General features: G+C 41.7%; 2 protein-coding genes across 2 annotated transcripts; both read left to right on the top strand.

Annotated features, from left to right (window-relative positions):
* The first annotated feature begins 8,974 nt into the window (after nucleotides 1-8,974).
* On the top strand, nucleotides 8,975-20,514 carry si:ch1073-15f19.2 (mucin-5AC). The gene is made up of 6 exons (XM_036968183.1): nucleotides 8,975-9,110; nucleotides 9,208-9,323; nucleotides 9,527-9,773; nucleotides 18,320-19,024; nucleotides 19,166-19,271; nucleotides 20,021-20,514. Exons 1-6 carry the CDS (start codon nucleotides 9,050-9,052, stop codon nucleotides 20,115-20,117), a joined length of 1,332 nt encoding a protein of 443 aa, XP_036824078.1. The 5' UTR covers nucleotides 8,975-9,049; the 3' UTR covers nucleotides 20,118-20,514.
* Nucleotides 20,515-28,674: 8,160 nt separating this feature from the next.
* Nucleotides 28,675-45,630, top strand: LOC118945350. Its single transcript, XM_036968220.1, has 6 exons — nucleotides 28,675-28,791; nucleotides 31,609-31,719; nucleotides 32,964-33,006; nucleotides 35,911-35,984; nucleotides 41,332-41,381; nucleotides 44,766-45,630. The coding sequence occupies exons 1-6, from the start codon at nucleotides 28,782-28,784 to the stop codon at nucleotides 45,033-45,035; spliced, it is 558 nt and encodes a 185-aa protein (XP_036824115.1). The 5' UTR covers nucleotides 28,675-28,781; the 3' UTR covers nucleotides 45,036-45,630.
* Nucleotides 45,631-72,089: the final 26,459 nt, after the last annotated feature.

Genomic DNA, 72,089 nt, shown 5'->3' with positions numbered 1-72,089 from the left:
TTTCATGTGTTAGAGAGGATGTACCTTAAAGGTTTTCATGTGTTAGAGAGGATGTACCTTAAAGGTTTTCATGTGTTAGAGAGGATGTACCTTAAAGGTTTTCATGTGTTAGAGAGGATGTACCTTAAAGGTTTTCATGTGTTAGAGAGGATGTACCTTAAAGGTTTTCATGTGTTAGAGAGGATGTACCTTAAAGGTTTTCATGTGTTAGAGAGGATGTACCTTAAAGGTTTTCATGTGTTAGAGAGGATGTACCTTAAAGGTTTTCATGTGTTAGAGAGGATGTACCTTAAAGGTTTTCATGTGTTAGAGAGGATGTACCTTAAAGGTTTTCATGTGTTAGAGAGGATGTACCTTAAAGGTTTTCATGTGTTAGAGAGGATGCACCTTAAAGGTTTTCATGTGTTAGAGAGGATGTACCTTAAAGGTTTTCATGTGTTAGAGAGGATGTACCTTAAAGGTTTTCATGTGTTAGAGAGGATGCACCTTAAAGGTTTTCATGTGTTAGAGAGGATGTACCTTAAAGGTTTTCATGTGTTAGAGAGGATGTACCTTAAAGGTTTTCATGTGTTAGAGAGGATGTACCTTAAAGGTTTTCATGTGTTAGAGAGGATGCACCTTAAAGGTTTTCATGTGTTAGAGAGGATGCACCTTAAAGGTTTTCATGTGTTAGAGAGGATGTACCTTAAAGGTTTTCATGTGTTAGAGAGGATGTACCTTAAAGGTTTTCATGTGTTAGAGAGGATGTACCTTAAAGGTTTTCATGTGTTAGAGAGGATGTACCTTAAAGGTTTTCATGTGTTAGAGAGGATGCACCTTAAAGGTTTTCATGTGTTAGAGAGGATGCACCTTAAAGGTTTTCATGTGTTAGAGAGGATGCACCTTAAAGGTTTTCATGCGTTAGAGAGGATGTACCTTAAAGGTTTTTATGTGTTAGAGAGGATGTACCTTAAAGGTTTTCATGTGTTAGAGAGGATGCACCTTAAAGGTTTTCATGTGTTAGAGAGGATGCACCTTAAAGGTTTTCATGTGTTAGAGAGGATGCACCTTAAAGGTTTTCATGTGTTAGAGAGGATGTACCTTAAAGGTTTTCATGTGTTAGAGAGGATGTACCTTAAAGGTTTTCATGTGTTAGAGAGGATGTACCTTAAAGGTTTTCATGTGTTAGAGAGGATGTACCTTAAAGGTTTTCATGTGTTAGAGAGGATGCACCTTAAAGGTTTTCATGTGTTAGAGAGGATGTACCTTAAAGGTTTTCATGTGTTAGAGAGGATGTACCTTAAAGGTTTTCATGTGTTAGAGAGGATGTACCTTAAAGGTTTTCATGTGTTAGAGAGGATGTACCTTAAAGGTTTTCATGTGTTAGAGAGGATGTACCTTAAAGGTTTTCATGTGTTAGAGAGGATGCACCTTAAAGGTTTTCATGTGTTAGAGAGGATGTACCTTAAAGGTTTTCATGTGTTAGAGAGGATGTACCTTAAAGGTTTTCATGTGTTAGAGAGGATGTACCTTAAAGGTTTTCATGTGTTAGAGAGGATGCACCTTAAAGGTTTTCATGTGTTAGAGAGGATGCACCTTAAAGGTTTTCATGTGTTAGAGAGGATGCACCTTAAAGGTTTTCATGTGTTAGAGAGGATGTACCTTAAAGGTTTTCATGTGTTAGAGAGGATGTACCTTAAAGGTTTTCATGTGTTAGAGAGGATGCACCTTAAAGGTTTTCATGTGTTAGAGAGGATGTACCTTAAAGGTTTTCATGTGTTAGAGAGGATGTACCTTAAAGGTTTTCATGTGTTAGAGAGGATGCACCTTAAAGGTTTTCATGTGTTAGAGAGGATGTACCTTAAAGGTTTTCATGTGTTAGAGAGGATGCACCTTAAAGGTTTTCATGTGTTAGAGAGGATGCACCTTAAAGGTTTTCATGTGTTAGAGAGGATGCACCTTAAAGGTTTTCATGTGTTAGAGAGGATGTACCTTAAAGGTTTTCATGTGTTAGAGAGGATGTACCTTAAAGGTTTTCATGTGTTAGAGAGGATGCACCTTAAAGGTTTTCATGTGTTAGAGAGGATGCACCTTAAAGGTTTTCATGTGTTAGAGAGGATGTACCTTAAAGGTTTTCATGTGTTAGAGAGGATGTACCTTAAAGGTTTTCATGTGTTAGAGAGGATGTACCTTAAAGGTTTTCATGTGTTAGAGAGGATGCACCTTAAAGGTTTTCATGTGTTAGAGAGGATGTACCTTAAAGGTTTTCATGTGTTAGAGAGGATGCACCTTAAAGGTTGTACATTTTGAATTTTCTGAAGATTTTATATTCAATTTGTTCTTTTGATTGAACATGTATAAGAAACTGATAAGGACTGAAACAACTCAATGTAAACCTGGTACATAAAATGTTTCAGTTTGAAATGTCTTTAAAATGTCATCTGAGATGAAGGGAAAGAGTTGAATGACCCTGACTTTTTTGACATTCTGCTGAGGCCTGATCACCTTCACTAGAGAGCCTAGAAACATTGGGTGAGATTTAAAGGTAATATGTAATGTCTCTAATTATAATTTGAGGGAGTTCCTGATGAGGAACTTAATCCTAGAATTATGAGATGAATATATTGTATGTTGATATAAATGTACATTCTGCCAATGTTGATGATGTGTGTTAAATTGAGCGGTTTTGATTTTGAGTCACAAAACCAATGTGAATCACTGAGTAACGTGATTCTAAATTTTGGTTGGGTAATTAATTGGGTTTTGACTGATTTGGGAATTTAATGATTTCCCTTACCTATTCATACCTACATCTCTGATGACCTCAATCCTGAGCATAAAGACCCAGATGTGGAGCTCACACTGAGTGTACAAGGTACCCAGAGAGGGGTGTCTGTCATGCTGACCCCTATCTTTGGGCATAGTGCCAGTGTGATGACTGTCCTATTTGCTGTAATGAAGCTTGTGTGTGATTTATTTGTAATTTTTTATGTTTCATTTTCTGTTCCAGATTGACTGTGTTAAGATAAGAAAGGTCTAAAAAACCTAGCAACCAAAATAAAGGTTGTTTACCATGGATGAGATGTAAGGTGCCATAAATATGTACTGTTTTAAAATGTATGTTTACCAATAATTATGTGATGCTTGAACGCTTACATTTAGCTTCTTGAGAGGGGTGTCACATTCGTTTATAGGTACGGCGCAGCGGATGTTGAGTTCCTAATTTGTTAAAAGTGAAACTTAGCACAACAAAACAATAAAACAGTATCCCCCCCAAAGGTGCGGACTCCAGCCGCAAAACCTGAAACAACTGGGGAGGGTAGGGGGGGGGGGGGTGATTAGTATCGGTGGCGGCTCTGGTGCAGGTCGTAGCCCCCACTCAGCTCGCGGATCCAGCCATGGACCCGGGCTGAACACTGTGCCTGGACTGGAGAAGAAAACTCCTGCCTTGGAGCTGGACTGGACGCTTAGACTGGGCATTGACGCAGTGGAAGGCTCCCGCCATGGAGCTGGACTGGACGCTTAGACTGGGCATCGACGCAGGGGAAGGCTCCCGCCATGGAGCTGGACTGGACGCCGTGCTTAGACTGGGCATCGATGCAGTGGAAGGCTCCCGCCATGGAGCTGGAGGTTCCGGACCGTGGACCATCTCAGGAGGTTATGGACCGTGGACCGTCTCAGGAGGTTCCGGACTGTGAAACGTCTCCGGAAGCTCTGGACTGTAAACCGCCGCCGGAAACTCTGGACTGGGGACCGTCGCCTAAAGCTCTGGACAGGGGATGCTTACTGGAGGCCTAGTGCGTGGAGCCGGCACAGGTGGCGCCAGACTGCTACCACGCACTTCAAGGCGAGTGCAGGGAGCAGGCACAGGACGTACCTGACTGGGAAGGCGCACTTCAGGGAGCGTGAGAGGAGCAGGCACAGGAGGTACCTGACTGGGAAGGCGCATTTGAGGGAGAGTGAGAGGAGCAGGCACAGGACATACCTGACTGGGAAGGTGCACTTGAGGGAGAGTGAGAGGAGCAGGCACAGGATGTACCAGACTGGGGACACACACTTCAGGGAGAGTAAGAAAGGGGGAGACACATGACGTACCGGACTGGAGAGGCGTACTTGAGGCCAGAAGCATGGAACTGGCACAGGTTGCACCAGACTGCTAACTGGATCCTCTGGTCAGATGTTGAGCAGAACACACTTGCACAACATCTCTCTCGTCTCTCTCTCTCCCAACTTCGCCATTGCCTCCCTGACAGTCTCTGGCTCTTCCCTTTGATCAGCCGCCAGCTCCATGTGCCTCCCCCCAAAAAACTTGTGGTTGTCCATGGGCTTTCTGTAGCCGCAAACCCTGTCGTCGTCACTGTCCTCCATAATCTCCTTCCGTCTGTCGCCAAGGAAGGGTTTCGCATCTCCTCATCACTTCCTCCCATGTCCAAAAATCTTCCTCCCATGTCCCTCTTTGGGCACGCTGCTTGGTCCTGGTTCGATGGGATATTCTGTCACGCCTAGTACGTCCTGTGCCTGCTCCTCTCACTCTCCCTCAAGTGCGCCTTCCCTCTTTGGGCACGCTGCTTGGTCCTGGTTCGATGGGATATTCTGTCACGCTCCTTCCCTCTTTGGGCACACTGCTTGGTCCTGGTTCGATGGGATATTCTGTCACGCTCCTTCCCTCTTTGGGCACGCTGCTTGGTCCTGGTTCGATGGGATATTCTGTCACGTTCCTTCCCTCTTTGGGCACGCTGCTTGGTCCTGGTTCGATGGGATATTCTGTCACGTTCCTTCCCTCGTTGGGCATGCTGCTTGGTCCTGGTTCAATGGGATATTCTGTCACGTTCGTTTGTAGAGACGGACCAAGGCACAGCGGATGTTGAGTTCCACATAATTTATTAAAAGTGAAATCTCGTCAAGTCGTCCCAGCGTGTTTTCCGTGAGTTACCGTCTCTCTTTGTTTTCTACTTCCTTTTTGCCTACCCTGATCCTGCCTGCCGTTCTGTACCTTGTGGAATGGAAAGGACGCTCAACTTTAGCTCAAAATAAGATTGCTTCCTGTAGCCGTTTTCCATTTTCTGCCCGAATCTTCAACAGTGAAGTATAGAAGGATTGGAATTGCTAGTTGAGTCTCTTGGTGGACTAGCATCTCTGATTCAAGTTTCTCCAGTGATAAAGTTAATAATTTTCCTCGACCTAAATAAATGACATATTCTACATGTTAAACGCACAGTTGTTGTATACACCTACATGTTTCTCTCTCCCAGCGGATTCCTCTGATCGGCTTCACGTTTGCTTGTACTGTATATTCCTGTGCTTTCTTATGTCTCCTGTTTGTTTTGCCATTTCTGGATGTTATTCAATGTGTTTCTACAAAAAGTAAAGGTCAAATTCTATATGTTATCAAATCATTTAAATATATATATATTTTGAGGGGTCCTAAAATTCTAAATCTAATAGTTGAATGATCCATGGTATGACTATCTTCGATGTTTAGAGGTTAAACAGGTTAACATTCACAAGGCCGCAGAGCCAGAAAGATTACCAGGAATCCGAGCATGCGCCGGTAAGTGTACGACCTATAAACAGGTCAATGTTCACAAGGCAACAGGGCCAGACGGATTACCAGGACGTGTCCTCCGAGCATGCGCTGACCAACTGGCAATATTGTGCCCTCCAAGCACATCACTAAGCTAAAGAATCTGGGATTGAACACCTCCCTCTGCAACTGGATCTTGGACATCCTGACAGGCCGCCCCCAGGTGGTAAGGGTAGGCAACCTCAACTTCCTAGTACCCCTGGACATTGACTTGGTACTGGTACTCCCTGTATATAACCATGATATTACCTAGTACTTCCTGTATATAACCATGTTATTACCTGGTACTCCCTGTATATAGCCATGTTATTACCTGGTACATCCTGTATATAGTCATGTTATTACCTGGTACTCCCTGTATATAACCATGTTATTACCTGGTACTCCCTGTATATAGCCATGTTATTACCTGGTACTCCCTGTATATAACCATGTTATTACCTGGTACTCCCTGTATATAGCCATGTTACTACCTGGCACTTCCTGAATATAGCCATGTAATGTCATGTGATAGGGCATTTCACTGTAAAGTCTACATTTGTTGTTTTCGGCACATGTGACAATTTGATTTATATATTTTACCAGGTAAACTGACTGAGAACACATTCTCATTTACTGCAACGACCTGGGGAATAGTCACGGGGGATGAATGAGACAATTTGATTTATATATTTTACCAGGTAAACTGACTGAGAACACATTCTCATTTACTGCAACGACCTGGGGAATAGTCACGGGGGATGAATGAGACAATTTGATTTATATATTTTACCAGGTAAACTGACTGAGAACACATTCTCATTTACTGCAACGACCTGGGGAATAGTCACAGGGGGATGAATGAGACAATTTGATTTATATATTTTACCAGGTAAACTGACTGAGAACACATTCTCATTTACTGCAACGACCTGGGGAATAGTCACAGGGGGATGAATGAGACAATTTGATTTATATATTTTACCAGGTAAACTGACTGAGAACACATTCTCATTTACTGCAACGACCTGGGGAATAGTCACGGGGGATGAATGAGACAATTTGATTTATATATTTTACCAGGTAAACTGACTGAGAACACATTCTCATTTACTGCAACGACCTGGGGAATAGTCACGGGGGATGAATGAGACAATTTGATTTATATATTTTACCAGGTAAACTGACTGAGAACACATTCTCATTTACTGCAACGACCTGGGGAATAGTCACGGGGGATGAATGAGACAATTTGATTTATATATTTTACCAGGTAAACTGACTGAGAACACATTCTCATTTACTGCAACGACCTGGGGAATAGTCACGGGGGATGAATGAGACAATTTGATTTATATATTTTACCAGGTAAACTGACTGAGAACACATTCTCATTTACTGCAACGACCAGGGGAATAGTCACGGGGGATGAATGAGACAATTTGAAGCTTGGCATGATTCACTTGCCATGATGGTATGAGGGCCAGACTGGGATTTTAGCCAGGACACCGGGGTAAACACCCCTACTCTTACGATAAGTGTCATGGGGTCTTTAGTGGCCACAGATAACCAGGACACCTGTTTAACGTCCCATCCTACACATAGAAATGTCCACTGCCTTTGGGTATTGGTGATTCTTTTTTGACTGTAGGAAAGAGTTCTTCCTACTGACCCTCCAACACCACTTCCAGCAGCGTCTGGTCTTCCACCTAAGGACCGACCCTGCTTAGCTTCAGAAGCAAGCCAGCAGTGGGATGAAGGGTGGATGCTGGCTAAACATCCCTTGACTTTTTCAACATTTTGTTGTTACAGCCTGAATTCAAAAAATGTATTAAATTAAGCTTTCGTTTCACTGGCCTATACACAATGGAATTATGTTTTTCGACATTTTTACTAATTCATTAAAACAAACAGTGATGGAGCAGAGAGATGGAGAGACATGAAGAGATGGAGAGAAGGATAGAGACTGAGAAAAGGAGAGAGAAGAAGAGATGAGAGAAGGATAGAGACTGAGAAAAGGAGAGAGATGGAGAGAAGGAGAGAGGTGGAGAAAAGGAGAGAGAAGGAGAGAGATTGAAAGAAGGAGAGAGGAGGAGAGAGCAGAGGTAGAGAGAGGTGGAGAGGGAGATGGAGAAGGAGAGAGATGGAGAGAGAAGGAGAGCGAGATAAAGAAGGAGAGCGAGGGAGAAGGAGAGAGAAGGGGAGACAGAAAGAGAGGGAGAAAGAGATTTGAGAGGCATGGAGGAGAGAAGTGGAGAAAGGTACCCTACATGACCAAAAGTATGTGGACAACTGCTCTTCGAACATCTCATTACAAAATCATGGGCATTAATATGGAGTTGGTCCCTCCTTTGCTGCCATAACAGCCTCCACTCTTCTGGGAAGGCTTTCCACTAGATGTAGGAACATTGCTGCTATAACAGCCTCCACTCTTCTGGGAAGGCTTTCAACTAGATGTTGGAACATTGCTGCTATAACAGCCTCCACTCTCCTGGGAAGGCTTTCCACTAGATGTTGGAACATTCCTGCGTGGACTTACTTCCATTCAAACATAAGAGCATTAGTGAGGTCAGTCGATTAGGCCTGACCTCACTAAGTACCAGTCAAAGTTTGGACACACCTACTCATTCAAGGGTTTTTCTTTATTTTGACTATTTTCTATGTATGACTTCCCACATATGCTGAGCACTTGTTAGCTACTTTTCCTTCACTCTGCGGTCCAACTCATCCCAAACCATCTCAATTGGGTTGAGGTCGGGTGATTGTGGAGACCAGGTCATCTGATGTAGCACTGAATGCATTCAAATGAAATTTAACCCAACCCCTCTGAATCAGAGAGGTGTGGGGGGCTGCCTTAATCGACATCAACGTCATCGGCACCCGGGAAACAGTGGGTTTCTCAGGGACAGAATGACAGATTTTTACCTTGTCAACTCTGGGATTCAATCCAGCAACCTTTCAGTTCCTGGCCCAACGCTCCTACCAGGCTATGGACTTGGTCTTTTACCATATAGCCCTATCTTCTATATACCAACCCTACCTTGTTACAACACAACTGATTGGCTCAATTGCATTAAGAAGGAAATAAATTCCACAAATTATCTTTTAACAAGGCACACCTGTTAATTGAAATGCATTCCAGGTGACTACCTCATGAAGCTGGTTGAGAGAATGCCAAGAGTGTGCAAAGCTGGTTACTTTGAAGAATTTCAAATCTAAAATATGTTTTGATTTGTTTAACACTTTTTTTTAGTTACTACTAGTTATTCCATATGTGTTACTTCATAGTTTTGATGTCTTTGCTATTATTCTACAATGTAGAATTATTATTTTATTTTTTTACTTTGTAGGTGTTAGAATCAGTAGGTCCAGAGAGAGAGAGAGAGAGAGAGAGTGAGAGTGAGAGAGAGAGAGTGCGAGAGAGAGAGAGAGAGTCTCTCTCTTCCTTCCTCTCATCCTTCCTCTCGCTCTCTTTCTCTAACCCCGGTGTCAAGAGACCAGACAGACATGGCTGCCACTCTGAAGGGAACTGTCGTCTCTCTTCTTCTTCTCTCCTCCATTTCTCAAGGTAAAGGCTGGATTCACAACTCTTCATCTGATTGTGAGTAGACAGAGTAAAGGAGGCTGTTCTCAGGTTTTCAACTGTTGTGTGATTTGATTGACAGGTGTCCATGGTGTTGACGTGTTCCACCGGGAGTCAGTGAGAGCTGTAGAGGGTCAGAACATCACTCTACCCTGTTTACTAGAAGTGAAGGAGGGACGTAAACCCGTCATCTCTCAGGTAGCTGTGTTTTCTCTCTTTTTTTTTCAACTGTTTTAATTGCACTAGGATTCCATGAGTGTCCTGAAAGACGTCTGTCTAATAAAATGTTATTTAAAAAAAATGTATTATAGCTAACTACCTTAAGATGAACGAACTAACTGTAAGTTGCTCTAGATAAGAGTCTCTGCTGTTTGACTAAAATGTGCATGTCAACGTTCTAGGTAGAATGGAGGAAGAAAGGAGAGCTGGAGGACCACAAGCTGGTAGTGTTTAACCCTAGTTTTGGTGAAACCCTCGTCTGGCCAAACGTCGCCCTGGACGTGGCGTGGGACAAGGACAAGGAGAAGCTAATGGGCACGTCTCTGGTTCTGAAGGATGTAGAGGCTAGGGACAGCGGGCGTTATATCTGTGACATCACTACCTACCCCAACGGGTCCATCAGGAAAGTCACTCGGCTGAAGGTTGAAGGTATGGGCTGAATGTTGAAGATATGGGCTGAGAGTTGAAGGTATGGGCTGAATGTTGAAGGTATGGGCTGAGGGTTGATGGTATGGGCTGAGGGTTGACGTATGGGCTGAGGGTTGAAGGTATGGGCTGAGGGTTGAAGGTATGGGCTGAAGGTTGAAGGTATGGGCTGAGGGTTGAAGGTATGGGCTGAGGGTTGAAGGTATGGGTTGAAGGTTGATGATGTGGGCTGAGGGTTGAAAATATGGGCTGAGGGTTGACGTATGGGCTGAGGGTTGAAAATATGGGCTGAGGGTTGACGTATGGGCTGAGGGTTGAAAATATGGGCTGAGGGTTGACGTATGGGCTGAGGGTTGAAAATATGGGCTGAGGGTTGACGTATGGGGTGAAGGTTGATGGCATGGGCTGAGGGTTGAAGGTATGGGCTGAGGGTTGAATATATGGACTTAGAGGTTGAAGGTATGGGCTGAGGGTTGAAGGTATGGGCCGAAGGTTGCAGGTATGGGCCGAGAGTTGAAGGCTGAGGGTTGAAGGTATGGGCTGAGGGTTGACATATGGGCTCAGGGGTGACGTATGGGCCGAGGGTTGACGTATGGGCTGAGGGTTGAAGGCATGGGTTGAGGGTTGATGGTATGGGCTGAGGGTTGAAGGTATGGGCTGAGGGTTGAAGATATGGGCTGAGGGTTGAAGATATGGGCTTAGCGGTTGAAGGTATGGGCTGAGGGTTGAAGGCTGAGGGTTGACGTATGGGCTGAGGGTTGACGTATGGGCTGAGGGTTGAAGGCTGAGGGTTGAAGGTATGGGCCGAGGATTGACGGTATGGGCAGAGGATTGACGGTATGGGCAGAGGGTTGCCGGTATGGGCCGAGGGTTGACGGTATGGGCTGAGGGTTGACAGTATGGGCCGAGGGTTGACAGTATGGGCTGAGGGTTGACAGTATGGGCTGAGGGTTGACAGTATGGGCCGAGGGTTGACAGTATGGGCTGAGGGTTGACAGTATGGGCCGAGGGTTGACAGTATGGGCTGAGGGTTGACAGTATGGGCCGAGGGTTGACAGTTTGGGCTGAGGGTTGACAGTAAGGGCCGAGGGTTGCAGGTATGAGCCGAGGGAGAACCTTCCAGAAAGACAACCATCTCTGCAGCACTCCACCAATCAAGCCTTTATGGTAGAGTGGGCATACGGAATTCACTCCTCAGTAGTGGCAGCATCATGCTGTGGGGATGTTTTTCAGCAGCAGGGACTGGGAGACTAGTCAGGATTGAGGGAAAGATGAACAGAGCAAAGTACAGAGAGATCCTTGATGAAACCTGCTCCAGAGCACTCAGGACCTCAGACTGGGTGAAAGTCACCTTCCAAAAGGACATTGAACCTAAGCACACAGCCAAGACAATGCAGGAGTGGTTTCGGGACAAGTCTCTGAATGTCCTTGATTGGCCCAGCCAGAGCCCAGACTTGATCCTGATTGAACATTTCTAGTGAGATCTGAAAATAGCTGTGCAGCGACGCTCCCCATCCAACCTGAGAGAGCTTGGGAGGATCTGTCTCTCTCTCTCTCTCTCTCTCTCTCTGTCTCTCTCTCTCTCTCTCTCTCTCTGTCTCTCTCTCTCTCTCTCTCTCTCTCTCTCGCTGTCTCATATTAACATAATACAAATTATCATAATCCATATTGTCAACGGGACAACAGTAACAACAATAACCAAGGGTCAAAATAACCATACATTGAACAATAACAATAAGCAGTAGAGGACATGTGGTTTTAAGGGTTTCAAATTTGGTGAAATTACACTCTTTAGTTGTTTTATGTTTTTGACATTTTGTCAGGAAATGCAGCTCTGTCTCAGGTTCTGCTGTTGTGCAGTGGTTGCACAGCCTTTCCTCTACAGGGAGCCAGGTTTTCCTGTCTACCCTTCTCAATGGCAAATCTGTGCTCACTGAGCCTGTACTTTGTCAAAGTTTTTCAAAGGTTTTGATCAGTAACCATGGTCAAATAGTTTGCCAAGGTGTACTATCGATTTAGGGCCAGATAGCACTGCATTTTGCTTTGTGCTTGTGTTTCCCAAAAGGTAATGTAGTGTTGCTTTGTGCTTGTGTTTCCCCATAGGTAATGTAGTGTTGCTCTGTGCTTGTGTTTCCCAATAGATAATGTAGTGCTGATTTGTGCTTGTGTTTCCCCATAGGTAATGTAGTGTTGCTTTGTGCTTGTGTTTCCCAATAGGTAATGTAGTGTTGCTTTGTGCTTGTGTTTCCCAATAGGTAATGTAGTGTTGCTCTGTGCTTGTGTTTCCCAATAGGTAATGTAGTGTTGCTCTGTGCTTGTGTTTCCCAATAGGTAATGTAGTGTTGCTCTGTGCTTGTGTTTCCCAATAGGTAATGTAGTGTTGCTCTGTGCCTGTGTTTCCCAATAGGTAATGTAGTGTTGCTTTGTGCTTGTGTTTCCCCATAGGTAATGTAGTTTTGTTTAGACTGTTGTAATTTGGTTTATTCTGATTGATTGGATGTTCTGGTCCTGAGGCTTCAGTGTGTTAGTAGAACAGGTTAGTGAACTCAGCCCCAGGACCAGCTGGATGAGGGGACTGAGGCTTCTGTGTGTTAGTAGAACAGGTTAGTGAACTCAGCCCCAGGACCAGCTGGATGAGGGGACTGAGGCTTCAGTGTGTTAGTAGAACATGTTTGTGAACTCAGTCCCAGGACCAGCTGGATGAGGGGACTGAGGCTTCAGTGTGTTAGTAGAACAGGTTTGTGAACTCAGTCCCAGGACCAGCTGGATGAGGGGACTGAGGCTTCAGTGTGTTAGTAGAACAGGTTAGTGAACTCAGCCCCAGGACCAGCTGGATGAGGGGACTGAGGCTTCAGTGTGTTAGTAGAACAGGTTAGTGAACTCAGGACCAGCTGGATGAGGGGACTGAGGCTTCAGTGTGTTAGTAGAACAGGTTTGTGAACTCAGCACCAGGACCAGCTGGATGAGGGGACTGAGACTTCAGTGTGTTAGTAGAACAGGTTTGTGAACTCAGCCCCAGGACCAGCTGGATGAGGGGACTGAGGCTTCAGTGTGTTAGTAGAACAGGTTTGTGAACTCAGGACCAGCTGGATGAGGGGACTGGGGCTTCAGTGTGTTAGTAGAACAGGTTAGTGAACTCAGTCCCAGGACCAGCTGGATGAGGGGACTGAGGCTTCAGTGTGTTAGTAGAACAGGTTAGTGAACTCAGGACCAGCTGGATGAGGGGACTGAGGCTTCAGTGTGTTAGTAGAACAGGTTAGTGAACTCAGCCCCAGGACCAGTTGGATGAGGGGACTGAGGCTTCAGTGTGTTAGTAGAACAGGTTTGTGAACTCAGTCCCAGGACCAGCTGGATGAGGGGACTGAGGCTTCAGTGTGTTAGTAGAACAGGTTTGTGAACTCAGGACCAGCTGGATGAGGGGACTGGGGCTTCAGTGTGTTAGTAGAACAGGTTTGTGAACTCAGCCCCAGGACCAGCTGGATGAGGGGACTGGGGCTTCAGTGTGTTAGTAGAACAGGTTTGTGAACTCAGCCCCAGGACCAGCTGGATGAGGGGACTGAGGCTTCAGTGTGTTAGTAGAACAGGTTAGTGAACTCAGCCCCAGGACCAGCTGGATGAGGGGACTGAGACTTCAGTGTGTTAGTAGAACAGGTTAGTGAACTCAGCCCCAGGACCAGCTGGATGAGGGGACTGAGGCTTCAGTGTGTTAGTAGAACAGGTTTGTGAACTCAGCCCCAGGACCAGCTGGATGAGGGGACTGAGGCTTCAGTGTGTTAGTAGAACAGGTTAGTGAACTCAGCCCCAGGACCAGCTGGATGAGGGGACTGAGGCTTCAGTGTGTTAGTAGAACAGGTTTGTGAACTCAGCCCCAGGACCAGCTGGATGAGGGGACTGAGGCTTCAGTGTGTTAGTAGAACAGGTTAGTGAACTCAGCCCCAGGACCAGCTGGATGAGCGGACTGAGACTTCAGTGTGTTAGTAGAACAGGTTTGTGAACTCAGCCCCAGGACCAGCTGGATGAGGGGACTGAGTCTTCAGTGTGTTAGTAGAACAGGTTTGTGAACTCAGCCCCAGGACCAGCTGGATGAGGGGACTGAGGCTTCAGTGTGTTAGTAGAACAGGTTAGTGAACTCAGCCCCAGGACCAGCTGGATGAGGGGACTGAGGCTTCAGTGTGTTAGTAGAACAGGTTTGTGAACTCAGCCCCAGGACCAGCTGGATGAGGGGACTCTTTTCTTTGCTCAGCTCTTGGCATTGCAGGGCTTGGTAATGATATCAGAGGGGTCACTGTATTTTAGATGTTTCCAAAACTTAATTGCTCTTTTTTGAGTTTTAATATTAGTGGATATTGGCCTAATTCTGCCCTGCATGCATTGTTTGTAGTTTTCCTCTGGACATGTAAGGGAAGCTTACAGAACTCTGCATGCAGGGTTTCAATGGGGTGTTTGTCCCATTTGGTGACATCTTGTTTTGCAAGTGGACCCCACACCTCGCTGCCATAAAGTGCAATTGGTTCAATGACACATTCAATTAGTTTTAGCTAAGTTATAATAGGTATTTCAATTTTAATTAGTTATTAATGGTGTAGAATGCCCTGCTATGCCCAGTTCACTGCCTCTTTAAGGTGTCTGGTGGAGATTAAATTTAAACCTCAGAAATTGTAGTGTGTACAGTACTCTATATATTTAAACCTCAGTAATTGTAGTGTGTACAGTACTCTATATATTTTGTACCAATTGAGAACTTTGGTCTAATTCCCTGAGATCTGGATCTTCTCTGGAAAATCATTATTTTAGTATTTTTGGGATTTACTGCCAGGGCCCAGGTCTGGCAGTACTGCTCTAGCAGGTCCAGGCTCTGCTGTAGTTCGTGTGCTGTGGGTGACAGCAGGCACAGGTCATCTGCGAAAAGCAAAAAATATATTTTATCTATAGTTATCTATAGTTGTTCTGGGTCTGTGCAGATGAAGGAAAGGAGACAGGGAGAGGAGGCAAGGAGAGGACGCTCCTTGCATTATTGAGACGCACCGAAGGGAATTTTTACAGCCACCTGTCTGCATCTCTCTGTCTGCATCTCTCTGTCTGCATCCTACTGTCTGCATCTCACTGTCTGCATCACACTGTCTGCATCACACTGTCTGCATCTCACTGTCTGCATGTCACTGTCTGCATCTCTCTGTCTGCATCCCACTGTCTGCATCGCTCTGTCTGCATCTCACTGTCTGCATCTCTCTGTCTGCATCTCACTGTCTGCATCTCACTGTCTGCATATATCTGTCTGCATCTCTCTGTCTGCATCTCTCTGTCTGCATCTCACTGTCTGCATATATCTGTCTGCATCACACTGTCTGCATCTCACTGTCTGCATCTCTCTGTCTGCCTCTCTCTGTCTGCATCGCACTGTCTGCACCTCTCTGTCTGTATCTCACTGTCTGCATGTCACTGTCTGCATCTCACTGTCTGCATATCACTGTCTGCATCTTCTCTGTCTGCATATCACTGTCTGCATCTCTCTGTCTGCATCTCACTGTCTGCATCTATCTGCCTGCATCTCACTGTCTGCATCTATCTGTCTGCATCTCTCTGTCTGCATCTCTCTGTCTGCATCTCACTGTCTACATCTCACTGTCTGCATTTCACTGTCTGCATCTCACTGTCTGCATCCTACTGTCTGTATCTCTCTGTCTGCATCTCACTGTCTGCATCTCTCTATCTGCATCTCACTGTCTGCATCTCACTGTCTCTCTCTCTCTCTCTCTCTCTCTGTCTCTTTCTCTCTCTCTCTCTGTCTGTCTGTCTGTCTCCCTCTCTCTCTCTCTCTCTGTGTCTCTCTCTCTCTCTCTCTGTCTGTCTCTCTGTCTCTCTCTCTCTCTCTCTCTCTCTCTGTCTCTTTCTCTCTCTCTCTCTGTCTGTCTGTCTGTCTGTCTCCCTCTCTCTCTCTCTCTCTGTGTCTCTCTCTCTCTCTCTCTGTCTGTCTCTCTGTCTCTCAATTCAATTCAATTCAAGGGCTTTATTGGCATGGGAAACGTGTTAACATTGCCAAAGCAAGTGAGGTAGATAATATTAAAAGTGAATATATAAAGTGAAAAACTATAAAAAAATTAACAGTAAACATTACACATACAGAAGTTTCAAAACAATAAAGACATTACAAATGTCATATTATATATATACAGTGTTTTAACAATGTACAAATAGTTAAAGGACACAAGATAAAATAAATAAGCATATATATGGGTTGTATTTACAATGGTGTTTGTTCTTCACTGGTTGCCCTTTTCTCGTGGCAACATGTCACAAATCTTGCTGCTGTGATGGAACACTGTGGAATTTCACCCAGTAGATATGAGAGTTTTTCAAAATTGGATTTGTTTTCGAATTCTTTGTGGATCTGTGTAATCTGAGGGAAATATGTCTCTCTAATATGGTCATACATTGGGCAGGAGGTTAGGAAGTGCAGCTCAGTTTCCACCTCATTTTGTGGGCAGTGAGCACATAGCCTGTCTTCTCTTGAGAGCCATGTCTGCCTACGGCGGCCTTTCTCAATAGCAAGGCTATGCTCACTGAGTCTGTACATCGTCAAAGCTTTCCTTAAGTTTGGGTCAGTCACAGTGGTCAGGTATTCTGCCACTGTGTACTTTCTGTTTAGGGCCAAATAGCATTCTAGTTTTCTCTGTTTTTTTGTTAATTCTTTCCAATGTGTCAAGTAATTATCTTTTTGTTTTCTCATGATTTGGTTGGGTCTAATTGTGCTGCTGTCCTGTGGCTCTGTAGGGTGTGTTTGTGAACACATCTCACTGTCTGAAAACATGCACCTCTCTCTCTCTCTCTCTCTCTCTCTCTCTCTGTCTCCATCTCACTGTCTGAAAACATGTACATCTGTCTGTACCTCTCTCTCTCTCTCTGTCTCTCTCCATCTCACTGTCTGAAAACATGTACATCTGTCTGTACCTCTCTCTCTCTCTCTCTGTCTCTCTCCATCTCACTGTCTGAAAACATGTACATCTCTCTATACCTCTCTCTCTCTCTCTCTCTCTCTCTCTCTCTGTCTGTCTCTCTCCATCTCACTGTCTGAAAACATGTACATCTGTCTGTACCTCTCTCTCTCTCTCTCTCTCTCTCTCTCTCTCTGTATCTGTCTCAGTCTCTCTCTCTCTTTCTTTCTCTCTCTCTCTCTCTCTCTCTCTCTCTCTCTCTCTCTCTCTCTCTCTCTCTCTCTGTCTCTCTCTCTCTCTCTCTCTGTCTCTCTCTGTCTCTCTCTGTCTCACTGTCTGAAAACATGTACATCTGCACGTCTCTCTGTCTCTGTTTCTCCATCCTGTGTGGTGTGTGTTGATGAATGTGGTTTAGTTGAGTCATCTCTGACACACTGAAATCTCTTCACATTCAGATAAACAGACGTCAACATGTGGACCACATGCTTGTATCCCAAATGGAACCCTTTCCCTATATAGTGCACTACTTTTGTAGTGCCATTGTGCTCTGGTCTAAAGTAGTGTACTATATAGGGAATAGGGTGCCATAGGGCTCTGGTCTAAAATAGTGCACTATATAGGGAATAGGGTGCCATAGGGATCTGGTCTAAAGTAGTACACTACATAGGGAATAGGGTGCCATAGTGCTCTGGTCTAAAGTAGTGCACTATATAGGGAATAGGGTGCCATAGGGATCTGGTCTAAAGTAGTGCACTATATATAGGGAATAGGGTTCTATTTGGGACACAGTTTCACACTTCCTGTTTCCTGCTCTCCAGCAGCCGACAGCAACAGAAGCTACAACACGGTCGCCCTCAGCAGCTGAAAGTTGCAGATAGAACAGCCATGAATAGAGCTGACACCTTTCAGTCAGTGATTTACTGTCTGTTCTATATTATACACGTCTACCTGAATGCCCATACACCGACACCACAGCTACAGTACAGCACGTACTCACCTTCTGCAATGTACTACTACTGAATATTGCAGATAGAAATGTAACGAATAGAGCTGAAGTGTCAGAGAGTTGTGTTCTATATTATACATTTCTATCTGCATGCCCTGAACCACGGCTACTGCGTTCATGCAGTGATATAGCTGACCACTCTATGTTTCTCAGTTGGTAGAATATTGTGCTTTCAACACCAGGATAGTGATTTTCTGCTGGGGCCACCAATACAACATAACGGTAAACTCTCACAGCCACAAGTTGCTTTGGATAAAAGCATTTTGCTAAAAGACATTATGTTGTTGTCATTATTATATTAGTCCATGTCAGAGAGGAAGGTGCGTTCTATGTAATATATTTCTATGTGTTTGTAACGTTGAGGCCTAGTGATCATCTCTTCTACAGGTTCCAATAGAGAGTGAGATGTTAATCACCTGTAGCAACAGCCCTAGGAAGGGTATAGACTGCCCTCTGCTGGACCTGCTGGAGTACTGTTCAATTACTGCTTCCTGAAGGGGCATCCCGGACACAGTTGCACCCTGGGATGTGTAGTTGTTGAAGAGTTAGAGAGACATTATGATATTAGTGATGATTCTCTCTCTGTCTCTCATTACTTTCCTACATAACAGGTCCTGCTGTCACTGTGACCTCCGGCAACAACGTAACTGAACCTACGGTTACCGACAACAACGTAACTGAACCTACGGTTACCGGCAACAACGTAACTGAACCTACGGTTACCGGCAACAACGTAACTGAACCTACGGTTACCGGCAACAACGTAACTGAACCTACGGTTACCGGCAACAACGTAACCGGACCTGCAGTTACCGGCAACAACGTAACTGAACCTGCAGTTACCGGCAACAACGTAACAAGCGACCTAACAGAGCCAGGAGAGATGACAACCCCCACAGCTAACTTCAGCATCACACCAGACACCCTCACCTCCTCTACCGTACAGGAAGTCAACACCAGTATCACTATGACTACCTCTGTCACCCAGCTAATCTACTCCAATACACACCGATCAGTCAACACAGAGGCGGGACCAAAGGGGTCCGAGGTCAACAGCTCCACAGACAGTCCAATCAGAGTCCCATCCACGGCCCAATCAGGATCAACCTATCCACCCAAGGTCCAATCAGATCAGCCCACTCCATGGAGCGTCCGATCGAACGAGTCTGAAGCAGAGACCTCCAGCTTTGGTGGTCAGGGAGGCCCAGTGTCCACTACGCTAAACCCAGAGAAGAGCACCCTGGCTGGGGAGAAGGAAGACCACACCCTGGGGACCTCCACCACCTCCACCTCCACTTCCTCCCATGGGGAGACAGGTAGGACCACAGCCAGAGATGGTTGGTTTGTATTGGCTTCTTGTCGTTGTATTTGGTATGTACCGTAGACCACTTTTAAACAGAAAACCTTACAATATTATGATTTATAGAGGATACCGATATCATGATTATTCCTGTCAGGTCCCAGTAGTGGTCAGAGGTACGTGGTGGTGTGGGTGCTGCTTCCTGTCCTGGCTCTGCTGCTCGTGGTAGGGTTCCTCTACAGACGGTACATCATCCAGAAGAGGTGAGCGTGTTTCCTGTCCTGACTCTGCTGCTCCATTTCCTTATTGTTTTACATCAATTAACCTCTCTTTTCTACCTGCCTTTCAATCTGCCTCTTTCTCTCTCCTCCTCCCTCCCTCTCTCCCTCTCGCTCCCTCTCTCCCCTCTCTCCCTCTCTCCCCTCCCTCCCTCTCTCCTCCTCCCTCCCCTCTCTCCCTATATCCCTCTCTCCCTCTCTCCTCATCCCTCCCCTACCTCTCTCCTCCTCCCTCCCCTCTCTCCCTCTCTCCCTCTCTCCCTCTATCCTCATCCCTCCCTCCCTCTCTCCTCCTCCCTCCCCTCTCCCTCCCTCCCACTCTCTCCCGCTCTCTCCTTCTCTGCTCTCCCCCCCTTCCCCCTCTCCCTCCCTCTCTCCCCTCCCTCCCCTCTCCCCCTCTTGCTCCCTCCCCACTCTCTCCCTCTTTATCCTTCTCTGCTCTCTCTCCCTCCCTCTCTCCCCTCCCTCCCTCTCTCCTCCTCGCTCCCCTCTCCCCCTCTCGCTCCCTCCCCACTCTCCTCCTCCCTCCCGCTCTATCCTTCTCTGCTCTCTCTCCCACCCTCTCCCCCCTCCCTCCCTCTCTCCCCTCCCTCCCTCTCCCCTCCCTCCCTCTCTCCTCCTCCCCTCCGCTCCCCTCTCTCCCCCTCCCCCTTCCCCTCCCCTCTCTCCCCCCTCACCCTTCCCCTTCTTCCCCCTCCACTCTCTCCCTCCCTCCCCCCTCTCTCTCTCTCCAGGATGGACCTCCCTCCCCCCTTCAAGCCTCCTCCCCCTCCAGTGAAGTATTCCTCTTTGAGAGCTCATGACGTCCCCATGACCGACATCCTCACCTGAAGGGGGAGCTGTTGTATTTGTTTTATGGTTAAATGAAACCCTCCATTGGTCCTCCTTCATTTTATAGTGATACTTAATGCGCGTCCTCTGCTGTCAGAAATATAAATGAGCCTTTTACTGTAATACATGTTCTGTGCCAATGCTGTGTGATTTAATGGTGTCCCTTTACAAAGCTGGACTTTGATGCCTTTTCTTCTGTTATGTTGCGTTTTTACCAAAGATGATATTTATTGTTACAGAAATGTCTTGATGGTTAAACTTTGGTGTGAATTAAGGAAACCAAAATATTCTTTATTAAATTTGTAAATATTATATTTTCTTTTACCAGATATATTTGATGAAATAATTAAGATTGCAATTGAATTTATCCAATCTGTTTAAATAAAGATCTTAAACATACTCGTGAAGTTTTGAATCAATGTTACTCACACCATGACTGTTAATAGGTCATGTACTATACCAGCACGCAAACATTCTGGAAAACAGAGAGAGAGAGAGTTCCCACTCCAGAACAGAACCGTGACATTCTCTCCTCTGAACTACAGAGAGTTCCCATCCCACTCCGGGACAGAACCGTGACATTCTCTCCTCTGAACTAGAGAGAGTTCCCATCCCACTCCAGAACAGAACCGTGACATTCTCTCCTCTGAACTAGAGAGAATTCCCATCCCACTCCAGAACAGAACCGTGACATTCTCTCCTCTGAACTACAGAGAGTTCCCATCCCACTCCAGAACAGAACCGTGACATTCTCTCCTCTGAACTAGAGAGAGTTCCCATCCCACTCCAGAACAGAACCGTGACATTCTCTCCTCTGAACTAGAGAGAGTTCCCATCCCACTCCAGAACAGAACCGTGACATTCTCTCCTCTGAACTAGATAGTAAGGTCAATGAGAGGCTGTCTGGCTAGGTTATTGGTTAGATTTCAGGCTAGGTTACTCATCACATGAGCGTGCTTTACCGAACAATATGTCTGTCTGCCTGCCTGCCTGTCTGCTTGTCTGTCTGTCTGGCTTGCACTTCAACAACAAAGGTCTCTGATGTTCACATTCACCACAGTGTTACTAAAGGCTCTAATGTCCACAGTAACCACAGTGTTGCAAATATTCATCAAACCCATTGATGAAACAGGAAACAAAACCACAAACCACAGCTGTCCATCCGGCCATCTGGTGTGAGTCTGAGACCACCTACACATCTCTACATTCCCCTCTGTAGACACCATCGTAGACACTGCTATGTTGACTGGTGTAGAGCCACCTAAATGCCTCTAAGCTAAGTTGAACCATACAGGGTTCAAAGAGCTCATCTCAGACAGAGTTAGAGCTCATCTCAGTTAGAGCTCATCTCAGACAGAGTTAGAGCTCATCTCAGACAGAGTTAGAGCTCATCTCAGACAGAGTTAGAGCTCATCTCAGACAGAGTTAGAGCTCATCTCAGACAGAGTTAGAGCTCATCTCAGAGTTAGAGCTCATCTCAGAGTTAGAGCTCATCTCAGACAGAGTTAGAGCTCATCTCAGAGTTAGAGCTCATCTCTGACAGAGTTAGAGCTCACCTCAGACAGAGTTAGAGCTCATCTCAGAGTTAGAGCTCATCTCAGACAGAGTTAGAGCTCATCTCAGACAGAGTTAGAGCTCATCTCAGAGTTAGAGCTCATCTCAGACAGAGTTAGAGCTCATCTCAGACAGAGTTAGAGTTCATCTCAGAGTTAGAGCTCATCTCAGACAGAGTTAGAGCTCATCTCAGACAGAGTTAGAGCTCATCTCAGAGTTAGAGCTAATCTCAGACAGAGTTAGAGCTCATCTCAGACAGAGTTAGAGCTCATCTCAGACAGAGTTAGAGCTCATCTCAGACAGAGTTAGAGCTCATCTCAGACAGAGTTAGAGCTCATCTCAGACAAAGTTTGAGCTCATCTCAGACAGTTAGAGCTCATCTCAGAGTTAGAGCTCATCTCAGACAGAGTTAGAGCTCATCTCAGAATTAGAGCTCATCTCAGAGTTAGAGCTCAACTCAGACAGAGTTAGAGCTCATCTCAGACAGAGTTAGAGCTCATCTCAGACAAAGTTTCAGCTCATCTCAGACAGTTAGAGCTCATCTCAGAGTTAGAGCTCATCTCAGACAGAGTTAGAGCTAATCTCAGACAGAGTTAGAGCTCATCTCAGACAGAGTTAGAGCTCACCTCAAACAGCTCTCTAGAACTACTAAAGGAAAGTCCTTATTTCCTGCGTGTGAGTGTGACTCTAATTGCTGGCCATGTTGTAACTGTGTGTTTAGTATCCCCCACGACTACAGGCGCTGGGGACCCGCCCCACACAGCTCTGAGAGGCTACACTGAACACCAACCCACGACTACAGACACTAGGGACCCGCCCCACACAGCTCTGAGAGGCTACACCAAACAGTAACCCACGACTACAGACGCCGGGGACCCGCCCCACACAGCTCTGAGAGGCTACACCAAACACTAACCCACGACTACAGACACTGGGGACCCGCCCCACACAGCTCTGAGAGGCTACACTGAACACCAAACAGTAACCCACGACTACAGGCGCTGGGGACCCGCCCCACACAGCTCTGAGAGGCTACACCAAACACCAAACACTAACCCATGACTACAGGCGCTGGGGACCCGCCCCACACAGCTCTGAGAGGCTACACCAAACACTAACCCACGGCTACAGGCGCTGGGGACCCGCCCCACACAGTTCTGAGAGGCTACACTGAACACCAAACAGTAACCCACGACTACAGACGCCGGGGACCCGCCCCACACAGCTCTGAGAGGCTACACCAAACACTAACCCACGACTACAGACACTGGGTACCCGCCCCACACAGCTCTGAGAGGCTACACCAAACACTAACCCACGACTACAGACACTGGGGACCCGCCCCACACAGCTCTGAGAGGCTACACTGTACACCAAACAGTAACCCACGACTACAGACGCCGGGGAGCCGCCCCACACAGCTCTGAGAGGCTACATCAAACAGTAACCCACGACTACAGGCGCTGGGGACCCGCCCCACACAGCTCTGAGAGGCTACACCAAACACCTAAGCCTTGGGTGTCCCTCAAGCTACTTCTCCTTTTCAATGAACTGCCTGGGCACAGCCTGGACCAGCATCTTACGCACACTGGACTGATACTGTCTTGGTTCATCAGGTCAAATGGCATTATGAAGAGCAGCTCAGAACAGCTGAAGATGGATTTTAAAGAACTGATTGAGTCTCTACTTGACACTAACAAACATCCCATAATATCTGTCCCTCTGCCCTCCCTAAATCATGGCATTGAACGGTTCAGCAGGCTTTTATCCCTCCATAACTGGCTACGAGACTATTGCAGCTCTGTGGGTGTAACATGTATTGACGATACCTTCTGGAAACAAAGATCGTTTTATAAAGAGGATGGGATCCACCCAAATCGTTTGGGTTCCTGGATCCTTTTCACAGCATTATAAGGCTGCGTTGAGACAATAACTTATCAATGATCCAAGCCCAGCTCAGTTAATCGCTTCCGTTGTGTCGCGGAGTCATCATAATGCTTCATTATACCAGGGGCGTTGGAAGACACAATGTAAGTAACCTAATTTATGTCCTGTTTACTACCCAGAATGCCTCTGCTGTTCCTACAACTATTGTCTGCAGTAATCATGTGCCTATGCACCAGAGTTATACTGTTAGCACTGAGGCGATATGCCCTTGATGGAAGTCCACTGTGTGCAGCTCACCCTGTACTAAGATAAAAAAAAAAAACTGAGTATGTCTACCTCTTCTAAGCTTCCCAGTGAAGCAATGAAAACAAGCAAGCATCCCTGAAAAGTGTTAACAATAAGCATTAATCTTAGGGATAGACGTCACGTCAACAGGACAGTTGTAAATAATGCAGTGCCTTCTGTCACGATCACCCCCCCCCCCCCCCTTCATGGATCTGGAACTGATGAAGGAGGCAGGGTGGGAGCACACACCTCCGATGGATAGCGTGTCAGCTATGACCTAGCCCGTTGGCTAACAAGGCCAATACAAATCCTACACTCCATGACAAGAACAGTCGCTTTTATTTTGGCTGCTGAGCTGGAGAAGGTCTATCATGTAAACTGAGCCCTGTCTGTCACTCTGCTGCAGGTCTACCAGACAGAGGGAGGAGCTGGGCATGGCTTTAGCCGCAGGAGCGCCCCAAGCAGAGCTCCTGGCTGAGATCTGTGTTACGAACGTTTTTCATTCTGCCCCATGTCCCAAGGCACTGTCCTGTCATTCTGGAAGAGCAAGGGAGCTATGGTTTATGCTTTTGCAGATGCTAGAGAGGGACAGACAGATGCACCTTATATGAGCTGATTTTTCCCACAGGGTTGGGCCCTGGAGGCTATGCAGACCCAGTTCAAGGCCAAAAATAACCAGGAAGAGGTGTGCATGCTTTTCTCCCTCTGAGGTCAATTGGGGATGCCGGTGGGACACCATCCGAAAAGGCCGGCGGGCGGTAATTCGCCTGCTAAGCGGGCTGCCCTCGGGGCTGGGTCTATCACCTCGTTGGATCAGTCTGGTTCCCAGACACAATGCCAGACTGCCTGGTACAATTGCCGCCCTGCTTCCAGGGGCGAGGAAAGAGATGGTCGTGCCACAGTGCAAGAAAGGAGACATCCCGTGCACATCTAGCTCGGGTTCGGGGATCAGTTCCTCCCTTGCCAGCCACCCAAAACATGACCAATTGTCAAGGCTTTATGCAAGCGTTTGTTTCAACCCCAATGTTTTCAGGGTTTCAAGAGTGTTGAATATTCCACATGTGAATTCAATAAAACATGTCCCTCCTCCATATTTAGATACAAGGTTGGTAAGAATGGTAAAAATAAAAAAAATGTACAAAATTATTTATTTTGAGGGGGCTTCATTTCCAGGAGACTTGCTCCCTGCTCTAACCAACAGGTGACACATGTACAGTGTCACCCTGGGTTATGCGAACAGTGACACCATTGTACAGCCTACCATAAACATGAGTCTCCAGTAAAACTCCATCTGATGGGGCATGACCCATTGACCCCTAGCCTCATGACCCCTAGCCTCATGACCCCTGGACACATGACCCCTAGCCTCATGACCCCTAGCCTCATGACCCCTGGGCTCATGACCCCTAGCCTCATGACCCCTGGGCTCATGACCCCCTAGTCTCATGACCCCTAGCCTCATGACCCCTGGGCTCATGACCCCTAGCCTCATGACCCCTGGGCTCATGACCCCTAGCCTCATGACCCCTAGTCTCATGACCCCTGGCCTCATGACCCCCTAGTCTCATGACCCCTGGCCTCATGACCCCTAGCCTCATGACCCCTAGCCTCATGACCCCTGGCCTCATGACCCCTGGGCTCATGACCCCTAGCCTCATGACCCCTAGCCTCAGCACCAAGGAAGGAAAGTTATTAAAGGAGGAAATATCCACCCTGCTCCAGAAACAGGCAATAGGAGTAGTTCCTCTGTCCGAAGCCCAGGTAGGGGTGTAGCCGGTATTTCCTGATTTCGAAAAAGGACAGGGTGTTTCCGCCCCAATCTACACACGCGTGCCCTGAAAAAAACATCTCAGAGTTTGCAAATGTAAGATGCTCACGGATCAGCAGCTGTTACGGTCCGTGCATCCTGGTTCACAACTATCGACCTAAAGGATGCACGCATACATGTGCTGATACACCCAGGTCAAAGCTCCATTGCGAGGTAATAGCCTACGATTTTTTGGGTAGTGCCGGTTGGCTTGTCCCTCTCGCCTCACATCTTTTCAAAGGTGGTGGAGGACCCATGAGGGGCCAGGGGCTGAGGATTGTTGGCCTTTCTGGACGATTGGCTGATAGCAGCAGAGTCATGGGAACAAGCAGTTACACACATCCAAGTTGGTGTCCCATGTTCAGTCTCTAGGTTTTATTGTAATTCCAGAAAAATATCTGTCTAATCCCATTGCAGTGAATTACATTCCTGGGTCTCGAGTTAGTCTCATGCTCTAATCATGTTTTCTATCCCCCGGAGAGGGTATCCGGCCTCCAGCTCTGCTTGGTCCAATTTTGGTTGAGGCACACAGTATGTTTTTGCCAGTTCCTGGGGATGATTGTGGTCATTCCCCTGGGACTAGCCATGATGTGGCTGTTCCAGCGCTGGGTGCTAGCCATGATGTGGCTGTTCCAGCGCTGGGTGCTAGCCATGATGTGGCTGTTCCAGCGCTGGGTGCTAGCCATGATGTGGCTGTTCCAGCGCTGGGTGCTAGCAACGCTCTTGGATGCACCTCGCCACCTAAGCTGGTCGATTCCCCGACTTGCCTCCCGGGCACTGGCCCAATGGAGCCAGGTGTTGTCCCGCAAGGTGAGCATGACCTCACTGTGTGAGGGTTAGGGATCCCTAGCTACTGTTCTCATGAACTAGGTGGTGTCCATCAAGGTCATCATGACAGACGTATCCCCTCACTGTGTGAGGGTTAGGGATCCCTGGCTACTGTCGCAAGGGGTTCTCATAAACCAGGTGGTGTCCATCAAGGTGGTCATGTCAGATGTACTCCCCCCTCCCCACGGGTGGGGCACGCTGTGTGAGGTTTACTCAATTCGGGGAGTATGGACGGTGTCCCAGAGAGCCTGGCATATCAATTACCTGGAAATTCTGACGGATCACTTAGCGCTCAGGTGCCTCTTCCCGCGGTTGTAGGCAATATGCTATGATCAATAATATCAAAGGCTGCACTGAAATCCAACAGTACGGCTCCCACAATCGTCTTACCATCAATTTATTTCAACCAATCATCAGTCATTTGTGTCAGTACAGTACATGTTGATTGGCCTTCTCTATAAGCATTGCAGTCTGTTGTCAATTTGTTTTCCGTAAAATAACATTTCATTTGGTCGAACAGGATTTTCTTTCCAAAATGGGTTTTGTCCTGAACAAGCCGTTTAGTCTCAGTGATGGATGGAGCTGAAGCTTCTCTGTCTAGAATTGAATTGAATGTACTCCAGAACTGTTTTACCTGTTTTACTGTTTTCACGTATCTTTGTTCCATAGTTTAGTTTCTTCTTCTGTTTAGTTTTTAGTTTAAGTTACGCGTTTCCTCAATGTATGTTAATCTGCAGTGTCACTAGACGCCACATACCTCCCCTTTACACTATTCCACTGTATCAAAGGAACGATCTAAGTGAGTTTCAGCTATAGCCAGTATATGTTACTATCTTTCTGTTGTTAGTATGTTATTGACTTCGTGAACCTTGTTTCTCAGGCTGCATATGTTAATGTGGGCAAAACGTTTTTTTTTAACACTTTTCTGGGTTTCTTGACTGATTTGAATGTTTTACTGAGTTTGACCCGAATTAGACATGACAGTGGTATTTAAAGTTGAGCTGAGTGGACTTCCTACACACCGCCTATACTGTGCTAACAGTATAAGTCTGAATTGACAGGCACGTGATGACTGCTGACTGTTCTGATGGGGAACAAGATTACTTTATGACCTCTGGTAAAATTTAAAATAAAAAGTTTTCAGCAGTACTACGACAACTCAACACAACAGATTATATTGATTATATTGATTATATTGATTATATTCGCTGTTGATAAGTGCGTGCATGTGTGTGTGCGTGCGTGCGTGCGTGCGTGCGTGTGTGTGTGTGTGTGTGTGCGTGCGTGCGTGCGTGTGTGTGTGTGTGTGTGTGTGTGTGCGTGCGTGCGTGCGTGCGTGCGTGCATGCGTGTGTGTGTGTGTGTGTGTGTGTGCATGTGTGTGGGTGCGTGTGTGTGCGTGCGTGTGTGTGCGTGTGTCTGTGTGCGTGCGTGCGTGTGTCTGTGTGCGTGTGTCTGTGTGCGTGTGTCTGTGTGCATGTGTCTGTGTGCGTGTGTCTGTGTGCATGTGTCTGTGTGCATGTGTCTGTGTGCGTGTGTGTGTGGTTAATGTTTGTCAGAAATAACAGCAGTTTACACTTCCTGTTGTCTCCCAATATACTCTCCATAAACTGCGCATACATTACCAAGAAAATCGTTATCTCTGCAAAAAGAAGATGTACATTTTTAGAATAATACAATGAAATACAATGAAAAGCAAAATTAGGGGTTGTTTCAGTTGTTCAAGTCCTTCAGAAAAAGGTCACCATATGTTTAAATAATAAAAACCTGAAAATTGGTCGTAGGTCTCCAGTACTAAAGTTTATTACAGTAACCAAGGGAGACTTCTCTAAAGTTAAAGTATATTCTAACCTAAAATGACAAATGAGGTCGCAACATTTCCTGTTTGCAACCGAAAAACAGAGAAGAGAGAGAGAGAGAGAGAGAGAGAGAGAGAGAGAGAGCGAAGGTAAAAATAACAGAAGATGTTAAATATAGACTGTGTTGTGAAATACCTCAGACAGAAAGAGAGAAAGAGATATATACAGAGAGAGAGAGAGAGGAGAGAGAAGGAGAGTGAGAGAGAGAGAAACAGAGAGAAGAGCGAGAGAGAGAGAAACAGAGAGAGAGTGAGGAGAGAGAGAGAGAAACAGAGAGAGAAGGAAAGCGAGAGAGAGAGAGAGAGAGAGAGAGAGAGAGAGAGGGGGGAGAGAGAGAGAGAGAGAGAGAGAGAGAGAGAGAAGGAAAGAGATATATACAGAAAGAGACAGAGAGAGACAGAGAGAGAGAGACTATTATTTACTCTATACCTCCATAATTATTCTAATGATGTCAGGTAAGACCAAAGTTTCACTTTTTTTCAAGTAAGGTCATTTCCAAATTAAACCATGTTCATAATTATCTTTAAGGTCTATATGTTGGAGTTCAGACTTTATTTGAAAAGTTTAAGTAGGAAATTGTATGAATTGTGACCTTTACAGAGGAAGATGCCAAGTCTCTAAAAGGGCTTTTCAGTCAATCACATTTCAGGTCTTTCAGAAAGCGTTCACAGAGTTTGCTTCTCCACTCACAGCTGTCCCCCAGGACAGGACATTCATTATCTTATTCATTCATTACGAATATGAAATGTAACATCCGTCTCGTATTTTAGGAAAACATGCACCTTTTTACATGGGATCATCTTGAAAACTTTCTCCGTACAGCTGAACTTTCGTCAAGGTTTTATACGGTCTAAAAATTGGTGCCTCTCTTTTCACTGTCAGCGTGGTTTTTCAGATTTATGATATCTGTAACATCCGTAACGGTTGTATCATAACATATAATGTATCGTATCTTTTCTTATTCACATATTGTTCTGTGGATTTGACGGATAATATCGTATCGTATCTTAGCCTCAGACCTCCACTGAAGGTTGAAAAAAAGATGTGTTCTAGTTAAGATTGAAAATATAATTTAAAAAATATATATAAAAAAATGTATATAGCTCTTCGTACATCAGCTGATGTCACAAAGTGCTGTACAGAATCCCAGCCTCAAACCCCCTGAACAGCAAGTAATGCAGGTGTAGAAGCACGGTGGCTAGGAAAAAAACTCCCTAGAAAGGCCAAAACCTAGGAAGAAACCTAGAGAGGAACCAGGCTATGAGGGGTGGCCAGTCCTCTTCTGGCTGTGCCTGGTGGAGATTATAACAGAACATGGCCAAGATGTTCAAATGTTCATAGATGACCAGCATGGTCAAATAATAATGTAGAGGGTGCAGCCAGTCAGGACCTCGGGAGTAAATGTCAGTTTGGTTTTCATAGCCGATCATTGAGAGTATCTCTACCGGTCCTGCTGTCTCTAGAGAGTTGAAAACAGCAGGTCTGGGACAGGTAGCATGTCAGGTGAACAGGTCCATTCCATAGCCGCAGGCAGAACAGTTGAAACTGGAACAGCAGCACGGCCAGGTGGACTGGGGACAGCAAGGAGTCATCATGCCAGGTAGTCCTGAGGCAGAACAGTTGAAACTGGAGCAGCAGCTGCATTTATCTTAAATGGCAGAACTATTTTTAGATAGAAAGATGAGAAGAGCGTTTATCAACCATCTGAATAGACCTGGAGCGTCTTTTTCAAACGAAATATACTTCATCCACTGTCCAGAAAAGTGGATTGGCAGTAGTTCATGTATATAGTCTCACGTGTATATTTCATTACAATATTTCTGAAAAACTGTAATACAAAACAAATGTTATATTTTTGTCTACATTCAACAGGTAAAGGTTAATCTACACTACCCATTCAAACGTTTGGGGTCACTTAGAAATGTCCTTGTTTTTGAAAGAAAAGCATTTTTTTTGTCCATTAAAATAACATCAACTTGATCAGAAATACAGTGTAGACATTGTTAATGGTGTAAATGACTATTGTAGCTGGGAACTACAGATTTTAATGGAATATCTACATAGGCGTACAGAGGCCCATTATCAGCAACCATCACTCCTGTGTTCCAAGGACACGTTGTGTTATCTAATATAAAGTTAATCATTTTTAAAAGGCAGTCAACCTCTTCACTGTCTTCAACAGTTTAGGGGCGACTCCGAGATGCTGGCCTTCTAGGCAGAGTTCCTCTGTCCAGTGTCTGTGTTATTTTGCCCATCTTAATCTTTTATTTTTATTGGCTATTCTGAGATATGGCTTTTTCTTTGCAACTCTGCCTAGAAGGCCAGCATCCCGGGGTCGCCTCTTCACTGTTGACGTTGAGACTGGTGTTTAGCGGGTTGTGCTAATTTTGGGGTCTGTACACTCCCCTTAATAGCTACTATAGACACACATCAAAGTTTAAATTCCATTTTTGTTTGTCCATTCCGTGAGACATTAAAGTTGTGTAGATGTAATGTCCATAAGGCTGTAGTCACAACAAAGTGTATTGCAATAGCAGAACTTTCATCTAGAAGTTTCAAAGGATAACAGCAGAATGAGATGTTTAAAACAATAAACCCTCTACTTGTCCAGACTGACTTTGTACAGACCGGGTGGATCCATCTCTGACTCATAACTAACTCCGTTCTCTCTGTTTTTTGTTTTATAGACTGTCCCTGGGGCATAATATCTCTGACCCATAACTAACTCGGTTCTCTCTGTTTTTTGTTTTATAGACTGTACCTGGGGCATAATATCTCTGACCCATAACTAACTCGGTTCTCTCTGTTTTTTTGTTTTATAGACTGTACCTGGGGCATAATATCTCTGACCCGTTCTCTCTGTTTTTTGTTTTATAGACTGTACCTGGGGCATAATATCTCTGACCCATAACTAACTCGGTTCTCTCTGTTTTTTTGTTTTATAGACTGTACCTGGGGCATAATATCTCTGACCCGTTCTCTCTGTTTTTTGTTTTATAGACTGTACCTGGGGCATAATATCTCTGACCCATAGCTAACTCCGTTCTCTCTGTTTTTTGTTTTATAGACTGTACCTGGGGCATAATATCTCTGACCCATAACTAACTCAGGTTCTCTCTGTTTTTTTGTTTTATAGACTGTACCTGGGGCATAATATCTCTGACCCATAACTAACTCAGGTTCTCTCTGTTTTTTGTTTTATAGACTGTACCTGGGGCATAATATCTCTGACCCATAACTAACTCGGTTCTCTCTGTTTTTTTGTTTTATAGACTGTACCTGGGGCATAATATCTCTGACTTTAACCTCTCTGCTACTCTTCATCTCTGTGTGTCTCAATCTCAGCTGCTTTCTGAGACACAGGGACACCAGACACAAAGCAGGTAAATTATTGCTTATTGAAAAAAATATCTTTCCCTGAGCAATTGTGTTAGTATAAAATAATATATTTTCTGTTGTTTTTTTGAATAGAATATGGCTCAATATCGTATTATTTATATTTTTAGTATGCTTTGCTCATCTTTATCAATAATAGTAACAATGATGGACCTGAATGTGTATTGTATACGTCCACATAAACAATATCATCATCAGACACCAGGCACAACACACACAGAGCACTGACACAGACACTGTCATTGACACAGAGCACCTCTCTCACGTCTCTTACCTCTCTTACCTGTCTTACGTCTCTTGCCTCTCTTACCTCTCTTATCAATCTTACGTCTCTAACCTCTCTTACGTCTCTAACCTCTCTTAAGTCTCTAACCTCTCTTACGTCTCTAACCTCTCTTATGTCTCTAACCTCTCTTAAGTCTCTAACCTCTCTTACGTCTCTTGCCTCTCTTACCTCTCTTATCAATCTTACGTCTCTAACCTCTCTTACGTCTCTAACCTCTCTTAAGTCTCTAACCTCTCTTACGTCTCTAACCTCTCCTACGTCTCTAACCTCTCTTACGTCTCTAACCTCTCTTACGTCTCTCACCTCTCTTACGTCTCTTATCACTCTTACCTCTCCGACGTCTCTTACGTCTCTAACCTCTCTTACGTCTCTAACCTCTCTTACGTCTCTAACCTCTCTTACGTCTCTAACCTCTCTTAAGTCTCTAACCTCTCTTACGTCTCTAACCTCTCTTACGTCTCTAACCTCTCTTACGTCTCTCACCTCTCTTACGTCTCTTATCACTCTTACCTCTCCGACGTCTCTTACGTCTCTAACCTCTCTTACGTCTCTAACCTCTCTTACGTCTCTAACCTCTCTTACGTCTCTAACCTCTCTTAAGTCTCTAACCTCTCTTATGTCTCTTGCCTCTCTTGCCTCTCTTACCTCTCTTATGTCTCTTACGTCTCTTGCCTCTCTTACCTCTCTTATGTCTCTTACGTCTCTAACCTCTCCGACGTCTCTTACCTCTCTTACCTCTCTTACGTCTCTTACCTCTCTTACGTCTCTGGTGTTTCTTATGTCTCTTACCTGTCTTTTGTTTCTTACGTCTCTTGGATCTCTTGCAGCAACCTAAATGGCATCTGTCATTCTGTAGGCTATTTTGTTCATCAGCATTGCTTAACTTAACTTTGTCAGTCTCATCGACTCACAGAAAAGTAATTGTCCACCATTTTGTTTTGACAGGCAATGAGCAGTTTCTCTACCAACAGCATTATCCAAGAGAGCGGTACGGGTTCATTATCATACTCCAGTAACGTGTTTCATCTACCGTTGTATGTGTGGTGTGTGTGTGTGTGTGTGTGTGTGTGTGTGTGTGTGTGTGTGTGTGTGTGTGTGTGTGTGTGTGTGTGTGTGTGCGTGTGTGTGTGCGTGTGTGTGTGTGTGTGTGTGTGTGTGTGTGTGTGTGTGTGTGTGTGTGTGTGTGTGTGTGTGTGTGTGTGTGTGTGGACAGTGTGGACAATCGCTCATCTCAAATGTACAGAATCAGAAAGTATTCAGACCCTTTGACTTTTTCAACATTTTGTTACTTTACAGCCTTATTCTAAAATTGATTAAAAAAAAGTTATTTCCCCTCATCAATCGACCCACAATATTGACAAAGCAAAAACAGGTTTTTAAATTAATTATTAAAATAAATGTATTTACATTAGTTTTCAGACCCTTTGCTATGAGACTATGAAATTGAGCTCAGGTGCATCCTGTTTCCATTGATCATCCTTGAGATGTTTCTACAACTTGATTGGAGTCCACCTGTGGTGAATTCAAATGATTGGACGTGATTTGGAAAGGCACATACCTGTCTCTGACAGTGCATGTCAGAGCGAAAACCAAACCACTAGGCCGAAGGAATTGTCTGTAGTGCACCGAGACAGGATTGTGTCGAGGCACAGATCTGGAGAAGGGTACCAAAACATTTATGCAGCATTGAAGGTTCCCCACAACACAGTGGTCTCCATTAATTAAATTTTTTTTTTTAAATTTGACCTTTATTTAACCAGGCAAGTCAGTTAGGAACAAATTCTTATTTTCAATGACGGCCTAGGAACAGTGGGATAACTGCCTTGTTCAGGGGCAGAACAACAGATTTGTACCTTGTCAGCTCAGGGGTTTGAACTTGCAACCTTTCGGTTACTAGCCCAACACTCTAACCACTAGGCTACCCTAGTCTTCAACGGAAGAAGGTTGGAATCACCAAGACTCTTCCTAAAGATGGCCGCCAGGACAAACTGAGCAATCGGGGGAGGAGGGCCTTGGTCAGGGAGGTGACCAAGAACCTGATGGTCACTCTGACAGAGGTTCAGAGTTCCTCTGTGGAGATGGGAGAACCTTCCAGAAGGACAACCATCTCTGCAATCGATCAGGCCTTTATGGTAGAGAGGCCAGACGGAAGCCACTCCTCAGTAAAAGGCACATGACAGCCCGCTTGGAGTTTGCCAAAAGGCACCTAAAGGACTCTCAGGCCATGAGAAAAAAGATTATCTGGTCTGATGAAACCAAGATTGAAGTCTTTGGCCTGAATGCCAAACGTCATTTCTGGAGGAAACCTGGCACCATCCCAACGGTGAAGCATGGTGGTGGCAGCATCATGCTGTGGGGATGTTTTTCAGCAGCAGGGACTGGGAGACTAGTCAGGATCGAGGCAAAGATGAACGGAGCAAAGTACAGAGAGATCCTTGATGAAAACCTGCACCAGAGCGTTCAGGATCTCAGACTGGGGCCAAGGTTCACCTTCCAACAGGACAACGACCCTAAGCACACAGCCAAGACAACGCAGGAGTGGCTTCGGGACAAGTCTCTTAATGTTCTTGAGTGGCGCAGCTAAAAAATGAAAACCTCTTTTTACTTTGGCATTTTGGGTTATTGTGTAGATTGATGAGGGAAAAAGCAACGTAACAAAATGTGAAAAAGTCAAGGGGTCTGAATACTTTCCAAATGCCCTGTATATCTGGCACCCAAACAAATTTATTTTATGGTAGATACACAGATGTGATTTGTAAATTTGAGTAATTTAGCAGACACTCTTATCCAGAGACACTTACAGTTAGTGCCTTCATATTCAGATAGTAGCCATAGTAAGTACATTTTTCCTCAATGAAGTAGCAGAGTCAGAGATAGTATGAAAAGACCAGCCCCAGTTTTTTTGTGATGTATATTGATGTATATTGATGTATATTGATGTATATTGATGTATATTGATGTATATTGATGTATATTGATGTATATTGATGTATATTGATGTATATTGTTGTATATTGATGTATATTGATGTATGTGATGTATATTGATGTATATTGATGTATATTGATGTATGTTGATGTATATTGATGTATATTGATGTATATTGATGTATATTGATGTATATTGATGTATGTGATGTATATTGATGTATATTGATGTATATTGATGTATATTGATGTATATTGATGTATATTGATGTATATTGATGTATATTGATGTATATTGATGTATATTGTTGTATATTGATGTATATTGATGTATGTGATGTATATTGATGTATATTGATGTATATTGATGTATGTTGATGTATATTGATGTATATTGATGTATATTGATGTATATTGATGTATATTGATGTATGTGATGTATATTGATGTATATTGATGTATATTGATGTATATTGATGTATATTGATGTATATTGATATATATTGATGTATATTGATGTATATTGATGTATATTGATGTATATTGATGTATATTGATGTATATTGATGTATATTGATGTATGTGATGTATATTGATGTATATTGATGTATATTGATGTATATTGATGTATATTGATGTATATTGATATATATTGATGTATATTGATGTATATTGATGTATATTGATGTATATTGATGTATATTGATGTATATTGATGTATGTGATGTATATTGATGTATATTGATGTATATTGATGTATATTGATGTATATTGATATATATTGATGTATATTGATGTATATTGATGTATATTGATGTATATTGATGTATATTGATGTATGTGATGTATATTGATGTATATTGATGTATATTGATGTATATTGATGTATATTGATGTATATTGATATATATTGATGTATATTGATGTATGTGATGTATATTGATGTATATTGATGTATGTGATAGTGAAATACAGGAGGAAGAGGAGGAAGAGGAGAATCAGCAGCAGGAGAATCCCATCTACGGAAACATCACTACAGGTGACATCACATCACATAACATAGCATAATATCAATGGAAACATCACGACATCACCACAGATGACATCACATAACATAACATAATATCAATGGAAACATCACGACATCACCACAGATGACATCACATCACATAATATCTACGATAACATCACTACAGGTGACATCTCATAACATCACATAATATCAATGGAAACATCACTACAGATGACATCACATAACATAACATAATATCTACGGAAACATCACGACATCACCACAGATGACATCACATCACATAATATCTACGATAACATCACTACAGGTGACATCTCATAACATAACATAATATCTATGGAAACATCGCTACAGATGACATCACAACACATCACATAACATAATATCTATGGAACATCACTACAGATTATATTACATCACATAACATAATATCTATGGAAACAACACTACAGATGACATCACATCACATAATATCTGTTGAAACATCACTACAGATGACATCACAACACATCACATCACATAATATCTATGGAAACAACACTACAGATGACATCACATCACATAATATCTGTTGAAACATCGCTACAGATGACATCACAACACATCACATCACATAATATCTATGGAAACATCATTACAGATGACATCACAACACATCACATCACATAATATCTATGGAAACATCGCTACAGGTGACATTACATCACATAATATATGTTGAAACATCATTACAGATGACATCACATCACATCACATCACATAATATCTATGGAAACATCACTACAGATGACATCACAACACATCACATCACATAATATCTGTTGAAACATCGCTACAGGTGACATCACATCACATAATATCTATGGAAACATCACTACAGATGACATCACAACACATCACATCACATAATATCTATGGAAACATCACTACAGATGACATCACAACACATCACATCACATAATATCTATGGAAACATCACTACAGATGACATCACAACACATCACATCACATAATATCTATGGAAACATCACTACAGATGACATCACAACACATCACATCACATAATATCTATGGAAACATCACTACAGATGACATCACAACACATCACATCACATAATATCTATGGAAACATCACTACAGATGACATCACAACACATCACATCACATAATATCTGGTGAAACATCACTACAGGTGACATCACATAATGCACAAAAAAAAATGCAAAATTCTTCAACTGGTGGAAGGATGGCTTAGTGGCCGGGTGGCCTAGTGGCCGGATGGCCTAGTGGCCGGATGGCCCGGATGGCCTAGTGGCCGGATGGCCTTGGCCCCCCTCTGCCTCCCCCCTGTAATCGATTAAATGTCTGTATTTTTGAACTTATGTATTCTAGCGTAACTTCAGCGTAGAACCCTCCTCTCTCTTGCTCTCTCTCTTCCATAATTTTGGGTCAGTCAAAGTGGTCAGGTATTCTGCCACTGTGTACTCTCTGTTTAGGGCCAAATAGCATTCTAGTTTGCTCTGTTTTTTTGTCAAGTAAATACTTTTTTGCTTTCTCGTGATTTGGTTGGGTTTAATTGTGTTGCCGTACTGGGGCTTGTTGGGGTCTGTTTGTGTTTGTGAACAGAGCCCCAGGACCAGCTTGCTCTCCAGGTTCATCTCTCTGTAGGTGATGGCTTTGTTATGGAAGGTTTGGTAATCGCTTCCTTTTAGGCGGTTGTAGAATTGAATGCCTCTTTTCTGGATTTTGATAATTAGAGGGTATCAACCTAATTCTGCTCTGCAAGCATTATTTGGTGTTCTACGTTGTTCACTGAGGATATTTTTTACAGAATTCTGCGTGCAGAGTCTCAATTTGGTGTTTGTCCCATTTTGTCAAACACTTGGTTGGTGAGCGGACCCCAGACCTCACAACCATAAAGAGCAATGGTCTCTATAACTGATTCAAGTATTTTTAGCCAGATCCTAATTGGTATTTCGAGTTTTATGTTCCTTTAAATGGCACAGAAGACCCTTCTTGCCTTGTCTCTCAGATCGTGCACGGCTTTGTGGAAGTTACCTGTGGCGTTGATGTTTAGGCCAAGGAGTCTAGAAACGTTCAATGGAATTCTGGAATCGAACGGAGATGGTTCCTCAATGCGGAAACTAGTAAATGGATTAAATCGGGTGTTGGAGGAGTTGCTACGGAATGGAGAGGACAACAGTCCATGTGGATTTGAGGCTATTCCTCTTGTGTTGGGAAAGTGTTTTAAACAAGCATTTTACGGGCAAGTCTACACCAATTGTATTCGGCGCATGTGATCTATACAATTTGATTTGATGCCGTTATTTCGTCATGAAGCATTAAAAACGGGACTTTTAAGCGGTTATTGTCTTGCTCTTTGCTGTAATCAGACGGCTAATATCAATACTATACATGCCAGTTAACAGATGTCATGCACTTTGACAGGTAAATATTTATAGCCCTGCTATTTAGCCAACGAGTGGCCTAATATCAAGCTAATATTTAGTTTCTTCGGCTAAACAACTCTAGTTTCGCTCTTCCAGCTTTTCCCGTGCGCAATGGGCTATAGGCTACGGACGGAAGCCTCCGCTATTCCTCGTGTCGTGAAATCCAAGGAAAAACTATAGTCTACAAAAACTACAGGACATTAATGTTGTATACATTTTTATACTCGGACTCCTAGGCTTTTCGTTGAGAGAAGCATGCTTGCTCTGGCTAATTGCTGAATGTAAAATAGTCATAGGCCAAATGAACTGGTTGGGAAAGTTATTTATTGTCTATTTCACTTGCTTTGGTAATGTAAACATATGTTTCCCATGCCAATAAAAGCCCCTTAACCTGAATTGAAATGTAAATTGAATTGAGTGCATAGTTGGGACTGATTATTAAATGGTTGCACATGACAGACAGGGATGAACAAAGTGAACAAAGTAATATCCAAACGAAGTGACAGCCATTTTACAAACATGGAAATCACTTAAAAAAGCACTTGAGCAACTGTAGGCCGTTTGTTCTTTTGTTAAATAAAGGTTAAATAAATTTTTATTTTTTTATTTAACGAGGCAAGAAATAACATGATTTAAAAGATGCGCAGGTCAAACAGCGTTTGTTGTTTATTTTCTACATTTAATTGAAATACGAGTGTCTATATTCTATTTAGCGTTAGACTACACACAACCTACATTGAAGTAGTATTTACAGTTGTCACTATGAAAATGAACAAACACAGAAGCACTATATTTGCTCAGTCACCATCTTTTAACATGAGTATACAGCGTGCAGTAGGATGCAGTCACCATCTTTTAACATGAGTATACAGCGTGCAGCAGAATGCAGTCACCACCTTTTAACATGAGTATACAGCGTGCAGTAGGATGCAGTCACCATCTTTTAACATGAGTATACAGCGTGCAGTAGGATGCAGTCACCACCTTTTAACATGAGTATACAGCGTGCAGTAGGATGCAGTCACCACCTTTTAACATGAGTATACAGCGTGCAGTAGGATGCGGTCAACATCTTTTAACACGAGTATACAGCGTGCAGTAGGATGCAGTCACCACCTTTTAACATGAGTATACAGCGTGCAGTAGGATGCAGTCACCATCTTTTAACATGAGTATACAGCGTGCAGTAGGATGCAGTCACCACCTTTTAACATGAGTATACAGCGTGCAGTAGGATGCAGTCACCATCTTTTAACATGAGTATACAGCGTGCAGTAGGATGCAGTCACCACCTTTTAACATGAGTATACAGCGTGCAGTAGGATGCGGTCAACATCTTTTAACACGAGTATACAGCGTGCAGTAGGATGCAGTCACCACCTTTTAACATGAGTATACAGCGTGCAGTAGGATGCAGTCACCATCTTTTAACATGAGTATACAGCGTGCAGCAGAATGCAGTCACCACCTTTTAACATGAGTATACAGCGTGCAGTAGGATGCAGTCACCACCTTTTAACATGAGTATACAGCGTGCAGTAGGATGCGGTTGCCGTATTTTTAACATTAATATGTAGAATAGGTTGATCAGTTGATTGACCCGTGCAGGCTACTGTTGAACGATACACTTCCCTCCAGTGTGGATGTTCGCCAACGTTTTATAGTTCTGTGTAATTTATCGTTCTAGTTATCGGCTTTGGTGTGGACGGCCCTCAACGCTCAAATTAATACATGCTTCTTACGGATAACAGGAATATGGTCTGAACACAGCAGTGTTTCTCAGCCGCGGGGTTGATTTAATGGAAATCACGATTGCAACAATGATAGCCTTCTAACAAGGGATTTCATATTCTCTGCTATTTAGTTTGATTTATAATTTTGGATGGGGGAGGGTTACATGTTTTGTTTTCTCCAAATACTCTGGGAGGCCCAGGTAAAAAAAATATATATTTTCCCCGGGGGAGAATGACAACTGTTTTCATTTCAGAGGTCGGATTACCTCCAGGTATCCCTCAATATAAATTACTATTACTCCCTAGTGACACAACATTAACATCGGTCAATTTAGGTTTTTACATCAACAAATAACCTTCAATTCATTGCATTTTCAGCTCTTATCAAAATGAGAATTAGCAAATGAAAACATTTACTCAATACAATATTTTTTTTTAAATGATATTTCTCAAAAACGTTTGTATTATTTTGTCCCATAATATAATCTGTACTATTCTCTCCCCCCCCCCCCCCCCCCCCCCCCCCTCCCCCCACACACACACACAACAAAAGGTCATTTAAAAAGAATATTAGCGAAATAACTGCTCTTCCCCCGCGACCCTGACTTTGAATACCACTGCTCTACGGTTGTATCATCTCACAGTTCTTTACATGGATTTTGACAACAACAAAAAATGTACATGTATGTATTACAAAAATGTAAAAATGTAGCCGGTTTATATTTAAAGCAAGTGTCTATAAATTCCTACCTTCACGACGAAACGCGTTTAATTTACAGTTGGAAGTAACAGCGCTATAAATATAACAGTCTCGTAGCTGAACGATAAGAATAACGGTGTTTTACAAGTATAGCTATCTTACTGCCTACTAACTGATGCAATAGAATTAGGCAGAATAACCTTTGTGTTTTGTTTGCGAACGCTATCTGACAGATAGTATCTGTAAATACATCTGTAAAGTTGTGACATCGAATACTAACAATACTATATACCCTGAACTTGTGTACATCAAGCTTCAGTTTTTCCATTTAGATATGATCATGATTGTGTTCTAGTTTCCTGAGTTAAATGGAAACGTGTGTTTATGACTAAATCGTGTGTGTGTGTGTGTGTGTGTGTGTGTGTGTGTGTGTGTGTGTGTGTGTGTGTGTGTGTGTGTGTTCTGTGAAGACCTGTGCTATGAACCCATGACCAAGCAACGTTCCAGAGACGACAGAAAGGTACGTACATCGGGCCAAAATTATTCTTGTTCATTATTGTTCACATACAACTGTCATTACATGAATATTTGCATTTTAGAATTGTTTGGTTTTAAACTGTACTGTGTAAATTAAAACAAAACAAATATATAGAGGACATAGATTGATTTACTTTAATTAACTGCCAATGCCACGTAAAACAAAATGTGAATGACGAACTATCATCTCATCTCATAATGGTCATAATTGAAAACGACGGTCTGCTGTATTTATATTTATATTTTTTTTTTTTCCACCCTGAGAGGAAATGAACTACGCCTATACTCATGTATTCATGCTAATAACAAAATGTCGAAATAGGCGTATATATATTGCAGTTATTTCGCTTAGACCACAAGTCGCTTAGACCACATGTCGCTTAGACCACACAGCTTATAGTAAGCTACATTACAAATAGCACCATATTCCTTTTATAGTTCACCACTTCTGACCAAAAGTAGTGCACTATATAGGGAATAGGGTGCTATAAGGCTCTGGTCTAAAGTAGTGCACTATATAGGGAATAGGGTGCTATAAGGCTCTGGTCTAAAGTAGTGCACTATATAGGGAATAGGGTGCCATAAGGCTCTGGTCTAAAGTAGTGCACTATATATAGGGAATAGGGTTCCATAGGGCTCTGGTCAAAGTAGTGCACTATATAGGGAATAGGGTGCCATAGGGCTCTGGTCTAAAGTAGTGCACTATGTAGGGAATAGGGTTCCATAGGGCTCTGGTCAAAGTAGTGCACTATATAGGGAATAGGGTTCCATAGGGCTCTGGTCTAAAGTAGTGCACTATATAGGGAATAGCACACCATGTTAACTCAGTCTGTTTCTAAAGTAGTTCACAGTCATCTGCTGTGGTCAAGGCTATCTCTAGTTCTCTACACCACACCGCCGTGTACAACGCAGCCAATATCTGCTTTATAGGCTATATATAGTACCATTTTTCTGAATGCATGAGAAGTTACCAAGGACAGGATGCTCTCCGACTTTCAAGTTTCAAACTTTATTTGCCACCCGCACAGGATACAGCAGGTGTAAAACAGCAGAGTGAAAGTCTTACCTTGAGACCTCTTGTAATATGATATACTAATAGTGTTCATATATAGTATACTAATAATGTTTATATATAGTATACTAACAGTGTTCAGATATAGTATACTAATAGTGTTCATATATAGTATACTAATAGTGTTCAGATATAGTATACTAATAGTGTTTATATATAGTATACTAATAGTGTTCAGATATAGTATACTAATAGTGTTCATATATAGTATACTAATAGTGTTCAGATATAGTATACTAATAGTGTTCATATATAGTATACTAATAGTGTTCAGATATAGTATATTAACAGTGTTCATATATAGTATACTAATAGTGTTCAGATATAGTATACTAATAGTGTTCAGATATAGTATACTAATAGTGTTCAGATATAGTATACTAATAGTGTTTATATATAGTATACTAATAGTGTTTATATATAGTATACTAATAGTGTTCAGATATAGTATACTAATAGTGTTCAGATATAGTATACTAATAGTGTTCAGATATAGCATACTAATAGTGTTCAGATATAGTATACTAATAGTGTTCAGATATAGTATACTAATAGTGTTCAGATATAGTATACTAATAGTGTTCATATATAGTATACTAATAGTGTTCATATATAGTATACTAATAGTGTTCATATATAGTATACTAATAGTGTTCATATATAGTATACTAATAGTGTTCATATATAGTATACTAATAGTGTTCATATATAGTATACTAATAGTGTTCATATATAGTATACTAATAGTGTTCATATATAGTATACTAATAGTGTTCAGATATAGTATACTAACAGTGTTCATATATAGTATATTAACAGTGTTCATATATAGTATATTAACAGTGTTCATATATAGTATACTAATAGTGTTCATATATCGTATACTAATAGTGTTCATATATAGTATACTAACAGTGTTCATATATAGTATACTAATAGTGTTCATATATAGTATACTAATAGTGTTCATATATCGTATACTAATAGTGTTCATATATCGTATACTAATAGTGTTCATATATAGTATACTAATAGTGTTCATATATCGTATACTAATAGTGTTCATATATAGTATACTAATAGTGTTCATATATAGTATATTAACAGTGTTCATATATAGTATATTAACAGTGTTCATATATAGTATATTAACAGTGTTCATATATAGTATACTAATAGTGTTCATATATAGTATATTAACAGTGTTCATATATAGCATACTAATAGTGTTCATATATAGTATACTAACAGTGTTCATATATAGTATACTAATAGTGTTCATATATAGTATACTAACAGTGTTCATATATAGTATATTAACAGTGTTCATATATAGTATATTAACAGTGTTCATATATAGTATATTAACAGTGTTCATATATAGTATACTAATAGTGTTCATATATAGTATATTAACAGTGTTCTTATATAGCATACTAATAGTGTTCATATATAGTATATTAACAGTGTTCATATATAGTATATTAACAGTGTTCATACATGGTATACTAACAGTGTTCATATATAGTATATTAACAGTGTTCATATATAGTATATTAACAGTGTTCATATATAGCATACTAATAGTGTTCATATATAGTATATTAACAGTGTTCATATATAGCATACTAATAGTGTTCATATAAAGTATATTAACAGTGTTTATATATAGTATTTTAACAGTGTTCATATATAGTATACTAACAGTGTTCATATATAGTATACTAACAGTGTTCATATATAGTATACTAACAGTGTTCAGAAATTGGGTAAGATCTCAGTGTTCAGCCCCCCTCCACCCCAGACCCTTCTCCCCTTAGGCCCCCCTCTGTCCAGGCCCCCTTCCCCCAGCCCGTTCCCCAGTCTCCCTCCCCAAAGCCCGTTCCCCAGCCCGTTCCCCAGCCAGTTCCCCAGCCCATTCCCCAGTCTCCCTCCCCAGCCCGTTCCCCAGCCCCTCTCCCCCAGCCCGTTCCCCGGCCCGTTTCCCAGCCCGTTCCCCAGCCCGTTCCCCAGCCTGTTCCCCAGCCCGTTCCCCAAAGCCCGTTCCCCAGCCCGTTCCTCAGCCCGTTCCCCAGCCTGTTCCCCAGCCCGTTCCCCAGCCCATCTCCCCCAGCCCGTTCCCCAGCCCGTTCCCCAGCCCGTTCCCCAGCCCGTTCCCCAGCCCATCTCCCCCAGCCCGTTCCCCAGCCCGTTCCCCAGCTCCACCAACCTTGACCTGAAATACTCCTTTGTAATAGATAGTGAAAAAAAGGCCAAATACATAATTATTCTACTGTTCCATATCCTTCTCTTCAGCCTGCGCCCCAGCCCTACCAACCCGACCTGAACTATGCTTCTCTGGACCTGAACGTGGGACAGATACCCAAGAAGAGGAAGCGTCGCTACCAGCAGGCCCAGGTTCAGGCCCAGACCGTGCCCGAGACCCAGATGGGTGGGGGTTTCCTGGAAATAGATGCAGAGATGGAGGCCTCCCTCCCCTCACGGAGTAGCAGCCCTCTGGCTTCCAGAAACAGCATCTACCTCAACAGTCTACAGATGGCACTAGAGACAGAGGAGAGGGAATAAAAGAGAGCCAAGGAGATGGGGAGGGAGATGGAGGAGGATAGAGAGTGGGATGGAGACAGGAAGTGGGAGAGGGGGAGAAAGACACAGTAGGTTATGATGGAGGGATGGAGACAGGAAGTGGGGAGAGGGGGAGAAAGATACAGTAGGTTATGATGTAGGGATGGAGATAGAGCTGGAGACGTAGGGTATGACACATGAGCTGTTCCTAGGGTCTGCTGACCTGTAACATGTGACTGGGGTTAGAGGTCAGGGAGGAAGAACAACGGTTCTAAATGTGAACTCAAGCACTCAATTAGGCAGAGAGAGCGAGAAAGAGAGGGAGAGAGACAAAGAGAATGAGAGAGAGAGAGGACTGATGTTCTTTTAAATATATGTTTTATTTAACCTTTATTTAACTAGGCAAGTACAGAGACATCATACTGACCTACTTTAACCTCTAGTCAATATGTTAGAATCAGACTTTATAGAGAAAGGGGCTCCCACTGCATAAACTGCATACATGTATATATTATTATTATTATATATTTGTATTATTACTAGTATTCGTATATACAGTATACAGTGCAGTCGGAAAGTATTCAGACCCCTTGACTTTTTCCACATTTTGTTACGTTACAGCCTTATTCTAAAAGGTTTTTTTTTTTTAAATCCCTGCATCAATCTACAAACAATACCCCATAATCACAAAGCAAGTACTGGTTTTTATTATTTTTTTTAACAGATGTATAAAAAATAAAAATCTGAAAATCACATTTACATCAGTATTCAGACCCTTTACTCTGTACTTTGTTGAAGCACCTTTGGCAGTGATAACAGCCTTGAGTATTCTTGGGTATGATGCTACAAGTTTGGCACACCTGTATTTGGGGAGTTTCTCCTATTCTTCTCTGCAGATCCTCTCAAACTCTGTCAGGTTGGATGGGGGGGCGTTGCTGCACAGCTATTTTCAGGTCTCTCCAGAGATGTTAGATCGGGTTAATGTCTGGCCTCTGGTTAGGCCACTCAAGGACATTCAGAGACTTGTCCCGAAGCCACTCCTGCGTTGTCTTGGCTGTGTGCTTAGGGTCGTCGTTCTGTTGGAAGGTGAACCTTCGCCCCAGTCTGAGGTCCTGAGCGCTCTGGAACAGGTTTTCATCATGGATCTCTCTGTACTTTGCTCTGTTCATCTTTCCCTCGTTCCTGACTAGTCTCCCAGTCCCTGCTGCTGAAAAACATCCCCACAACATTTTTCTTTATTTTGACTATTTTCTACATTGTAGAATAATAGTGAAGACATCAACACTATGAAATAACACATATGGAATCATGTAGTAACCAAAAAAGTGTTAAACAAATCAACATTTATTTTATATTTGAGATTCTTCAAATAGCCACTCTTTGCCTTGATGACAGCTTTGCACACTATTGGCATTCTCTCAACCAGCTTCACCTGGAATGCTTTTCCAACGGTCTTGAAGGAATTCCCACAAGCTGAGCACTTGTTGGCTGCTTTTCCTTCAATCTGCGGTCCAATTCATCCCAAACCATCTCAATTGGGTTGAGGTCTTGTGATTGTGGAGGCCAGGGCATCTGATGCAGTACTCCATCACTATCCTTCTTGGTCAAATAGCCCTTACACAGCCTGGAGGTGTGTTGGGTCATTGTCCTGTTGAAAAACAAATGGGATGGCAAACCAGATGGGTTGGCGTATCGCTGCAGAATGCTGTGGTAACCATGCTGGTGAAGTGTGCCTTGAAATCTAAATGAATCACGAACACTGTCACTAGCAAAGCACCATCACACCTCCTCCTCCATGCTTCATGGTGGGAACCACACATGTGGAGATCATCCATTCACCTACTTTGCGTTTCACAAAGTTACAGCGAATGGAACCAAAAATCTAGAATTTGGACTTATTGATGTCCTGTTAGTCGTGGTTTCTTTGCAGCAATTCGACCATGAAGGCCTGATTCACCCAGTCTCTTCTGAACATTTGATGTTGAGATGTGTCTGTTACTTGAACTCTTGTGAAGCATTTATTTGGGCTGAATTCTGAGGTGCAGTTAACTCTAGTGAACGTATCCTCTACAGCAGAGGTGGGCAACTCCAGTCCTCGAGAGTCTGACTGGTGTCACAGTTTTGCCCCCAGGCCTCAGCTAACACACCTGACTCCAATAATCACCTAATCATGATCTTCAGTTTAGAATGCAATTTGATTAATCAGCTGTGTTTGCTGGGGATGGGGGGGGGGGGGGGGTAGGACACCAATCAGGCCCTCGAGGACTGGAGTTCCCCCCCCCCCCCCCCCCCCCCCCGCTCTACAGCAGAGGTAACTCTGGGTCTTCCTTTCCTGTGGCGGTCCTCATGAGAGCCAGTTTCATCATGGAGCTTGATGGTTTTTACAACTGCACCTGAAGAACTGTTCAAAGTTATTGAAATGTTCCATATTGACTGACCTTCATGTCTTAAAGTAATGATGGACTGTTGTTTCTCTTTGCTTATTTCAGCTGTTCTTGCCATAATAGGGACTTGGTCTTTTACAAAATAGGGCTATCTTCTGTATACCACCCCTACCTTGTCACACACAAATGATTGACTCAAACGCATTAAGAAGGAAATCAATTCCACAAACTAACTTTTAACAAGGCACAACTGTTAATTGCAGTGTATTCCAGGTGATTACCTCATGAAGCTGGTTGAGAGAATGCCAATAGTGTTCAAAAAGTTGTCATCAAGGCAAAGGGTGGCTACTTTGAAGAATCTCAAACACAAATATATTTGTTTAACACTTTTTTGGTTACTACTTGATTCCTTATGTGTTATTTCATAGTTATGATGTCTTCACTATTATTCTACAAAAACCCTTGAGTGAGTAGGTGTGTCCAAACATTTGACTGGTACTGTATATTATTATAATTGTTAGTATTATATAACATTATATATATATATATATATATATATATTATATGTGGAAAATAAGTGTAAAAGTGAAACCTACTTGGAATAAGAGAACTTTCATGTAAATGCCATGTGACATTTAAAGGTGAACGGTTGCTGTGTGGAACATTGTGAGATTTATTATGAGAGGTGATGTAAACGTCATCGAAGGCTCAAGTCACATGGCTAGAGCTCACACACGCCTACAGTACATGTGAATACTTATGTAAACTAGATATTTCAGTTTTTTTATTTTCAATAGATGTGCAAAACAAATTCTAAAAACGTGTTTTACTTTATCATTATGGGGTATTGTGATGTCAGTATGGGGTATTGTGATGTCAGTATTGGGTATTGTGATGTCAGTATGGGGTATTGTGATGTCAGTATTGGGTATTGTGATGTCAGTATGGGGTATTGTTATGTCAGTATTGGGTATTGTGATATCAGTATGGGGTATTGTGATGTCAGTATGGGGTATTGTGATGTCATTATGGGGTATTGTGATGTCAGTATGGGGTATTGTGATGTCAGTATTGGGTATTGTGATGTCAGTATGGGGTATTGTGATGTCAGTATGGGGTATTGTGATGTCAGTATTGGGTATTGTGATATCAGTATGGGGTATTGTGATGTCAGTATGGGGTATTGTGATATCTGTTTTTTTTTGTATGTGTTTTTTTATGACATCAAAAATATAGTTTGAAATGTTTAACAAAAGTATGAATATTACTGCTGTGGCTGAACTGTTGCAGAACAGAACTGAGCAGAAAAGAGCAGAGCAGAATATAATAAATATAATAGAATAGAACAGAACAGAACAGAGCAGAGCAGAGCAGAGCAGAATAAATAGATTAGAATAGAATAGAGCAGAACAGAACAGAACTGAACAGAACAGAGCAGAGCAGAGCAGAGCAGAGCAGAACAGAGCAGAGCAGAACAGAGCAGAACAGAGCAGAGCAGAAAAGAGCAGAGCAGAATAGAATAAATAGAATAGAATAGAATAGAACAGAACAGAACAGAACAGAACAGAGCAGAAAAGAGCAAAGCAGAATAGAATAAATAGAATAGAATAGAATAGAACAGAACAGAACAGAACAGAGCAGAGCAGAGCAGAGCAGAATAAATAGATTAGAATAGAATAGAGCAGAACAGAACAGAACAGAAAAGAGCAGAGCAGAATAGAATAAATAGAATAGAATAGAATAGAATAGAACAGAACAGAACAGAACAGAACAGAGCAGAGCAGAGCAGAGCAGAGCAGAATAAATAGATTAGAATAGAATAGAGCAGAACAGAACAGAACTGAACAGAACAGAGCAGAGCAGAACAGAACAGAACAGAACAGAGCAGAGCAGAATAGAATAAATAGAATAGAATAGAATAGAATAGAACAGAACAGAACAGAACAGAACAGAGCAGAGCAGAGCAGAGCAGAGCAGAATAAATAGATTAGAATAGAATAGAGCAGAACAGAACAGAACAGAACTGAACAGAACAGAGCAGAGCAGAGCAGAACTGATGTTTATTTATCCATTACAGGCTGAGACAACAACACCGTGGACTTTTGCTGACAGTAAAGTACCCAACAACGAATTACATTTCTGCCTGAATCAATAATACAATTATAAATTATAACGTCTCTCTGTGTGCACAATTCATTTAGGCATTTATTTTTAGTTTCAATAGTTTTGGGTACAATGTTATTCAACTAAAGACATAGATTTCAAGGTCAAGTTTATGAAGAAGGTGCTACACATCCAGTGTGTCTGGGTCTCTCCAGGCCAATGAGAGTCGAGAGAATTCTTTACGACTTTGGCCATGAGGAAATGGCGGAAGCGGATGTTGAATTTGAGTCTGATGGCACTAGCAGACATGAGAGAAATGGAAAAGAATACTGAAGGGATAAAGGTTGGATAAAGACAGCTAAAATGACAATGGAAAACAAGTGGGCTAGGCTACCCATATTACCAAACCATTCAATAGCTAGGCTGTCCATATTACCAAACCATTCAATAGCTAGGCTGTCCATACTACCAAACCATTCAATAGCTGGGCTATCCATATTACCAAACCATTCAATAGCTGGGCTATCCATATTACCAAACCATTCAATAGCTGGGCTATCCATATTACCAAACCATTCAATAGCTGGGCTATCCATATTACCAAACAGTTCAATAGCTAGGCTATCCATATTACCAAACCATTCAATAGCTAGGCTACCCATATTACCAAACAGTTCAATAGCTAGGCTATCCATATTACCAAACCATTCAATAGCTAGGCTACCCATATTATCAAACCATTCAATAGCTGGGCTATCCATACTACCAAACCATTCAATAGCTAGGCTGTCCATATTACCAAACCATTCAATAGCTAGGCTACCCATATTATCAAACCATTCAATAGCTAGGCTACCCATATTACCAAACCATTAAATAGCTAGGCTGTCCATATTATCAAACCATTCAATAGCTAGGCTACCCATATTACCAAACCATTCAATAGCTAGGCTGTCCATATTACCAAACCATTCAATAGCAAGGCTACCCATATTACCAAACCATTCAATAGCTAGGCTACCCATATTACCAAACCATTCAATAGCTAGGCTATCCATATTACCAAACCATTCAATAGCTAGGCTACCCATATTACCAAACCATTCAATAGCTAGGCTATCCATATTATCAAACCATTCAATAGCTAGGCTACCCATATTACCAAACCATTCAATAGCTAGGCTGTCCATACTACCAAACCATTCAATAGCTAGAATACCCATATTACCAAACCATTCAATAGCTAGGCTGTCCATACTACCAAACCATTCAATAGCTAGGCTGTCCATACTACCAAACCATTCAATAGCTAGGCTGTCCATACTACCAAACCATTCAATAGCTAGGCTGTCCATACTACCAAACCATTCAATAGCTAGGCTGTCCATATTACCAAACCATTCAATAGCTAGGCTGTCCATATTACCAAACTGTTCAATAGCTAGGCTGTCCATACTACCAAACCATTCAATAGCTAGGCTGTCCATACTACCAAACCATTCAATAGCTAGGCTGTCCATACTACCAAACCATTCAATAGCTAGGCTGTCCATATTACCAAACCATTCAATAGCTAGGCTGTCCATATTACCAAACCATTCAATAGCTAGGCTGTCCATATTACCAAACTGTTCAATAGCTAGGCTGTCCATACTACCAAACCATTCAATAGCTAGGCTGTCCATACTACCAAACCATTCAATAGCTAGGCTGTCCATACTACCAAACCATTCAATAGCTAGGCTGTCCATACTACCAAACCATTCAATAGCTAGGCTACCCATATTACCAAACCATTCAATAGCTAGGCTGTCCATACTACCAAACCATTCAATAGCTAGGCTGTCCATACTACCAAACCATTCAATAGCTAGGCTGTCCATACTACCAAACCATTCAATAGCTAGGCTACCCATATTACCAAACCATTCAATAGCTAGGCTGTCCATACTACCAAACCATTCAATAGCTAGGCTACCCATATTACCAAACCATTCAATAGCTAGGCTGTCCATACTACCAAACCATTCAATAGCTAGGCTACCCATATTACCAAACCATTCAATAGCTAGGCTGTCCATACTACCAAACCATTCAATAGCTAGGCTACCCATATTACCAAACCATTCAATAGCTAGGCTACCCATATTACCAAACCATTCAATAGCTAGGCTGTCCATATTACCAAACCATTCAATAGCTAGGCTACCCATATTATCAAACCATTCAATAGCTAGGCTACCCATATTACCAAACCATTCAATAGCTAGGCTGTCCATATTATCAAACCATTCAATAGCTAGGCTGTCCATACTACCAAACCATTCAATAGCTAGGCTGTCCATACTACCAAACCATTCAATAGCCAAGCTACCCATATTACCAAACCATTCAATAGCTAGGCTGTCCATACTACCAAACCATTCAATAGCTAGGCTACCCATATTACCAAACCATTCAATAGCTAGGCTGTCCATACTACCAAACCATTCAATAGCTAGGCTATCCATATTACCAAACTGTTCAATAGCTGGGCTGTCCATACTACAGGAGCTTCATTTTATTATTTCTATCTCTATTGTGAATTTGCGGAAACTTTGGAGATAACAATAGGTGGCAAAGTCAAATATACTGGTTTCCTTCTGTGTGAGAATGACTAACAACATCAATGGGGGCCCCTGGGCATTTACCCTGCGTGCTCCATCAACATTCGGCCATGACTGCTACAAGTTTACATAGCTGGCTAGGTTAACTACCAATCTAGTTTAGATAGCTGGCTAGGTTAACTACAAATCTAGTTTAGGTAGCTGGCTAGGTTAACTACAAATCTAGTTTACATAGCTGTTTAGACTAACTGACAATCTAGTTAAGATAGCTGACTAGACTAACAGCTAATCTAGTTTACATTGCTGGCTAGACTAACTGACAATCTAGTTTAGATAGCTGGCTAGATTAACAGCTAATCTAGTTCACATAGCTGGCTTTACTAACTGCCAATCTAGTTCTGAAACTTGCCCTGAGTGCCCTCTAAGGGTGAAGGAACTAGATTTGAGGTTAGGCGTGTTGTACTGGGACACGTTTTAACACAGAGAAAGATTTTCATTTTTACACAATGGGTCTGCCGTGGCCATGTTGTAGTTTTATCTCCATCTCTTCATTCAACGACTCAATCATGGAAACTCTTACTGACAGTTGTGGCTGCTTTGTGTGATGTATTGTTGTCTCTACCTTCTTGCCCTTTGTCCTGTTGACTGTGCCCAATGATGTTTGTACCATGCTTTGTGCGGCTAACGTGTTGTGCTGCTACCATGTTATCTTGGGTTGCTACCATAATGTGTTATCATGTGTTGCTGCCTTGCTATGTTGTTGTCTTAGGTCTCTCTTTATGTAGTGTTGTCTCTCTTGTTGTGATGTGTGTTTTGTCCCATAGTTATATATATATATACTGTATTTTATTTTTTTAATCCCAACCCCCCCTCCCCGCAGGAGGCCTTTTGCCTTTTGGTAGGCCGTCATTGTAAATTAGAATTTGTTCTTATTAACTGACTTGCCTAGTTAAATAAAAATGTAAATAAAAGTTTGCATAACTAGGCTAGGTGAAGGTCCTCGGTGGGTCTGTATTAATTCTGCGATTATATTGGAGACAGATTTATAGCAGTGAATGTCATCTATTAATTTACCGCTATAGTATCTCTAAGTAGAAACCGTATCAGCCAGCGAAACTAATTGTTCTCACTTTAAGAATTATCATGATCTTCTTGTTGACCACAAACTACAAAAACTTATTTTACTCAAATAGAGATTTAAATAAAATGGGGTTTATTTGAAAAGATGGGCCTGGCTGACATGAAAAAAATATGTTAAAGGGGAAAGGATCCACAGACACAGAGGCTGATTATCCTTCTGCACATCTGTTTATTAACAATGCTGGTTGCCATGGTGAACGCAGACACAGGACATTGAATGCTACCTGAATTGACCAACAGAGAGGTCAAACAGGTGTGTGTGTGTGTGTTTGTCAGATTACCCAGGGTCCCCAGCAACACCAGTTATTATTCTCTGTCCCCAGTGTATGTAGTGTACCCATGATAACATCTTATCTCTTTTCCTTGTCTCCCCTTCTTGGACCACGACTGACCACGACTGAGGACACCCTGTCCTAACACCTGGACGTGCCTGGCCCAATCCCCCCCATCTACCAGCCTATTGATACCACCACTACTCTTTCTCCCTCTCGAGTCACTGACCCCGTTACCCCACACACCCAGAAACTTGGATTCCATTACTTGGGTCTGGAAGTGTTAGTATGTTCTCTACAGTCATTATGGATATTGTCTGAGCCTGATGGTCATTAATACTGCTCTTGCTCTTTCCTTATTGAAATGGTGAACAAAGACAGCCTATGCTTTCATTTTTTAAAACACAATGAAGACATTGTTTGAATGTATGTCTTCATGGAACAGCGGGGACTGTGAAGAGACACAGACACATACGCATGATAACATACCCACACGTACACATTCATTTTGTATTGTAGTAGAGCAGCAGCCTGACGAAATCCCCCAGAAAAGGAAAATTCCATCAAAAATCTATCTTTTCATTATCTGTTTCATTAGTCCGTTGTTGACAACCAAACTGTTGTGCTTGTCAACAATCAAGATATGTAACTTCAAAAATATTTAGAAAAATGAAATGTCGTGTTTTTAATTGTTGGCAGCAGCTAATGGGGATTCAGACAAAATACAAATATAACAGGCAGACTGTGTCCCAAAAGGCACCCTATTCCCTGAAACGTAAAGTATAGTACACCACAGTATAAAGCTGATGGTATTACAGGGTAGTATAAAGCTGATGGTATTACACCGTACTGTAAAGCTGATGGTATTACAGGGTAGTGTAAAGCTGATGGTATTACAGGGTAGTATAAAGCTGATGGTATTACAGGGTAGTGTAAAGCTGATGGTATAACAGGGTAGTATAAAGCTGATGGTATAACAGGGTAGTGTAAAGCTGATGGTATTACAGGGTAGTGTAAAGCTGATGGTATTACACCATAGTATAAAGCTGATGGTATGACACCACAGTATAAAGCTGATGGTATAACAGGGTAGTGTAAAGCTGATGGTATTACAGGGTAGTATAAAGCTGATGGTATAACAGGGTAGTGTAAAGCTGATGGTATTACAGGGTAGTGTAAAGCTGATGGTATTACAGGGTAGTATAAAGCTGATGGTATTGCAGGGTAGTGTAAAGCTGATGGTATTACACCATAGTATAAAGCTGATGGTATTACAGGGTAGTATAAAGCTGATGGTATTACAGGGTAGTGTAAATCTGATGGTATTACCCCATAGTATAAAGCTGATGGTATTACAGGGTAGTATAAAGCTGATGGTATTACACCGTACTGTAAAGCTGATGGTATTACAGGGTAGTGTAAAGCTGATGGTATTACAGGATAGTGTAAAGCTGATGGTATTAAACCGTACTGTAAAGCTGATGGTATTACAGGGTAGTGTAAAGCTGATGGTATTACAGGGTAGTATAAAGCTGATGGTATTACAGGGTAGTATAAAGCTGATGGTATTACAGGGTAGTATAAAGCTGCTGGTATTACAGGGTAGTGTAAAGCTGATGGTATTACACCGTACTGTAAAGCTGATGGTATTACACCGTACTGTAAAGCTGATGGTATTACAGGGTAGTGTAAAGCTGATGGTATTACAGGGTAGTATAAAGCTGATGGTATTACAGGGTAGTATAAAGCTGATGGTATTACAGGGTAGTATAAAGCTGATGGTATTACAGGGTAGTGTAAAGCTGATGGTATTACACCATAGTATAAAGCTGATGGTATTACAGGGTAGTATAAAGCTGATGGTATTACAGGGTAGTGTAAAGCTGATGGTATTACACCATAGTATAAAGCTGATGGTATTACAGGGTAGTGTAAAGCTGATGGTATTACACCATAGTATAAAGCTGATGGTATTACAGGGTAGTATAAAGCTGATGGTATTACAGGGTAGTATAAAGCTGATGGTATTACAGGGTAGTATAAAGCTGATGGTATTACAGGGTAGTGTAAAGCTGATGGTATTACACCGTACTGTAAAGCTGATGGTATTACAGGGTAGTATAAAGCTGATTGTATTACACCGTACTGTAAAGCTGATGGTATTGCAGGGTAGTATAATGCTAATGGTATTACAGGGTAGTATAAAGCTGATGGTATTACAGGGTAGTGTAAAGCTGATGGTATTACACCATAGTATAAAGCTGATGGTATTACAGGGTAGTATAAAGCTGATGGTATTACAGGGTAGTATAAAGATGATGGTATTACAGGGTAGTATAAAGCTGATGGTATTACAGTGTAGTATAAAGCTGATGGTATTACAGGGTAGTATAAAGCTGATGGTATTACAGGGTAGTGTAAAGCTGATGGTATTACACCGTACTGTAAAGCTGATGGTATTACAGGGTAGTGTAAAGCTGATGGTATTACAGGGTAGTATAAAGCTGATGGTATTACACCGTACTGAAAAGCTGATGGTATTGCAGGGTAATGTAAAGCTGATGGTATTACAGGGTAGTGTTAAGCTGATGGTATTACAGGGTAGTATAAAGCTGATGGTATTACAGGGTAGTGTAAATCTGATGGTATTACCCCATAGTATAAAGCTGATGGTATTACAGGGTAGTATAAAGCTGATGGTATTACAGGGTAGTATAAAGCTGATGGTATTACAGGGTACTGTAAAGCTGATGGTATTACACCATAGTATAAAGCTGATGGTATTACACCGTACTGTAAAGCTGATGGTATTACATGGTAGTGTAAAGCTGATGGTATTACAGGGTAGTGTAAAGCTGATGGTATTACACCGTACTGTAAAGCTGATGGTATTACATGGTAGTGTAAAGCTGATGGTATTACAGGGTAGTGTAAAGCTGATGGTATTACAGGGTAGTGTAAAGCTGATGGTATTACACCGTACTGTAAAGCTGATGGTATTACAGGGTAGTGTAAAGCTGATGGTATTGCAGGGTAGTGTAAAGCTGATGGTATTACACCGTACTGTAAAGCTGATGGTATTACAGGGTAGTGTAAATCTGATGGTATTACAGGGTAGTGTAAAGCTGATGGTATTACAGGGTAGTGTAAAGCTGATGGTATTACAGGGTAGTATAAAGCTGATGGTATAACAGGGTAATGTAAAGCTGATGGTATTACAGGGTAGTGTAAATCTGATGGTATTACAGGGTAGTGTAAAGCTGATGGTATTACAGGGTAGTGTAAAGCTGATGGTATTACAGGGTAGTGTAAAGCTGATGGTATTACACCGTACTGTAAAGCTGATGGTATTACACCGTACTGTAAAGCTGATGGTATTACAGGGTAGTGTAAAGCTGATGGTATTACAGGGTAGTATAAAGCTGATGGTATTACAGGGTAGTGTAAAGCTGATGGTATTACAGGGTAGTATAAAGCTGATGGTATAACAGGGTAGTGTAAAGCTGATGGTATTACAGGGTAGTGTAAAGCTGATGGTATTACACCATAGTATAAAGCTGATGGTATGACACCACAGTATAAAGCTGATGGTATAACAGGGTAGTGTAAAGCTGATGGTATTACAGGGTAGTATAAAGCTAATGGTATAACAGGGTAGTGTAAAGCTGATGGTATTACACCGTACTGTAAAGCTGATGGTATTACAGGGTAGTATAAAGCTGATTGTATTACACCGTACTGTAAAGCTGATGGTATTGCAGGGTAGTATAATGCTGATGGTATTACAGGGTAGTATAAAGCTGATGGTATTACAGGGTAGTGTAAATCTGATGGTATTACCCCATAGTATAAACCCTGTATTACAGGGTAGTATAAAGCTGATGGTATTACACCGTACTGTAAAGCTGATGGTATTACAGGGTAGTGTAAAGCTGATGGTATTACAGGATAGTGTAAAGCTGATGGTATTAAACCGTACTGTAAAGCTGATGGTATTACAGGGTAGTGTAAAGCTGATGGTATTACAGGGTAGTATAAAGCTGATGGTATTACAGGGTAGTATAAAGCTGATGGTATTACAGGGTAGTATAAAGCTGCTGGTATTACAGGGTAGTGTAAAGCTGATGGTATTACACCGTACTGTAAAGCTGATGGTATTACACCGTACTGTAAAGCTGATGGTATTACAGGGTAGTGTAAAGCTGATGGTATTACAGGGTAGTATAAAGCTGATGGTATTACAGGGTAGTATAAAGCTGATGGTATTACAGGGTAGTATAAAGCTGATGGTATTACAGGGTAGTGTAAAGCTGATGGTATTACACCATAGTATAAAGCTGATGGTATTACAGGGTAGTATAAAGCTGATGGTATTACAGGGTAGTGTAAAGCTGATGGTATTACACCATAGTATAAAGCTGATGGTATTACAGGGTAGTGTAAAGCTGATGGTATTACACCATAGTATAAAGCTGATGGTATTACAGGGTAGTATAAAGCTGATGGTATTACAGGGTAGTATAAAGCTGATGGTATTACAGGGTAGTATAAAGCTGATGGTATTACAGGGTAGTGTAAAGCTGATGGTATTACACCGTACTGTAAAGCTGATGGTATTACAGGGTAGTATAAAGCTGATGGTATTACACCGTACTGTAAAGCTGATGGTATTGCAGGGTAGTATAAAGCTGATGGTATTACAGGGTAGTATAAAGCTGATGGTATTACAGGGTAGTGTAAAGCTGATGGTATTACACCATAGTATAAAGCTGATGGTATTACAGGGTAGTATAAAGCTGATGGTATTACAGGGTAGTATAAAGCTGATGGTATTACAGGGTAGTATAAAGCTGATGGTATTACAGGGTAGTATAAAGCTGATGGTATTACAGGGTAGTATAAAGCTGATGGTATTACAGGGTAGTATAAAGCTGATGGTATTACAGTGTAGTAAAAAGCTGATGGTATTACAGGGTAGTATAAAGCTGATGGTATTACACCGTACTGTAAAGCTGATGGTATTACAGGGTAGTGTAAAGCTGATGGTATTACAGGGTAGTATAAAGCTGATGGTATTACACCGTACTGAAAAGCTGATGGTATTGCAGGGTAATGTAAAGCTGATGGTATTACAGGGTAGTGTTAAGCTGATGGTATTACAGGGTAGTATAAAGCTGATGGTATTACAGGGTAGTGTAAATCTGATGGTATTACCCCATAGTATAAAGCTGATGGTATTGCAGGGTAGTATAAAGCTGATGGTATTACAGGGTAGTATAAAGCTGATGGTATTACAGGGTACTGTAAAGTTGATGGTATTACACCATAGTATAAAGCTGATGGTATTACACCGTACTGTAAAGCTGATGGTATTACATGGTAGTGTAAAGCTGATGGTATTACAGGGTAGTGTAAAGCTGATGGTATTACACCGTACTGTAAAGCTGATGGTATTACATGGTAGTGTAAAGCTGATGGTATTACAGGGTAGTGTAAAGCTGATGGTATTACACCATAGTATAAAGCTGATGGTATGACACCACAGTATAAAGCTGATGGTATAACAGGGTAGTGTAAAGCTGATGGTATTACAGGGTAGTATAAAGCTAATGGTATAACAGGGTAGTGTAAAGCTGATGGTATTACACCGTACTGTAAAGCTGATGGTATTACAGGGTAGTATAAAGCTGATTGTATTACACCGTACTGTAAAGCTGATGGTATTGCAGGGTAGTATAATGCTGATGGTATTACAGGGTAGTATAAAGCTGATGGTATTACAGGGTAGTGTAAATCTGATGGTATTACCCCATAGTATAAACCCTGTATTACAGGGTAGTATAAAGCTGATGGTATTACACCGTACTGTAAAGCTGATGGTATTACAGGGTAGTGTAAAGCTGATGGTATTACAGGATAGTGTAAAGCTGATGGTATTAAACCGTACTGTAAAGCTGATGGTATTACAGGGTAGTGTAAAGCTGATGGTATTACAGGGTAGTATAAAGCTGATGGTATTACAGGGTAGTATAAAGCTGATGGTATTACAGGGTAGTATAAAGCTGCTGGTATTACAGGGTAGTGTAAAGCTGATGGTATTACACCGTACTGTAAAGCTGATGGTATTACACCGTACTGTAAAGCTGATGGTATTACAGGGTAGTGTAAAGCTGATGGTATTACAGGGTAGTATAAAGCTGATGGTATTACAGGGTAGTATAAAGCTGATGGTATTACAGGGTAGTATAAAGCTGATGGTATTACAGGGTAGTGTAAAGCTGATGGTATTACACCATAGTATAAAGCTGATGGTATTACAGGGTAGTATAAAGCTGATGGTATTACAGGGTAGTGTAAAGCTGATGGTATTACACCATAGTATAAAGCTGATGGTATTACAGGGTAGTGTAAAGCTGATGGTATTACACCATAGTATAAAGCTGATGGTATTACAGGGTAGTATAAAGCTGATGGTATTACAGGGTAGTATAAAGCTGATGGTATTACAGGGTAGTATAAAGCTGATGGTATTACAGGGTAGTGTAAAGCTGATGGTATTACACCGTACTGTAAAGCTGATGGTATTACAGGGTAGTATAAAGCTGATGGTATTACACCGTACTGTAAAGCTGATGGTATTGCAGGGTAGTATAAAGCTGATGGTATTACAGGGTAGTATAAAGCTGATGGTATTACAGGGTAGTGTAAAGCTGATGGTATTACACCATAGTATAAAGCTGATGGTATTACAGGGTAGTATAAAGCTGATGGTATTACAGGGTAGTATAAAGCTGATGGTATTACAGGGTAGTATAAAGCTGATGGTATTACAGGGTAGTATAAAGCTGATGGTATTACAGGGTAGTATAAAGCTGATGGTATTACAGGGTAGTATAAAGCTGATGGTATTACAGTGTAGTAAAAAGCTGATGGTATTACAGGGTAGTATAAAGCTGATGGTATTACACCGTACTGTAAAGCTGATGGTATTACAGGGTAGTGTAAAGCTGATGGTATTACAGGGTAGTATAAAGCTGATGGTATTACACCGTACTGAAAAGCTGATGGTATTGCAGGGTAATGTAAAGCTGATGGTATTACAGGGTAGTGTTAAGCTGATGGTATTACAGGGTAGTATAAAGCTGATGGTATTACAGGGTAGTGTAAATCTGATGGTATTACCCCATAGTATAAAGCTGATGGTATTACAGGGTAGTATAAAGCTGATGGTATTACAGGGTAGTATAAAGCTGATGGTATTACAGGGTACTGTAAAGTTGATGGTATTACACCATAGTATAAAGCTGATGGTATTACACCGTACTGTAAAGCTGATGGTATTACATGGTAGTGTAAAGCTGATGGTATTACAGGGTAGTGTAAAGCTGATGGTATTACACCGTACTGTAAAGCTGATGGTATTACATGGTAGTGTAAAGCTGATGGTATTACAGGGTAGTGTAAAGCTGATGGTATTACAGGGTAGTGTAAAGCTGATGGTATTACACCGTACTGTAAAGCTGATGGTATTACAGGGTAGTGTAAATCTGATGGTATTACAGGGTAGTGTAAAGCTGATGGTATTACAGGGTAGTGTAAATCTGATGGTATTACAGGGTAGTGTAAAGCTGATGGTATTACAGGGTAGTGTAAAGCTGATGGTATTACAGGGTAGTGTAAAGCTGATGGTATTACACCGTACTGTAAAGCTGATGGTATTACACCATACTGTAAAGCTGATGGTATTACAGGGTAGTGTAAAGCTGATGGTATTACAGGGTAGTATAAAGCTGATGGTATTACAGGGTAGTATAAAGCTGATGGTATTACAGGGTAGTATAAAGCTGATGGTATTACAGGGTAGTGTAAAGCTGATGGTATTACACCATAGTATAAAGCTGATGGTATTACAGGGTAGTATAAAGCTGATGGTATTACAGGGTAGTGTAAAGCTGATGGTATTACACCATAGTATAAAGCTGATGGTATTACAGGGTAGTGTAAAGCTGATGGTATTACACCATAGTATAAAGCTGATGGTATTACAGGGTAGTATAAAGCTGATGGTATTACAGGGTAGTATAAAGCTGATGGTATTACAGGGTAGTATAAAGCTGATGGTATTACAGGGTAGTGTAAAGCTGATGGTATTACACCGTACTGTAAAGCTGATGGTATTACAGGGTAGTATAAAGCTGATGGTATTACACCGTACTGTAAAGCTGATGGTATTGCAGGGTAGTATAAAGCTGATGGTATTACAGGGTAGTATAAAGCTGATGGTATTACAGGGTAGTGTAAAGCTGATGGTATTACACCATAGTATAAAGCTGATGGTATTACAGGGTAGTATAAAGCTGATGGTATTACAGGGTAGTATAAAGCTGATGGTATTACAGGGTAGTATAAAGCTGATGGTATTACAGTGTAGTATAAAGCTGATGGTATTACAGGGTAGTATAAAGCTGATGGTATTACAGGGTAGTATAAAGCTGATGGTATTACACCGTACTGTAAAGCTGATGGTATTACAGGGTAGTGTAAAGCTGATGGTATTACAGGGTAGTATAAAGCTGATGGTATTACACCGTACTGAAAAGCTGATGGTATTGCAGGGTAATGTAAAGCTGATGGTATTACAGGGTAGTGTTAAGCTGATGGTATTACAGGGTAGTATAAAGCTGATGGTATTACAGGGTAGTGTAAATCTGATGGTATTACCCCATAGTATAAAGCTGATGGTATTACAGGGTAGTATAAAGCTGATGGTATTACAGGGTAGTATAAAGCTGATGGTATTACAGGGTACTGTAAAGCTGATGGTATTACACCATAGTATAAAGCTGATGGTATTACACCGTACTGTAAAGCTGATGGTATTACATGGTAGTGTAAAGCTGATGGTATTACAGGGTAGTGTAAAGCTGATGGTATTACACCGTACTGTAAAGCTGATGGTATTACATGGTAGTGTAAAGCTGATGGTATTACAGGGTAGTGTAAAGCTGATGGTATTACAGGGTAGTGTAAAGCTGATGGTATTACACCGTACTGTAAAGCTGATGGTATTACAGGGTAGTGTAAAGCTGATGGTATTACAGGGTAGTGTAAAGCTGATGGTATTACACCGTACTGTAAAGCTGATGGTATTACAGGGTAGTGTAAATCTGATGGTATTACAGGGTAGTGTAAAGCTGATGGTATTACAGGGTAGTGTAAAGCTGATGGTATTACAGGGTAGTATAAAGCTGATGGTATAACAGGGTAATGTAAAGCTGATGGTATTACAGGGTAGTGTAAATCTGATGGTATTACAGGGTAGTGTAAAGCTGATGGTATTACAGGGTAGTGTAAAGCTGATGGTATTACAGGGTAGTGTAAAGCTGATGGTATTACACCGTACTGTAAAGCTGATGGTATTACACCGTACTGTAAAGCTGATGGTATTACAGGGTAGTGTAAAGCTGATGGTATTACAGGGTAGTATAAAGCTGATGGTATTACAGGGTAGTGTAAAGCTGATGGTATAACAGGGTAATATAAAGCTGATGGTATAACAGGGTAGTGTAAAGCTGATGGTATTACAGGGTAGTGTAAAGCTGATGGTATTACACCATAGTATAAAGCTGATGGTATGACACCACAGTATAAAGCTGATGGTATAACAGGGTAGTGTAAAGCTGATGGTATTACAGGGTAGTATAAAGCTGATGGTATAACAGGGTAGTGTAAAGCTGATGGTATTACAGGGTAGTGTAAAGCTGATGGTATTACAGGGTAGTATAAAGCTGATGGTATTACAGGGTAGTGTAAAGCTGATGGTATTACACCATAGTATAAAGCTGATGGTATTACAGGGTAGTATAAAGCTGATGGTATTACAGGGTAGTGTAAATCTGATGGTATTACCCCATAGTATAAACCCTGTATTACAGGGTAGTATAAAGCTGATGGTATTACACCGTACTGTAAAGCTGATGGTATTACAGGGTAGTGTAAAGCTGATGGTATTACAGGATAGTGTAAAGCTGATGGTATTAAACCGTACTGTAAAGCTGATGGTATTACAGGGTAGTGTAAAGCTGATGGTATTACAGGGTAGTATAAAGCTGATGGTATTACAGGGTAGTATAAAGCTGATGGTATTACAGGGTAGTATAAAGCTGCTGGTATTACAGGGTAGTGTAAAGCTGATGGTATTACACCGTACTGTAAAGCTGATGGTATTACACCATACTGTAAAGCTGATGGTATTACAGGGTAGTGTAAAGCTGATGGTATTACAGGGTAGTATAAAGCTGATGGTATTACAGGGTAGTATAAAGCTGATGGTATTACAGGGTAGTATAAAGCTGATGGTATTACAGGGTAGTGTAAAGCTGATGGTATTACACCATAGTATAAAGCTGATGGTATTACAGGGTAGTATAAAGCTGATGGTATTACAGGGTAGTGTAAAGCTGATGGTATTACACCATAGTATAAAGCTGATGGTATTACAGGGTAGTGTAAAGCTGATGGTATTACACCATAGTATAAAGCTGATGGTATTACAGGGTAGTATAAAGCTGATGGTATTACAGGGTAGTATAAAGCTGATGGTATTACAGGGTAGTATAAAGCTGATGGTATTACAGGGTAGTGTAAAGCTGATGGTATTACACCGTACTGTAAAGCTGATGGTATTACAGGGTAGTATAAAGCTGATGGTATTACACCGTACTGTAAAGCTGATGGTATTGCAGGGTAGTATAAAGCTGATGGTATTACAGGGTAGTATAAAGCTGATGGTATTACAGGGTAGTGTAAAGCTGATGGTATTACACCATAGTATAAAGCTGATGGTATTACAGGGTAGTATAAAGCTGATGGTATTACAGGGTAGTATAAAGCTGATGGTATTACAGGGTAGTATAAAGCTGATGGTATTACAGTGTAGTATAAAGCTGATGGTATTACAGGGTAGTATAAAGCTGATGGTATTACAGGGTAGTATAAAGCTGATGGTATTACACCGTACTGTAAAGCTGATGGTATTACAGGGTAGTGTAAAGCTGATGGTATTACAGGGTAGTATAAAGCTGATGGTATTACACCGTACTGAAAAGCTGATGGTATTGCAGGGTAATGTAAAGCTGATGGTATTACAGGGTAGTGTTAAGCTGATGGTATTACAGGGTAGTATAAAGCTGATGGTATTACACCGTACTGAAAAGCTGATGGTATTGCAGGGTAATGTAAAGCTGATGGTATTACAGGGTAGTATAAAGCTGATGGTATTACAGGGTAGTGTAAAGCTGATGGTATTACACCATAGTATAAAGCTGATGGTATTACAGGGTAGTATAAAGCTGATGGTATTACAGGGTAGTATAAAGCTGATGGTATTACAGGGTAGTATAAAGCTGATGGTATTACAGGGTAGTATAAAGCTGATGGTATTACAGGGTAGTATAAAGCTGATGGTATTACAGGGTAGTATAAAGCTGATGGTATTACAGTGTAGTAAAAAGCTGATGGTATTACAGGGTAGTATAAAGCTGATGGTATTACACCGTACTGTAAAGCTGATGGTATTACAGGGTAGTGTAAAGCTGATGGTATTACAGGGTAGTATAAAGCTGATGGTATTACACCGTACTGAAAAGCTGATGGTATTGCAGGGTAATGTAAAGCTGATGGTATTACAGGGTAGTGTTAAGCTGATGGTATTACAGGGTAGTATAAAGCTGATGGTATTACAGGGTAGTGTAAATCTGATGGTATTACCCCATAGTATAAAGCTGATGGTATTGCAGGGTAGTATAAAGCTGATGGTATTACAGGGTAGTATAAAGCTGATGGTATTACAGGGTACTGTAAAGTTGATGGTATTACACCATAGTATAAAGCTGATGGTATTACACCGTACTGTAAAGCTGATGGTATTACATGGTAGTGTAAAGCTGATGGTATTACAGGGTAGTGTAAAGCTGATGGTATTACACCGTACTGTAAAGCTGATGGTATTACATGGTAGTGTAAAGCTGATGGTATTACAGGGTAGTGTAAAGCTGATGGTATTACACCATAGTATAAAGCTGATGGTATGACACCACAGTATAAAGCTGATGGTATAACAGGGTAGTGTAAAGCTGATGGTATTACAGGGTAGTATAAAGCTAATGGTATAACAGGGTAGTGTAAAGCTGATGGTATTACACCGTACTGTAAAGCTGATGGTATTACAGGGTAGTATAAAGCTGATTGTATTACACCGTACTGTAAAGCTGATGGTATTGCAGGGTAGTATAATGCTGATGGTATTACAGGGTAGTATAAAGCTGATGGTATTACAGGGTAGTGTAAATCTGATGGTATTACCCCATAGTATAAACCCTGTATTACAGGGTAGTATAAAGCTGATGGTATTACACCGTACTGTAAAGCTGATGGTATTACAGGGTAGTGTAAAGCTGATGGTATTACAGGATAGTGTAAAGCTGATGGTATTAAACCGTACTGTAAAGCTGATGGTATTACAGGGTAGTGTAAAGCTGATGGTATTACAGGGTAGTATAAAGCTGATGGTATTACAGGGTAGTATAAAGCTGATGGTATTACAGGGTAGTATAAAGCTGCTGGTATTACAGGGTAGTGTAAAGCTGATGGTATTACACCGTACTGTAAAGCTGATGGTATTACACCGTACTGTAAAGCTGATGGTATTACAGGGTAGTGTAAAGCTGATGGTATTACAGGGTAGTATAAAGCTGATGGTATTACAGGGTAGTATAAAGCTGATGGTATTACAGGGTAGTATAAAGCTGATGGTATTACAGGGTAGTGTAAAGCTGATGGTATTACACCATAGTATAAAGCTGATGGTATTACAGGGTAGTATAAAGCTGATGGTATTACAGGGTAGTGTAAAGCTGATGGTATTACACCATAGTATAAAGCTGATGGTATTACAGGGTAGTGTAAAGCTGATGGTATTACACCATAGTATAAAGCTGATGGTATTACAGGGTAGTATAAAGCTGATGGTATTACAGGGTAGTATAAAGCTGATGGTATTACAGGGTAGTATAAAGCTGATGGTATTACAGGGTAGTGTAAAGCTGATGGTATTACACCGTACTGTAAAGCTGATGGTATTACAGGGTAGTATAAAGCTGATGGTATTACACCGTACTGTAAAGCTGATGGTATTGCAGGGTAGTATAAAGCTGATGGTATTACAGGGTAGTATAAAGCTGATGGTATTACAGGGTAGTGTAAAGCTGATGGTATTACACCATAGTATAAAGCTGATGGTATTACAGGGTAGTATAAAGCTGATGGTATTACAGGGTAGTATAAAGCTGATGGTATTACAGGGTAGTATAAAGCTGATGGTATTACAGGGTAGTATAAAGCTGATGGTATTACAGGGTAGTATAAAGCTGATGGTATTACAGGGTAGTATAAAGCTGATGGTATTACAGTGTAGTAAAAAGCTGATGGTATTACAGGGTAGTATAAAGCTGATGGTATTACACCGTACTGTAAAGCTGATGGTATTACAGGGTAGTGTAAAGCTGATGGTATTACAGGGTAGTATAAAGCTGATGGTATTACACCGTACTGAAAAGCTGATGGTATTGCAGGGTAATGTAAAGCTGATGGTATTACAGGGTAGTGTTAAGCTGATGGTATTACAGGGTAGTATAAAGCTGATGGTATTACAGGGTAGTGTAAATCTGATGGTATTACCCCATAGTATAAAGCTGATGGTATTACAGGGTAGTATAAAGCTGATGGTATTACAGGGTAGTATAAAGCTGATGGTATTACAGGGTACTGTAAAGTTGATGGTATTACACCATAGTATAAAGCTGATGGTATTACACCGTACTGTAAAGCTGATGGTATTACATGGTAGTGTAAAGCTGATGGTATTACAGGGTAGTGTAAAGCTGATGGTATTACACCGTACTGTAAAGCTGATGGTATTACATGGTAGTGTAAAGCTGATGGTATTACAGGGTAGTGTAAAGCTGATGGTATTACAGGGTAGTGTAAAGCTGATGGTATTACACCGTACTGTAAAGCTGATGGTATTACAGGGTAGTGTAAATCTGATGGTATTACAGGGTAGTGTAAAGCTGATGGTATTACAGGGTAGTGTAAATCTGATGGTATTACAGGGTAGTGTAAAGCTGATGGTATTACAGGGTAGTGTAAAGCTGATGGTATTACAGGGTAGTGTAAAGCTGATGGTATTACACCGTACTGTAAAGCTGATGGTATTACACCATACTGTAAAGCTGATGGTATTACAGGGTAGTGTAAAGCTGATGGTATTACAGGGTAGTATAAAGCTGATGGTATTACAGGGTAGTATAAAGCTGATGGTATTACAGGGTAGTATAAAGCTGATGGTATTACAGGGTAGTGTAAAGCTGATGGTATTACACCATAGTATAAAGCTGATGGTATTACAGGGTAGTATAAAGCTGATGGTATTACAGGGTAGTGTAAAGCTGATGGTATTACACCATAGTATAAAGCTGATGGTATTACAGGGTAGTGTAAAGCTGATGGTATTACACCATAGTATAAAGCTGATGGTATTACAGGGTAGTATAAAGCTGATGGTATTACAGGGTAGTATAAAGCTGATGGTATTACAGGGTAGTATAAAGCTGATGGTATTACAGGGTAGTGTAAAGCTGATGGTATTACACCGTACTGTAAAGCTGATGGTATTACAGGGTAGTATAAAGCTGATGGTATTACACCGTACTGTAAAGCTGATGGTATTGCAGGGTAGTATAAAGCTGATGGTATTACAGGGTAGTATAAAGCTGATGGTATTACAGGGTAGTGTAAAGCTGATGGTATTACACCATAGTATAAAGCTGATGGTATTATTTGGTAGTATAAAGCTGATGGTATTACAGGGTAGTATAAAGCTGATGGTATTACAGGGTAGTATAAAGCTGATGGTATTACAGTGTAGTATAAAGCTGATGGTATTACAGGGTAGTATAAAGCTGATGGTATTACAGGGTAGTATAAAGCTGATGGTATTACACCGTACTGTAAAGCTGATGGTATTACAGGGTAGTGTAAAGCTGATGGTATTACAGGGTAGTATAAAGCTGATGGTATTACACCGTACTGAAAAGCTGATGGTATTGCAGGGTAATGTAAAGCTGATGGTATTACAGGGTAGTGTTAAGCTGATGGTATTACAGGGTAGTATAAAGCTGATGGTATTACAGGGTAGTGTAAATCTGATGGTATTACCCCATAGTATAAAGCTGATGGTATTACAGGGTAGTATAAAGCTGATGGTATTACAGGGTAGTATAAAGCTGATGGTATTACAGGGTACTGTAAAGCTGATGGTATTACACCATAGTATAAAGCTGATGGTATTACACCGTACTGTAAAGCTGATGGTATTACATGGTAGTGTAAAGCTGATGGTATTACAGGGTAGTGTAAAGCTGATGGTATTACACCGTACTGTAAAGCTGATGGTATTACATGGTAGTGTAAAGCTGATGGTATTACAGGGTAGTGTAAAGCTGATGGTATTACAGGGTAGTGTAAAGCTGATGGTATTACACCGTACTGTAAAGCTGATGGTATTACAGGGTAGTGTAAAGCTGATGGTATTACAGGGTAGTGTAAAGCTGATGGTATTACACCGTACTGTAAAGCTGATGGTATTACAGGGTAGTGTAAATCTGATGGTATTACAGGGTAGTGTAAAGCTGATGGTATTACAGGGTAGTGTAAAGCTGATGGTATTACAGGGTAGTATAAAGCTGATGGTATAACAGGGTAATGTAAAGCTGATGGTATTACAGGGTAGTGTAAATCTGATGGTATTACAGGGTAGTGTAAAGCTGATGGTATTACAGGGTAGTGTAAAGCTGATGGTATTACAGGGTAGTGTAAAGCTGATGGTATTACACCGTACTGTAAAGCTGATGGTATTACACCGTACTGTAAAGCTGATGGTATTACAGGGTAGTGTAAAGCTGATGGTATTACAGGGTAGTATAAAGCTGATGGTATTACAGGGTAGTGTAAAGCTGATGGTATAACAGGGTAATATAAAGCTGATGGTATAACAGGGTAGTGTAAAGCTGATGGTATTACAGGGTAGTGTAAAGCTGATGGTATTACACCATAGTATAAAGCTGATGGTATGACACCACAGTATAAAGCTGATGGTATAACAGGGTAGTGTAAAGCTGATGGTATTACAGGGTAGTATAAAGCTGATGGTATAACAGGGTAGTGTAAAGCTGATGGTATTACAGGGTAGTGTAAAGCTGATGGTATTACAGGGTAGTATAAAGCTGATGGTATTACAGGGTAGTGTAAAGCTGATGGTATTACACCATAGTATAAAGCTGATGGTATTACAGGGTAGTATAAAGCTGATGGTATTACAGGGTAGTGTAAATCTGATGGTATTACCCCATAGTATAAACCCTGTATTACAGGGTAGTATAAAGCTGATGGTATTACACCGTACTGTAAAGCTGATGGTATTACAGGGTAGTGTAAAGCTGATGGTATTACAGGATAGTGTAAAGCTGATGGTATTAAACCGTACTGTAAAGCTGATGGTATTACAGGGTAGTGTAAAGCTGATGGTATTACAGGGTAGTATAAAGCTGATGGTATTACAGGGTAGTATAAAGCTGATGGTATTACAGGGTAGTATAAAGCTGCTGGTATTACAGGGTAGTGTAAAGCTGATGGTATTACACCGTACTGTAAAGCTGATGGTATTACACCATACTGTAAAGCTGATGGTATTACAGGGTAGTGTAAAGCTGATGGTATTACAGGGTAGTATAAAGCTGATGGTATTACAGGGTAGTATAAAGCTGATGGTATTACAGGGTAGTATAAAGCTGATGGTATTACAGGGTAGTGTAAAGCTGATGGTATTACACCATAGTATAAAGCTGATGGTATTACAGGGTAGTATAAAGCTGATGGTATTACAGGGTAGTGTAAAGCTGATGGTATTACACCATAGTATAAAGCTGATGGTATTACAGGGTAGTGTAAAGCTGATGGTATTACACCATAGTATAAAGCTGATGGTATTACAGGGTAGTATAAAGCTGATGGTATTACAGGGTAGTATAAAGCTGATGGTATTACAGGGTAGTATAAAGCTGATGGTATTACAGGGTAGTGTAAAGCTGATGGTATTACACCGTACTGTAAAGCTGATGGTATTACAGGGTAGTATAAAGCTGATGGTATTACACCGTACTGTAAAGCTGATGGTATTGCAGGGTAGTATAAAGCTGATGGTATTACAGGGTAGTATAAAGCTGATGGTATTACAGGGTAGTGTAAAGCTGATGGTATTACACCATAGTATAAAGCTGATGGTATTACAGGGTAGTATAAAGCTGATGGTATTACAGGGTAGTATAAAGCTGATGGTATTACAGGGTAGTATAAAGCTGATGGTATTACAGTGTAGTATAAAGCTGATGGTATTACAGGGTAGTATAAAGCTGATGGTATTACAGGGTAGTATAAAGCTGATGGTATTACACCGTACTGTAAAGCTGATGGTATTACAGGGTAGTGTAAAGCTGATGGTATTACAGGGTAGTATAAAGCTGATGGTATTACACCGTACTGAAAAGCTGATGGTATTGCAGGGTAATGTAAAGCTGATGGTATTACAGGGTAGTGTTAAGCTGATGGTATTACAGGGTAGTATAAAGCTGATGGTATTACAGGGTAGTGTAAATCTGATTGTATTACCCCATAGTATAAAGCTGATGGTATTACAGGGTAGTATAAAGCTGATGGTATTACAGGGTAGTATAAAGCTGATGGTATTACAGGGTACTGTAAAGTTGATGGTATTACACCATAGTATAAAGCTGATGGTATTACACCGTACTGTAAAGCTGATGGTATTACATGGTAGTGTAAAGCTGATGGTATTACAGGGTAGTGTAAAGCTGATGGTATTACACCGTACTGTAAAGCTGATGGTATTACATGGTAGTGTAAAGCTGATGGTATTACAGGGTAGTGTAAAGCTGATGGTATTACAGGGTAGTGTAAAGCTGATGGTATTACACCGTACTGTAAAGCTGATGGTATTACAGGGTAGTGTAAACCTGATGGTATTACAGGGTAGTGTAAAGCTGATGGTATTACACCGTACTGTAAAGCTGATGGTATTACAGGGTAGTGTAAATCTGATGGTATTACAGGGTAGTGTAAAGCTGATGGTATTACAGGGTAGTGTAAAGCTGATGGTATTACAGGGTAGTATAAAGCTGATGGTATAACAGGGTAATGTAAAGCTGATGGTATTACAGGGTAGTGTAAATCTGATGGTATTACAGTGTAGTGTAAAGCTGATGGTATTACAGGGTAGTGTAAAGCTGATGGTATTACAGGGTAGTGTAAAGCTGATGGTATTACACCGTACTGTAAAGCTGATGGTATTACACCATACTGTAAAGCTGATGGTATTACAGGGTAGTGTAAAGCTGATGGTATTACAGGGTAGTATAA

Source organism: Oncorhynchus mykiss, chromosome Y (genome assembly GCF_013265735.2).
Source record: "Oncorhynchus mykiss isolate Arlee chromosome Y, USDA_OmykA_1.1, whole genome shotgun sequence".
Lineage (NCBI taxonomy): Eukaryota > Metazoa > Chordata > Actinopteri > Salmoniformes > Salmonidae > Oncorhynchus > Oncorhynchus mykiss.
Note: the sequence above shows the minus strand (reverse complement) of the source record. Positions and strands in the feature narration are given on the sequence as shown.

What these genes read in the sequence shown, in the direction of transcription:
- si:ch1073-15f19.2 (XM_036968183.1), top strand. Translation starts at nt 9,050, where the DNA reads ATGGCTGCCACTCTGAAGGGAACTGTCGTCTCTCTTCTTCTTCTCTCC. An exon ending in GTAAACCCGTCATCTCTCAG is followed by an intron (nt 9,324 to 9,526) that starts GTAGCTGTGTTT and finishes TCAACGTTCTAG; the next exon opens with GTAGAATGGAGGAAGAAAGG. An exon ending in CACTCGGCTGAAGGTTGAAG is followed by an intron (nt 9,774 to 18,319) that starts GTATGGGCTGAA and finishes CCTACATAACAG; the next exon opens with GTCCTGCTGTCACTGTGACC.
- LOC118945350 (XM_036968220.1), top strand. An exon ending in GGACACCAGACACAAAGCAG is followed by an intron (nt 31,720 to 32,963) that starts GTAAATTATTGC and finishes TTGTTTTGACAG; the next exon opens with GCAATGAGCAGTTTCTCTAC. An exon ending in CAGCATTATCCAAGAGAGCG is followed by an intron (nt 33,007 to 35,910) that starts GTACGGGTTCAT and finishes TGTATGTGATAG; the next exon opens with TGAAATACAGGAGGAAGAGG.